This window comes from Hydractinia symbiolongicarpus, chromosome 6, assembly GCF_029227915.1.
Source record: "Hydractinia symbiolongicarpus strain clone_291-10 chromosome 6, HSymV2.1, whole genome shotgun sequence".
Taxonomy (NCBI): Eukaryota; Metazoa; Cnidaria; class Hydrozoa; order Anthoathecata; family Hydractiniidae; genus Hydractinia; species Hydractinia symbiolongicarpus.
Window position 1 is genome coordinate 16,684,251 of NC_079880.1, and position 72,089 is coordinate 16,756,339.

Genomic DNA, 72,089 nt, shown 5'->3' on the forward strand with positions numbered 1-72,089 from the left:
CAGGTTCGTGGAATGGAAAATAAAGTAGTATTGTAAATTTCTTAAGAAGATATCCTTGTGAAGAAGATTTAACTGTCTGTCGTCGTTGAAAAATTGCGTCCTTGTTGCTTCAACAAACTTGCAAACGGTTGCAAAAACTTTTCAAATTTCTTCTTATGTTAAGACGTCCGCCATCTTTAACGGTCAGCATGCGAAATCGTTGAGACCCAGCGTAAAATTATGTTCAGTCCCCTGGCTATTCAAAATGGCGTTCTCCGCAGACGAGTTGCACGAGTTGCAGAAAATTGGAAAAAGGAAAAGAACTTCAAGCCTTGGTTCCTTTACAACATCATGTGACGAACATGAAGAACTTGACCCAGGTGAACAAAGAGTTGAAGATGTCACCATCCAATTTTTTTACAAGCCAAGGACTATGACTCTACTCTGTGGAATACTAATTTTTATGTTGTATTTTGCATTTGCCAGGTAGGTACACTAGTTAGTTAGCTACCTACAATGTTCCTCAATTGCATGGACATGGTAAAAAATTTGGAACAAGTGCACTGAATTACTATAGCTAGCTACACCTCTTCACAGTTTAAGTTGTTCGCTCATTTTCTGTATTGAAATCAATTTAGAAAGTGTTGCGGAGGTTGCCAAGGCCGTCATCAAAAATATGTTGTGTTCGCCTCCTCCGACCGAATCACTTTTGGTAATAAAAACCCGAGTTGGTAAGTCAGGAAAAAATTTCGCGAGATATTTTTCAAAAAGAAAATTTTTTCACCAGAACTAATTTATGCAAAATTGACAAAAACTCGCGAAAATTAATTTCCGTAAAAATTACTTCCTGTAGGGCACTCCCGTGGCTACTGACAGTTTACAGGGCGGCAAAAAATGGTCTACAAACGATGTCGAGTGGCGCTATGTCTTCACAGCTGTTTCGGAGCGGACAAAAATGCTACGAAAAAATAATTCGATTTACCCTCTCAGTTAAAACAGGATATCTCAAAAACAAAATAAGATTTTTATATTGTGTAAAAAGAAAAATAATCTTAGATAAATTGTCCATATTATTAAAAGAAAATTTTTTTTGGACACCTGTCCGAAATTGGTAAATTTAGGCCAAAATGTCTAGCGTATGATCTCCGCCAACTCCGTGAATCCGGTAACTCCGTAAAACTGCTTTCGAAGCCTACAACAACTTACCACAGCTCTGTTTACCATTTTTAATGAATGAATTGGTTCAGGGGGTTTCATACTACCACTTAATCATTTTAGGGGTCTCGAAACTCGCGCATGACAAAAATTTTGCTGAAGTTCAGCCAGCTACACGTTTTTGTGATTTTCCAGTCAAGCGCGACAGTGGTCATTTTTGATACCTATTGTTATCTCAGGTAATTTATTATAATTATGGTCATGTTATATCTTTTCTGAAAGCCCATTGACTCGAGAATGTTTTCTAATGAATATTTAAATTTTTAAAATATTTCTGCTAAAATTATAAGCTTTTGTATTAGGCAGTTATTTATTTTAAGAAAAGCTCTTTTTTTCCAAAAATTTTTTTTCGAAACAAAGCAACCTTGATTGCCAAGAATTTAATGGATGATAGAAAGGAACCCTTAGACCGAAGTTGTGTTCGAAACGTTTCTATCTGCAATTTCTCTCGTCATTTTAGCTATTCTTGGTCTGCTAGTCATCGTAACAAACCTAAAATGCCATCAAATATAAAATCCAAAAAAAAATCAAAAATCAGAAAAACCTCGTCGCAAAAATAGATCCTGGGCTATCGAGGATATGGAGAATGCTCTTAAGGCGGTTAGGGAGGATGGCATGGCAGTGAGTTCTGCGTCCCGTTTGTTTTCTGTGCCTCGGCAGACTTTAAAAGATCGAATTTCGAAGAGGTTTGATTCCACTAAATGTGGACGGAAGACGCCGCTAAGTGAAGCAGAGGAAGAGACCCTGGTGGGGTATGTACAATATATGGCGTCTATTGCACAACCCCTAACAATACCAGCCATTAAAATGTTTGCGTGGGCCATTTCTAAACGAAGTGGTGAAGAAAGTGTTTTTAATAAGGAGACCGGACCTGGCCATAACTGGTGGTGGGCCTTTAGAAAGCGCCACGCACAAAGTATCACGCTACGGAAGCCAGACAATTTAGATAGGGGGAGGTCGAGGATGGCCAATGTCAACGTCATGAATGAACATTTTACGTCGCTAAAAAAGGTCTTAATGACCATAATATATTTGACAAACCCATGCATATTTTCAATGCGGATGAATCCGGAATAAACCTGGATATCAACGCTGGTAAAGTTGTGGTTGCTAAGTCGTCAAAGCAGGCGTACTCAGAGTCAAAGGGTTCACGCTCACACATCACCGCACACTGTTGTTGTTCTGCCGCCGGCCAAATTATACCTCCCATGTTAATTTTTGAGAAGTCATTTCCCTCTGGGGATTACTCGCGTCGGGGTCCTATTGGAGCGTTGTATGCAAAGTCACCCAATGGATACATATGGTGAACTGTTCCTGTCGTGGATAAAAAAGTTATTCATTCCATATACAGCACATCATAGACCAACATTATTAATTATTGATGGGCATATTTCTCATATAACAATCGATGTGATTGACATAGCGAGAGAGAACGATATCATTCTATACTGTCTGCCACCACATACCACCAACATTTTACAGCCCTTGGACGTTGGGATTTTCTGGCCCGTGAAACAATATTTTGCAAAACTGACAGGGAACATCAAGTTGGCAACCTTGGGAACTACAAGAGTGAGCCAAGTAAATAAAACAAACTTTACCGCTATCTTCCGTGAAGCATTCGAAAACGCAATGACCTTAGGAACCATAGGTAATTCCTTTCGGAAGTGTGGCATATATCCATACAATCCCGATGCGATCGACAAATCACGGTTGATGGGTTCGTCACAATTTATTAATGACATGTCAACACCATTACGTCAAGCACCTTCTACATCAAACTCTTCTGACCCCTCTATTGCTTCGGTTATTCAGACGACACCATCTGCGCTTACATCATCTGTGATTGCAGCACCAACCGCGTTCACGCCATCAACATTATTAATGACATGTCAACACCATTACGTCAAGCACCTTCTACATCAAACTCTTCTGACCCCTCTATTGCTTCGGTTATTCAGACGACACCATCTGCGCTTACATCATCTGTGATTGCAGCACCAACCGCGTTCACGCCATCTTCGATTACAACACCAGCAACCGCGTTGTCTACTACGCCATCTACAATGACTCCTACCACAGTCACGCCAGCTTTAGTAGCGATGGCCAGTGGGTCATCTGAAAATATGACGCCAACATTAAAAAACAAAGATATAATAACTAAGTTGATACCATCAAATTTGATTGATCTTTTTATTTTACCTGTCCATGACCCGAACAAAAAGCCGTCAAACCCTCGCATAGTTACAAAGTCTAGAGTTTTGACATCGGATGAACACCAGCAGATGCTTCTTGCTAAACGTAATGAAACAGAAAAAAAAGAGTTGGAGAAAAAAAGGAGACAAGAAGAGCGTGAGAAAAAGAAAGAAGAAGTTCGTTCAGCGAAAGAATTGAAGCAACGGAAAGGAAGCGCAACAAAAATCGCGTTACCAAAGAACACAAGAGAAACAACAAACAAAAGAAAACGACCCCCAAAGATTGACTACAGAAGGTTTGCAGAAGAAGAAACATCATCTAGTGAGGAGATTGAAGAAAGTCAAGACAGCTCAAGTGATGATAACACAAGTGACGAATCTGCCGATGACGTTTGCAAAATTTGCAATCGAATGAAACCACCGTATCACAAATCACGTAATATCCTGTGGATATTTTGTGAGATGTGTGATCGATGGTTTCACGTCGTTTGTGAAGGAGCGACACCAGAAGACATAAATCTGGAAAAATCTTTTGTAGTTCATGCCAATACCAATGATTCCGGCAGGAACTGTTTAAGTTTGACAAAATTTGTTAATTTTTTTTTTTGCTATTTGATCCTTCAACTCCGTGAAAGCTTATATATCTTCTGTGTTGTAAATGGGTCGATTCTAAATGTAAAAAATAGGTAATTTAGCAAGAAAAGGTCACTCTAGTGCCATTAGAGTCACCAGAAAGCAAGAAATCGTGTTTTTCAAATTTCACGGAGTTGAAGGAAGCATCACGGCTTTATCGGATGATAGTGCATTTCGGATCCGGCTTATTTGTCCACTAATAAATGTTTTTTTTTTCTTGTCATACCCCCCGAGCGGTCCCCGACAGATAGAGCTACGATAATAAAAGTTTGAAATAACCGATATGTTGACGATATGCATATAAGGAGGTTAAATGTGTTTTTTTCACGGAGTTGGCGGATTATACGCTAAAAATGACTTAAAAATTATCATTTAGATAAATGTCTTCCACAAAATCTCTGGAATAAAGTTAAGAAAACATGTTTTTTTTGGTCCACAGGTTAGGTTAAATATCTGGAATGGAAATTACTTAATTTTATTACTGTCCGAAATTGTCCATAGGGTTATATTTGGGCCAAATGTGAGAACTATGTGAAAAACAGCCTATGGAGCCTCAATGTATGCTTAAAGTTTGTTTATTAACTAAATAAAAAACATTACTTTGGATTCTAAGACCATTAAAGATGATGTAGATGAAATATTAGTCTGTCCGAAATTGTCCAAAGGGTTATTTTTGGGCCAAATGTGAGAAATATGTGAAAAACGGCCTATAGAGCCTGAATGTATGCTGAAAATTTGTTTATTAACTTAATAAAAAACATTACTTTGCATTCTGAGGCCATTAAATCTTTAATGGCCTCAGAATCCAAAGTAAGATGATGTAGATGAAATATTAAACTGTCCGAAATTGTCCAAAGGGTCGCTTTTGGTCCTAAGGTTTTTCTAAGGATATATTAAATAAAACGTCATTCAGAGTCGACGGTTTCAACATTTTAGTTGATCATATTAGAAGAAAATACCTCAAGTTGTGCATAAATATTTTATTTATTATATATATACACAGCAATCATTTTGTGTTTCTTTATAAATTGTATAAAATAGCACCCAATCTTGTGATAAAGCCAAGATTAGCTAACTAGGTAGCTAAAAACATCTTTGAATTCAACAATTTCATCTTGAGAAAGCCCACCAAAGTCTCAACTAAATATAAAAAAGAAGTATTAAGTTACTTAGCTACAAAATGCAAAACTGTAGGACCAAAAAATAGCTACTCTTTACAGAAAAATATAAAACGGGAGAAGCAAGATTAAAAAAGATAACAATTAGCCACGCTTAAAGTTTTACAAGCTGTAAAACAATTTCTTAAACTTAAGGGTTGCTCTAATAGCACAAAAATAATAATAAAATCCCTGCAAAATAAAGTAGTTTACTGTTTTGTTCCTTACCTCCTGCTCTGCCAAACTTTAGCTAGCTAAAAATTTGCAAAGACACCGTTGTCTCGCTTATTCAAACATTTTCGAAAAATTCCGGTTTCAAACCAGGATTCCCGGGTCGAGGAATCAAGTCCAAGATAAACACCACGCTGCCATAATTTTTTTGAGAAAAACCATACCTAACAAAACATTAAATGGCATCGTTATGACTCTCTTAGAAGTTTAGATACTTATTTAATTAGACAGAAAAGAGATCACACTAACCAAATTCCTGTGCACCACTTTGGGAACGTTTTCTTCTCTTTTTTAGCGCCTGAAGAAGACTTTAACTTAAAATTTAAGTAGTTTATAGTTTGTGAGACAAACGGTGCACGGTACTGGGGCGATGAAACCTTGTTTCCAGGCCCCCCATACCAACTGTCAAGTCCGTAGCTAGTAGCACGGCGTTGCCACGAGGTTGGAAAGATGGTATACTTTCGCCAAGAATAATGTTTTTTTTTTAATTTTGTGTGTTTTGTTCGACGAAATAAGGCAAAGGCATTAAGTGCAGCAAGGAAAGGGCACTGCAATGGCAGGCAAGGAAACAGGAAGAGGAATTAGCAAGGCAGGGGTAGGCAAGGAATAGGAGGCACAGGCAAGGGCATAGTGAGGCAGGCACCAGAAAAGGCATAGAAGGGTAGGCAGGCTCCAGGAAGGGTAGGCAACGGCACGTAAGTATTGGCAGGCAAAGAAAAGGCAGGGTAGGGGCAGGCACCCTAGTAGAAACTCTTCCTCCATACTACTCAAAGATTACGTGTATACTCAATATGTCTAAACTATGTATCATATTAGTCTAGGAGTAGAGAAAATATTGAGGTACAAATAGTTCAAGTCCAATACCTAAAAAAAGGCATTAAATTTGTTACAGTACTAATATAAAGTGAATCATCTTAGCAGAATTATGTGCCAATACAAGAATTTAAACAATTGGCCACAATGACAAGAAAATCATGTATATATTGATAAATTGGTGATTAAAAGGAACTTCGTTTAAAGGAATTTTACAATATTGATTTTTAATAACTCTTACAACATTAAAAATTCAAGGTACAGAAATTATTAGAGAAGCCAACGTGAAAACTCTCATTTTTTGAAAAACCTGAGAATAAAAGTCAATTTGGTTCCAATAACAACAACATTAAAAAGTGAAGATATAGAAAGTCCACGAGAAAGGCAAAAAAATTTAGTAAAAAATGCCTTTTTTGGTTTTTTGCGCCTACCAGGCTTATCAACACAAAACTTTTTACCATAAAGTGATAAATCTATTACAAAAACTGTGCCACACATTCATGAGGAGCGCTTTAGTACAAGTATGCAGTGTATTGTAAATCCTGTAAAGCACACACAGCATTAAGGTGTTTCAGGTATAATATATTTTTCAAAAAATAACTTTCCTGCAAAAATACAGTTTACACGTTGTGCCCATCATAGCATATTTTCTCAAAATGTTCCTGTCAAAACTTAAAAAATGAACTTAATCAAGGGTGAGCACTTGTACAGGTAAACAATGCCGTACATTCATTTAGGTTTAAACTCTTACAAAAAAAACTTTAGTGCAGTTTCAGTTAAATAGAAACACAGGAAGCAGTCTGGCGTTAAAACTAGGCTAAGCGCTTATAGTACAGGTATACTGTGTGGCACATCCGCAGGCCATTCCTTGAGACGAGTGCGATCGCACGCGCACTCGCCCGCACACTGGTAAGAAAATTTACGAGTGCTTTTTATTGCACTCGTAAATTTTTTATTTTTCTAAAATATAGAATGATGAAAAGGGCTATTAAACCTAAAGTAAAAATTCGTTTTTTTATGTATTTTTTTAGCATAAAAATAAACAACATAATATTTATCACGGGTTGTCAGTAACAGCGATGTACGGAACAATCTTTTCTAATGTTTATAAATTTTGTTATCTATTTATATCTCAGCAATCACAGTGTGCATGATAAAATGAATGGCAATAAAAAGGAGATAGTTGCATGTGTAGATAGATAGATAGATAATTAATTGTATTTTATATTTATTTTTGATATTCTCTGTGGCCACCTGTTGCTTGAAGGTAGCGAACATAAAAAAAGAAAATTATCGTCCATACTATATCTATTTATTTTAACACTTATCAATATTTTCAACAAGAATTAATAATTAAGTCCTGGGCACTAGGTTGTGAAATACTTGTCAATTAAACCTAAAAATGATACCTGCTATATTGCTCTCTTACCAGAAGCAAATCATTTCAATGTGCTCAATGTGATTGCAAAGATATAAATGGATTAGAATTACATTCAACACAAAAGAAAAATGATCTCCAGCATTGTGTTTCAGAGAGAGCTCGTAATATTAGCACTGGATAGCAATAGAAAGTTAAAGCAATTTCACTGTGTGAAAAAAATTAAATTATGTAGTTGAAGTAAGATAGAAGTAATGCATGCAGTTATATTAATGTATGCATTTTATCCGTTGCTACTATTTTTTCATTGAATGTATAAACTTTGAATTTCACAATAAATGACAGAAAATATAAAACTTATCACATAACCCGCACCACATTATAACCCACACCAACGGTGGAAGTCGTAAAAATCAACTTATAACCCGCGGGTTATATACCGGAAAGCACGGTACAAATATATCATATGACTTATATACCCTCTCGGTTAAAACAGGATATCTTGAGAACGAAATAAGATTTTTAAATTCTGCAAAACATATAATTCTGTGAATATTAATCCCAGATAAATTGTCCATTAGCAAAAATTTATGGTTGGACACCTATCTGAAATAAGGAAATATAGGCTAAAACTTAAAAATGTCCTAAGAATTAACAATTAGACGAATGTCTTCCACCATCCCTGGAATAAAGTGAAGAAAACACTTTATTTATGGTCTATACAGCTTATAGATAGATAGATGTGCATATTTTACATGGCTAGCCTCACAAATATCGAGGGATATACCCTGTCTATTATTTCCAGGAGGGGCCATGGCGTAGATGGAGAGTCCTAGAGTATTTAATGCTCATTTTGAGCTACGCAGACCCAATTAGAGCCCGCGCTCTACTAGACAACTCCCGGCAACATCCAACGGCCCACACAGTGTGCCATCTTCCCAATTTCCCTCACATGGCTTGGGTTAACCCGGGGCTATGGTAACATTCACTCGCCCATGTTGAATCGCCGTCAAGAGGAATCGAACCCCGGTCTCCCGCACAGAGTACGAGAGCTATAACCACTAATCTACGGCGCCACATATACAGTACTTAAAATAGTAATTAACTAGCTGAATACCCGTGGAAGAATCCACTGAATCTCTCATTAAACCGATGTAAGGGATACCAAACAAAACATACAACACAGTAATATGAATTTTTAAAAGTCACAATTTGTATTATTCTAGTTTATAACCACTGAAACAAAACGTCCAAAAAAATAAATATGTGCAGCAATAAAAAAATAATAATAAAAGAGAAAAAAGCCCTGGGATTAAAGTTGCTCACAATCTGCGTTATATTTGTACCCACTGAAACAGAACGCTTAAAAATATAAGCATGTCCGGCAACAAATAAAAATGCAAAAAGTTTAACAAAATCGAAGGTGGCTAACAAATCTGCTAAAAATATATACTTGCTTTGCCATACCCAAAATACACAAGGGAAAATGGTATACCAGACATTAGAAAAAATCGTTAAGTCACACAAATAAGGTTATAACAAAGTTTCCACAACGTACAGATTCTAATGCATCATACCAAATTAGCTATTTAGTCTATTGCATACAGCAACCTTCCCAATGCGCAAACGTGCAGTGCATGATAACAATGCAGTGTTTTCGAATTGAAGAATCGAATATTATTTTAAACGGTAACGTAACAGATGTAAACATTGATTTAACTTTGTTTACATTAAGGTTTATTATAACGACATCAACCACTTCGTAGCGTTAAAAACAGTAACAACGAAAAAATACTTTCTACAATTTATATAAACTCTTCTCTATTATATACACGCTGTGTTTTAAAAGAATCTATTTTTTTTTTCGTTTCAGCCTTCATGTTCTTAGCTTTCCCTGGTGTACTTGCCCATTGTTTTGGAGAGAAAAAGGTTCAGTCATACTAATTTTTATATTAAAAGAAAGAACCAAGCTTAGACATATTCTTAGGATATTCTGACCCATTGTTTAGAATATATTCTTACAAAAAATGTTAAATATGTTCAGGCTAAAGACAAAACATATTTAACTTCATATTTAAGGGAACGTTTAGCTGGAAGCGTGTAAACGGCGTAAAAACGTAGCTTTACATTTTAGATTCTTATAAAAATTGTGTCTAAAGAAAACGCATTTAAGCTGAAGACGCAACAAGGAACTAAAAATTTAAAGGAAAACTTGAGCTCTGAAAGTTAAAACGGTTAAAAAAAACGTTACACACCTAAACTTATCTCTTTACCAGATAAACTAAACAACACACCTGCCTTTCTTTGGCTTTCTCAGTTAGCTAGCATCTCTGGATAAAAGTCCAATCAGTTTTTTACTTCGATTATTAAACTCTGCTTCATCCCAAAGAAAACAAATTGAAAATGTATAGCTAGCTCCAATTGTCTGATACATTTCCAATCAGTTCTCTTTTTGACGTTTTATTATCGTACGTTTTTCTTCTTTATAACAAATATTTCTGGCAACAACGTAAACTTTTTTTATTCTCGCTCGACAACAACAGTCGCTCTACAACGACAACAGTTTTGTTCTTTACTTTTTAGATTCGAATTATCATTCGAATTCGATAGTTTTTTTTAAAAGAAAGCAACTTCGGTCACAGAACACAACAAGAAAACCGTCCAGTTTGATCACACATTCGTATTGTACACATACTTTATAGATAGATAGATAGATGTGCATATTTTACATGGCTAGCCTCACAAATATCGAGGGATATACCCTGTCTATTATTTCCAGGAGGGGCCATGGCGTAGATGGAGAGTCCTAGAGTATTTAATGCTCATTTTGAGCTACGCAGACCCAATTAGAGCCCGCGCTCTACTAGACAACTCCCGGCAACATCCAACGGCCCACACAGTGTGCCATCTTCCCAATTTCCCTCACATGGCTTGGGTTAACCCGGGGCTATGGTAACATTCACTCGCCCATGTTGAATCGCCGTCAAGAGGAATCGAACCCCGGTCTCCCGCACAGAGTACGAGAGCTATAACCACTAATCTACGGCGCCACAAAAAAAAAATACTTAAATATTGTATTGATTATGTTTATATATCTTGTATCTATGGCAAAGTTCTTGTTTATATAGACCTGTTGTATAATTTTTATTTTACTTAAAAATGGTGTATGACATTCGAAACGTCGTAAAATGTTGTTTTAATTTGTGCACGTACACATGGATGTCCAAGTTTTATCATAAAATATTGTCAATCGAATTTCTAATGTCTCATGTAAAAACAACAAGAACTGAAGCGGTTTAAACACCCACACGACACTATGATGATAAATAATTAAAATGTATTCATTCAAATTTACAATATACAATGATAAAATTTGGTATAAAATGATAAATTGAATCATATTAAAATTTGTGACTATTTTTTCGATAACTTAGATATGGCTGGAGAGCACACAACTCGAGTCAATTTCTAACATTATAATATTGTCAACATAATAAATCAACATAGTAAATCAAAACAATCATTTCAAGACAATGAACACCTCATTTGATGCGAGATATCTCGAAATTCGAATAGAATAAATATCTACTGGTTTCATTATTTTGGGTATAGTATATAAAGATGCATGATAATAAGAAAACAACAAAAAAAAAACGCTGCTATACTCAAAAAAACAATACATAAACAAAAACTTTTGGCCAATATAGCGCGCTATTTGTGGTGGCTTTGATTTTGATACTATTGTTGAAAAGTAAACTTTATATATTTGCAGAGTTGCTTCGACTGCTCCAATAACTTTATGATTCTATGACTCTCAAATTTACAAGACGTTCTCCTATCTATATATTAAAGATAAGATATTCTAGAATGTTCTAGTATATTCCAGATGTTCTATATTTAGCACATTGTTCATTATTCACTAGGTAAGTATATATTGTTCTCTATTTACTATTAGTAGTTTCTAGTATACAGTACAGTCCAGATGTAAGCGTACGCGTACGCTCAAGTTTCACACCTTTTTCTCGGAGGCGGTAGTTGTTTGTCTTTTGTTCTTATTAATTATCTTGCGAGTCTTGTAAGTCATTAACTTGCGCGTAATAAACAAAAGATTATTGAAGAAAAAATAACTTATTATAACTGCGCGTAACTATTGTTAAATAGTGTTAACATAACTATTCCCAATAGCATATTGCGTATGTTATCAACTCTATCAATGTGACACGAAGAGCCATTGTTTAAAAGTTTTATTAAACAAAAGTTTTGCGTGGAAACTAAATAAACTAGCGAGAAGGCATTGTTGGTTGCGCGGGTTAAATAAAACTTTTAAGCGATAGAAATTATTATATTTTAACAAAGATTGGAACTTTAATTTTGATAGAAAAGCTTTTTTGTATCGCATTTTAAAAGTTTAAAAACGAAAAACGGCAATTGAAATGTTTTTTTAGATCGCATTTTAAAAGTTTAAAAACGAAAAACGGCGATAGAAATGTTTTTTTTTTAGATCGCATTTTAAAAGTTTAAAAACGAAAAACGGCAATAGAAATGTTTTTTTAGATCGCATTTTAAAAGTTTAAAAACGAAAAACGGCGATAGAAATGTTTTTTTAGATCGCATTTTAAAAGTTTAAAAACGAAAAACGGCGATAGAAATGTTTTTTTAGATCGCATTTTGAAAGTTTAAAAACAAAAAACCGCTATAGAGAAGCTTTTTTAGATTGCATTTTAAAAGTTTAAAAACGAAAAACGGCGATAGGTTTTTTTAGATCGCATTTTGAAAGTTTAAAAACGAAAAACTGCTATAGAAAAGCTTTTTTAGATTGCATTTTGAAAGTTAATAACGAAAAACCGCTATAGAAAAGCTTTTTTAGATCGCATTTTAAAAGTTTAATAACGAAGAGCGGCGATAGAAATGATTTTTTAGAAAGTTAAAGAACGAAGAACGGCTTTTAAAAGTTTTGCATGTTAAAAAATATGTTTCGACGATAAAGAAATATTTCTAAAAGTTTTAAAAGTAGCATTAGTTTTTTTTAAAATATTTAGATCATTGGATTTGATGTTTTTTAAAAGAGCTTGTGTTTTTTAAATAAATCGAGATTAAAATCGCGTTACTATAATTAGTTTCGTTGTTAAAAAAAATAAAAATTCAATGGCCTTCGCGTTTAATTTATTCTCGCGCAGAGTATTGTTTTTAAACAATGTTTCTTGCTATGCTTTTGTTTTTAACACGAAGCAATTATTTTCGCGCAATTTGAAAGGAACTCGCTATCCTATTGTTTTTTTTAATGAAAGCAATTATTTTTGCAAGTTGAGCGTACGCGTACGCTTACATCTGGACTGTACTGTAGTTATCTTATTTCTGGAATATTCTCCAATGTCCCTTATATTTCTAGATAGTACACAAGGTTCTAGAATGTTCTTACGGCAAGAGTGCCTATTTTCAACACTCCTCCTCACTCGTAAGGTTCTTCAATCCGATCATCGTTCGCAACTTATCAAATTGTACTTGTCCGATTCCTTTCGTCATTATATCTGCGATCATATCTCCACTTTGACAGTACTTCAATTGGATTTCGTTTGATTTAACTTGCTCTCTTACGTAATGATATTTCATATCGATGTGTTTGGCTCGTCCGTGAAATTGAGGATTCTTTGTCATTGCGATGGCTGATTGATTATTTTCATTGATGATTGTTGCGTTTGGCTGCTTTTCTCCCATGTCTGCTAAAAGTCGTCGTAGCCAAATCGATTCTTGTGAGGCTTTTGATAATGCAATATATTCGGCTTCTGCAGTTGACAAAGCTAGACATGTTTGTTTCTTGCTGTTCCAGCTGATTGCTACTCCGCTCATCATGAATACGTATCCAGAAGTTGATTTACGATCATTCAAATCTCCAGCCCAATCTTCATTAGAAAATCCTTCTATTGTTGAATTCTTTTCGTACAAAAGACCATAATCAATTGTTCCATTAAGATACCTCATGATCCTGTTAACGGCAATCCAGTGTTGTTGTGACGGTTTTGATGAAAATCTGGCAACATTGCTCACATCATAAGCGATATCTGGTCGTGTTCTCGTAGAAAGGTAAAGTAACTGTCCAACTACTGATTGATACATCTCTGGATCAACGAGTTTATCTGTTTCATTTGATTTGATGAGTTTGCTTCCAATCTCTACAGGTGTTGCCACAGGTTTGGAATTCTCCATTGAAAACTTCTTGAGTAGATTTCTTGTGTAACTTGGTTGTCCAATCCAAATTCTTCCTGCACTAAAATATTCTATCTTGACTCCTAGAAAATGGTTCATCTTCCCCATGTCTCTGATGTCGAATCTATCTCCAATCATCTTGATAAATTCATCAATGCGTTTTTGATTGTTTCCGGCCAGTATGATATCATCAACATATACAGCGATTATGAATGTTTCTTCATCTGTTTCAAGCGTGTATATATAAGGATCGTTGTTTGATTGTTTGAAGCCCATACTCTTTAGATGTTTGTCAAGTGCTTTGTTCCAACATCTAGATGATTGCTTCAATCCATAGATACTTTTCTTGAGTTTACAAACCAAGTGTTCTTTTCCTAGAATTTCAAATCCCTCTGGTTGTTTCATATATATGGTTTCTTTAAGTTTACCGTTCAAAAATGCAGTTCCAACGTCGAGTTGATGTAGGTGAAGTTCTTTCTTGACTGCCAATCCAATCAACGTTCGTATTGATTCGAATCTCACAACCGGAGTTGTTTCGTCATAATCTTCTCCATATCTTTGATTGTATCCTTGTGCAACCAATCTTGCTTTGTATCGTTCTACATTCCCATCAGCGTCTTGTTTCTTTTTGTATACCCATTTGCTGCCAACAACTTTTCTGTTTGGAGGTAATTCAGTCAACTCCCGTACTTCGTTTTTGTGTAGAGAACCCAATTCGGCTTCCATTGCTTGCATCCACTTGTCTGCATCATGTCCTTTGATTGCTTTAGAAAATGTATTTGGATCTTCTTCTTGAGTGATGTATACCCATTCTCCGTAACGATCAGGAGGCCGTCGTTCTCTTACTTGTCGCTCTTGCTCCTCCTGTATTTGATTATCTGTGTTTTCTTCACGAGGTTGTAATTCGATCTCTACTTTTGGTTCGTCTATGTCACGGTCGTCTTTCAATTCACAACAGATTTCATTGAATGTCACATTTCGGCTGTAAAAGACTCTCTTCTTGTCGTTGTCATATAGACGATATCCCTTGATTCCATCACCGTATCCAAGAAATACACTCTTCTTGGTTTTTGAATCAAGTTTCTTTCTTTCATCTTTTGGTACGTGAGCATACGCATCACATCCGAAAATTCGTAGATTTTAGACATTTGGTTTCTTTTCAGTTAATACTTCAAAGGGTGTCTTCCCTTTGACTGCTGTCGTTGGACATCGGTTACGAAGGTACGTTGCTGTAGCCAAGGCTTCAGCCCAAATTCGTTTTGGTAACTTTGAATCTGCTAACATTGATCTTACAGATTCCACGAGTGTTCTGTTCATCCTCTCTGCAACTCCATTTTGTTGCGGTGTTTTCGGAATTGTCAACTCATGATGAACTCTTTGGATGTATATTCTCCACCATTGTCAGTTCTAAACGTTTTTATCTGAATTCCAGTCGATTTTTCCACAGTTGCTTTCTATTCTTTGAATTTCTCAAACACTTCACTTTTGTGTTTCATGACATATACCCATACGTATCTTGATTTATCGTCAATGAATGTAACAAAATATTCTGCACCACTAAGTGATTTTGTTTCTATCTTTCTACAAACGTCGCTATGGATTATACCAAGGAGATTTTTCGATCGATCTCCTCCTGTCTTCGGAAACGGTATTTTGCTTTGTTTCCCATCAATGCACGGTTCACAAAATGTCGGTTTCTTTGTTGCATCATAATCAAACCCTTCAACAAGTTTGTCCCTTGCCAATCGTTTAAGATTCTGCACACCGAGATGACCGTATCTTCTATGCCAAATTTCTTCCTTCGTTGTAGCGTTATTATCACATTTCATAACTGTGTGATTCTTCTTATTTCTCAATCCATTACAGTTGAGATGGTAAAGGTTGCCATGCTTTGTTGCTGTACCAATGATTCCGTGTTTGGCATCCACGATGTCACATTTGAAATCTTCAAACTGAAACTTCTTTCCATTTGTTGCTGCTTTTGATACACTAAGTAAATTGTACGAAAGTTGTGGTACAAATAAGACATCAGATAACTTGCATACAACGTTTCTGTTTTCTGAAATGTTTATTTCCAAGGTTACTGTTCCTTTTGCAATTGCTTGTACTGAATATCCATCACCGACAGTGATATCTTGTGGTATTTCAAGTGACGAAATTTCTTCGAACAATTCCTCTTCGTTACACATATGACATGTTGCGCCTGAATCAACTATCCAGTTACTTTTTCCATTGACTGCCAAAGTATTTTTAGCAACTAAACTGATGATTTCTTCGTCATCATCTTCTTCTTCTTCAGCCTTACACACATTTTGCGGCTTCATTTGATTTTTACTGTACGTCGAAGGAGTCTGTCTTTCGAACTTCTTCGTTAATTCTTTGCAATATCGTTTCACATGACCAATCTTTCCACAGTGATAACATCTGGGTCCCTTTCTTGGATTTCCATGATTCGATGTCATTGCTTTGACATTCGTTTCCAAAGTGTCCTTATCTTTCCGCTTGCTTTCCTCGTGTAACAATCGTTCCGTTTTGACTTCAAGCTTCGGTACTTCAGCACTAGCCTCCAGAGCTGTAACTAGCATATCATACGAGTCTGGTAAGCTTGCTAACAAATGAACAACTTTACTTTCATCATCCAACGAGTCTCCAATAATTGCAAGTTCATCGAAAATTTCTGTCAAAGCTTTAATGTGCTTTTGAACAGATTGCCCATCTTTCAACTTCAAGTCATACAAATTCCTGCGTAGTGTCAATTTATTACTCCATGTCTTCTTTTGGAACTGGTCTGCCAACTTCTTCCAAACCTCAGTAGGATCTTCTGGATCTGGTCCAAGCAGGTATAACAGCGTTGGTTCCACCAACAAAAAAATCGTTGCTAACGCACGATCTCTACGCAAATTAAATTTCGGAATTTCTCTCTCTTCAGTTGGAGCATTTTCTCTTCCATCAACAATTCCCCAAAGTCCATCTTTGATTAACGCCATTCTACACTGTACCTTCCAGGTAGCATAGTTTGTTCCATTCAATGGTTTTATCAATACTTTGGTGCTTTCCATCGCCATTTGTTCCGTATTCAACTAATCCGGATAATCCGTTTCGGGTTTCCACAATACGATTTTTCGTGCGAACTTTACACCAATCCAAACCAAAATCAAAACAAACTCGTCGGACACACAAGATGGCTTCTTCTTGAATATTATTTCTGTAAATATTCAATCTTCTTGGGCATAGACTGGGCCCATAACCTGTTGAAATGTAAACTTTATATATTTGCAGAGTTGCTTCGACTGCTCCAATAACTTTATGACTCTATGACTCTCAAATTTACAAGACGTTCTTCTATTTATATATTAAAGATAAGATATTCTAGAATGTTCTAGTATATTCCAGATGTTCTATATTTAGCACATTGTTCATTATTCACTAGGTAAGTATATATTGTTCTCTATTTACTATTAGTAGTTTCTAGTATAGTTATCTTATTTCTGGAATATTCTCCAATGTCCCTTATATTTCTAGATAGTACACAAGATTCTAGAATGTTCTTACGGCAAGAGTGCCTATTTTCAACAACTATTCGCACCCCTTTCAACTTTTCGTTACCACAGAACGCAGCCCATACCAAATCACACATTTCTACGAATGTGTGAAAAAATGATAGAAGAAACAAATAAGCTTTAATCTAACCTCGTGATGAGTAAACATTGTATAATAACTTTTTTCAGGATTACTTTGAAAAAGAGACAACTTTCTTCGCCTCGGTTTTCATTTTTCAGTTAATAAACTTTGTTTCCGTGAAACATGGCGCGCACATGGTAAACCGGGGGTAAAATTAAATTATTCTATCTTAAACACCCAGCGGGGCTTTTACAACAAAAAAACAAATAAAACCATTTGAAAATAAAATAAAAATTAGTTTTAATAAATAAGGAAAAAGAGTTTTATTTTTTATAAAAATAAGAAAAGAGAATTAAATATTTATATAGTAACTCCCTGATTTGCGTTTTCTTTAACTTGGTAAATTTTAGCGTAACGCCACGTCGTAAGAAAGTGACCTGTGATTTGTGTGACATGGCCTCACCGTGCGCACACACACACAAGGCGTATTAATATATAGATATATAAGCTTAATAGGGTCGTTTTCTTGTCATTATGAAATAAATTACGGTGACATTTAAGCTTTGTAGGGACGTTTCCTAATTGTTTTAAAAGAAAGCACAGCGACATTTACGAGTGACGAATTACGGCGAAATTTAACTTTTGAAGGTTCCTTTCTTGACATTTTAGAACAAAATGCGGCGTGTGTTGCATCGTGTTTTAAAAATTATAGAACCAAATACAACGATATGTAAGTTTCAAAGAGACGTGTTCTTTTTAATTTAGAACAAAATACTGCTACATTAAGTATCGTAACATCGTGTTTTCATAATTTTTTAACAGAATACCGCAATATTTAAGCTTTAAAGGAACGTGTTCTTGTTATTTCATAACGAAGTATGGTGACTTTTACGAAAAAATTATTTATGTTTAAGGTTTAATCAGTTTTACTTAGTTCAATTTCACAATTTGTTTCAATACGTATCATTTACACCTGTTTCACCTGTATCACAATTGATATTTTGACAATTGTATTAAATCAGTTCAGATCGTTTCCAAATAGTTTCATTTTTCTTACTCTGTTATAAAATATGACACATTTAATTTGTTTTATGATACAAATTTAAACGATAATCTAACGATTTCCATCAGATAAAAATCGTTTTAGTTGGTATCAAAAATGAAACCATCTTAACTGATTATAAAACAATCTTTTTATATTCTGAGGCCAGATAATGATGTAAAATTGTCCAAAAGCTGTTTCAGTGCAAATATAGCCAATCTATTCAAAACATCTTTCCGAACCATCTATTTCATGATTCTCAGCTTAAGTCAGTAAAGATATTGTTTTTATCCTGAAATCATTTAAGGTCTGATGACTGAATCAATGATCTGTCTAAAATTGATTAAAGGGGTTTCAAGTGCAATATTGAATCTGTCCAAAATTTTCCATATTCTCAATTTTAAAAACACAAGTCCTGTACCTGTCACTGCCTTAGATATTGGCTATTACTTGAAACTACCCCTGAAACTCTATGAAATCCTTATGAATCGGAAAATATAATAACTTCGTTAGGATTATTCTGAGGACTTGAAACTTACAAAAATTTTTAAGCTTTTGTTGACATCACAGAAAAAGTGCTAACATTAGCAAAAATTTATTGCTGCCATTTTGTTCCTGTCATGATGTACTATAAGTGGGACAAGTTTCATTCAATTTGGACAAGCCTGTCAAAAGTTATATTATAGTTATAATATAGTTATATTTATGATATAGTGAACACCTTGATATAACGAACCAAAGTGCATTCGATCCTTTAGTACAGTGCGCACGATTCGCGATGATGTCGCGATAGTAAATTTTTTATCATTGTGAAAGTCGAGATCCATTGTGGAGTCGATTTTCATGATGCATCGTGATTTTCGCGATCCACATTGCGACCGTCATGATACATCTTGAAACATTATAATAACACTTAATGTCATGAGAGAATAATGCCATTGAATAAAAATAATTATTTTTTGTTGTTTTTTTAAATCAAAAATAGTTTTGTCGTCGTAAGCTTCTTTCTTGTTTAGACGAATCCAACCTAACAAATTTTTATTATTTTTTCTTCGCAACTAAAAAATAAAAACTGCGTGCGTTATGCGAAAATACATAGAAAAAAATGGTTGTCGTAACACCCTCCTCCGTTGTTGTTTTTTAATTTTTTGTTGTTGTTGTTCCGACCATACATTCTCGATAAAATTATTTTTAATTGGCTGACTGTAAGCTACTATCGACTTCGCCCGTAGAACAACTAATTACGTTATGGTCGCCTTATTTCTAAAATCCAATTTCCAATAAAAATATATTACAAGACGCAAAAGAATTTTTAAATGTATAAAAAAAATACACAAGATAATACCCATCTATTGTTTAATATTTTTAATGTTATTCACAATCCATCGCAACAATCACGATTAATAGTGACGATCGCGATTGCATCGTTATTTTTTTATACATCGCGACTATCGCGGAGTTCTTTGGTAACATTTTTTCCATTGCGATGGTCACGATAGGATCGCGGATCGTTCGTGTCGCACATGATACGCGCTCACGATGTTAGGTGTCCTGTTTCCAGTACTGTATTTGGTAACCAGCAGGCACAAGTTTTGAGTTTGGATTTTAAAAGTCATGATCTATACAATTGGGTGCTTTGTTGAAAAGTGTGTATTTTTGTTTTTCTCCTGTTTGCTGGAATACCCACATCAACTTTATTTTTATTGTTCACGAACAGCATAAGTGTGTTTTATTTGCAAAGATATCCCATTTCGTTGACTACGCGAACTTGAGCACAAGTGAAATGAAAGTTGTCATGTGTTTTTATTTTTTTGTATTTCTTTTTGGAGGAACATGTGCTTCTATCAGACATTTTTAGTTTTTATTTGCTGTATTTTTTTTCGGGGTGGAAGCATTAATCTTTGAATGGTTTGGCGACTAACAGTTATACCCAAATTTTTTTTGACGTGCATAACGATAATAGAAAGCCCATTTGTGTACATAATAGAAAGCCCATTTGTGTACATAACACTGTCTCTGCAAAGTAAGTGAGCTTCAGTAGAACCTTGTTCTATAGAGTATTTGTCTTCAGATATTTCTTGTGCATGCTTGGCCTTCTTAGCTGTTTATTTTTATCTAAAAATAATAAGTAAATTCAATTTCAACTACATTAACAAACTTAGGAGTTTTAGAAAAGGGAGTAATAAAAAATATATATACTATGCAAGAAATCAGCTTCAACTGCGGAGCCGGTTGTGTTGTATATTCAATAGATATCACCGTTGTAATTTTTAAACATGCTATGGAAGTAGCTAGTTTTTAAAAAAAACTGTTCAATTTAATTTCAGTATATTGGATATTTTAAGGAAAGGAAATACAAATGTTTGATGAAATTAAATTTAATTGAAAATAACTCTGTTTTGCAAGTTTGGTTGAAACTATTAAAATACATAGTATATTTTACTTTTATTCAGGGTGACCACTCCTCCTTAAATTCCTTAAAAACCTAAAAAATCTCCTTAAAAGTACTTAAATATACTTAAAAAAAATTGAAATTTTAGCTATTCTCCTTGATTTCTCCTTATTTCTTAATTTTTCTGATTGTAACTTTTTTGGAAATGTGTTTATGGATTGTTCATCACCAGTGAAATAAGACATATTTCTCTGTTGCCTGAAATCCTATATTTTCTATCTTTCAGGGCATAATTTAATGCATATTTGTATAATATGTATAATTTTCTTATCATAGAACATAGTATGTAACCTTAAGGTAGAGAACTAAAATTGTTTTCTCCTTAATAATCCTTATTTTTTTATTTCTTTATTCTCGTTCGCAGCAAAATATCCTTAAAAAATGTCAACTCGTCTCCTTAATTCTCCTTAATACCCTTACTTTTGTTCTCATTTTATTAGTGGTCACCCTGTTATTTTTTTGTTTCTATAATTTCGTATTGAAATAATTATGCGCAATTACACCGGTACTTTTAAAGTTCATTTGAAGTTCGTTTCAAGTTTGTATAGCAATTTACTTTATTCAAAATTTGTATCATTTTGTATATATGAATTTGTATCATTTTGTCATATTTAAAAGTGCAAATATGGCGGGGGTTAAGTAGATGATGACGTAATTTTGGGAGGGGGGTCGACCAAATGATTACGGCTGATTACGTGGGCGAGGTGGAAGTAGAGATTAGGCAAAAAATTAATTACGTAATATGTGAACACTCCCTTACCACTACTAAAATTATGGATAGGAAAATAAAGATTTGTTATTAGTACCATGCAATTCCAACTGATGTTATACCAGCACTATTAGCATTGATTGAGCTTTGTCAAGCTGTTCCAATAAAAGGTGGAAGTGCTGGAAAAATGGTTTCACTTGTGAGCAACATATGCAAATGCCTTGAATGTAAAAACAACAATGAGGAAGAAAATTAAGTTGATGAAGATCTGCAGATAATTGAAGATTATTTATGAATTTTATGGAGAATGTCTTTTGGCTTAGATAAGCTAAGAATTTTGAGATGAAGATTTTTATACTTAGCATGGGGTGGAATAACTTTAAGGGATCGATAGTTTCAATTATTTATGCCAAACACTTCATTTAAGAATCCATAGCATTATGGCATACAGTTTGTGAATGTATATACCTGTGTTTTTATTAAGATGCGTACAACTATAGGTATTTTGTTATAAAGATATATATAAAACTATATAGTAAACACGTCTGTTATATATTCACATATTATGTCCTGTCTGTAAAGTACTGCCCTAATTTTATTTGTGTTTTGTGTTTGGAACGCAGGTTAAATTTAATGCTTTTAGCATTATGGTCTCTAAAAAACGATGTCACACACACACAGAGGCAAATTAATACATAGGTAATGTTGCACATGTTCTTTTTTAGAGATGCAGATCAAAACCAACATGACAATTTCTGGCATGGCTCACTTGCTGTTTTTGTGGTATTCATGTTGTTGAGTTTGTTAATATGCCCAAATGGTATGACAATTTTGTGTACCTTGCCTAACAAATATCATCTGAATCTTCACTATATAGTCTCTGTTTTTTGAGTATGCACATCTAACTGCACAGGCCTATTATGTTACAATAATATGCAGTAAGTTGCTAACAATGGCATAATATCTGTGCATTGTTAAGATGATCAAAATTGCAACAACATAAATAGGTTTAAGGATGCAGTATAACCCCTTTTGTCACTCAGTATATCTAATATATCTTCAAATCATGACAAAATTAATTTTTTAAAAATATTGTATTCTAAAAGATAAATAAATTCCATATATGATGATGTATTTCATTTAATATAAAGAATTTTCAAGAAGGGTAAAAAAAATCTAAACACAAAACAGGGGCAGATTTTCACCAGTAAAATTTTACTAAAAAATTAAGGTGTACCTCTGTGAGTGTTTGGTTAAAAAACATTGGTTGTGCAGAACCGCTTGAATGTAACTTTACATGTACGCAAGTTTTACGACCTCATGTAACAATCTCATGTCTACATAAAGTACCGTCACATATCTTTAGTTTACACACAAATTTAATTGCTTTCATTGTTATAGTCGTGTGCGAGTCAGAACAATAAGATTTGATGAATCCTTTTGTTGTCACATGTAACATGCATGTTATTGTTTAAAAGTGTTAAAGATCACAAAGGCTATTGAAATATATTATTTTAGAAAAATGAACAAACATAACAGGTTAAAAGCATTTCTATTGCGGTTTTTCGTTCTTAAACTTTTAAAATGCAATCTAACGAAGCTTTTCTATCGCCGTTTTTCGTTCCTAAACTTTTAAAATGCGATCTAAACAGCATTTCTATCGCCGTATTTCGTTCTTAAATTTTTAAAACACGATCTAAAAAAGCATTTCTATCGCCATTTTTTTATCTTATATTTTTAAGTAAAGTGAGTAAAAACAATAGATACTTAAATCTTTATTAAATTTTACTTAAATCTTTATTAACAATAGGTTAACAATAACAACAAAAGTTCTGACGCTACCGAAAGCTCATTCGAAGGTGATAACTATTATGTACATGTTAACTCTTAGTCGATTCTACGAGTGCTGTGATCTTTATTTTGTACAAACTAGTTGTTAGCCTGTGGAAACAATCCACGGGTGCGCCCTTCGTAGCTAAGCTACCATTTTGCGTGACAGACAGACGGACGGACAGACGTATACGGGCATTATAATATAGATATTGCACAGCAGCCATAACGTACCCGCCAAAGGCAATAAATAACAGATTGGTACCGGCTTCACCTTTTGCACCACTAAGTGGTGCAAAACGTGTATCTCTTTTAGCAAAATATTTTCTGGTGCAGTCAAAATGGTGCAAAATTCTAATTAACTGGCTAAACAATCCAGGACCAATGTTCAGGTAATTCATGACTTCAGATGAAGAAGATGACTGTTGTATATCTTCGTAAACATTTATAGTAAACTTTAAACCTAATTGGAACATTTTTGCTTTACAATTCTGTAAAATTTTGTATATTTTTATATCTAAATTTAAGGGTTAATATTTCCATATTTGAAATTTGTGGAATAGGTGGCTACTAGTAGCTAGCTAGGTTCTTTTTTATTTTGTAATTAAATATTTTTAACGTTTTTTGTGTCCCTAGCTAGCTACTTTTACAAATTTTCCTAAATTTTCTTTGTGAAAAAGTTATGTAATGTATCATTACCCTTCTGTCTTTCCGTAACAAATCAGTTCTCACGAAATGTGCAATATAATTTTCAAATACTCCTTTGTCGTCCCAGGCCTCTTAATTTTTTGCTGACGACCCCATAACTCTACATGTCGGTTCGCAATCAAATTTTGTGAGTAAATATATAGGGCCTATACAAGCTTACCCAGAAAATTTTATTGCAAACTAAGTTGCAAATCCCTAGTTATGGGGTTGTCAGCAGAAAATTAAGAGGCCTGGGACGAGCAAACTAGTGTCTTTTTGGCAAAAAAATTATGTTTCAATTCAACTTTATAATATCTATGCATTGATAAAGTTTAAATGCACATCCCTTAACAGGTCTAAAATTACTGATGACAAAAAATTCAAAAATTTCTATTACTTAGATATGTCATCATAATTTATGCAGCATAATTAAATCTGAAATTCTTTAAATGTAAATATCTTGAGAAGGAAAAGAGCTTTTTAAAAAATTTAAAATGACCTGTTAAGCAACTTTTTAAAGTCTATAATATAAGCCCAACATTTTTTTATACCTCCGGATCCCTTAATACAGCACTTAACCAACCCGTAAACTGTGCCATACATCCAGGTGAAGCGCTTTGGTACAGGTATACAGAATGTCAGAATTGATTGAGACGCACACAACATATATATCATGTTTCGGGTGTAATATATTTTTTTGAAATATAACTTTCTTGCAATGATAGCTAGTATAAAAACAGAGTTTATGAACTGTTGTTATCCTGTCGTAGCAAAAACAATCAGTCAGTATTATTTTATGTTACTTGTGACACCAAGCTAATCGCTAAGTACAGTTAAATCGTGTTTCACATTCGTATAGGCATAATACCCACTTCAAAAAAACTTTATGGCAGCCCCTGTTTAAAAAAAACACAGGAAATGGTCCATTGTTAACACTGGATGAGCGGTTAGTACAGATAAACCCTGTTGCACATCCGTGCAGACGTAATACACTTTTAAAAACAACTTTATCAGAGCTTCAATAAAAACACAGAAAACAGTCTGTTGTTAACATCAGGCTGAGTGCTAAGTAAAGTTAAACGGTGTTGCACAGACGTATAGAGGTAATTTCCTTTTCTCAAAAAACTTTATTGTTACCCTGTCCAGCTGAAATAATCACTCAGCAATTTTATTTTGTGGGGTAAGTTTTCTTGCCAGTAATAAAAGATTAGCTACCTAACTGCATTTAGCATAAAGAATTATTGATTAAAAATTTTTGTAGCCAAACTGCATTTTGCTACTTTCACTTTATTGCCAGAGGCAGCTAAAGAACTAGCTAGCTAGCCACAGCTCCAACATAAAAAAAAGTTGGCTAGGATAAAAACCTCTTTTACCAAACTAAAAAAAAACTTTAAAGTAATAGGTATAAGTAATGCTAGCTATTGCTCACTTCTCAGCAGGATGCTGCCTTAAAATCTACATTTGTAGCAAAAATCTCTAATTGGTTTGTTTAAAATTTATAAATGACTAGAAAACGTGACGATTTATTATCTCATCATGTGAAAATATACAGAAAATAAATATTCCTATAGATACAAAGTGTTTAAAAGAAAAAAAAGGTCAAAAGGAGACCTACAAACCTGACACCAGTACTTCAAAACCAAAATGGCCTTCATGATTTTTTTTTGGGGGTGGGGGGCTGCTGTGATTCCGAAATTAAGCTATGTGCAAGCAAAACCAATTCCTTGAAAATTGGGTTCTACAGGAATTTCTCAAAACAAAGCTACTCACAACCATTTTAAACTTAATACGGCTATTAATAAGAGATGAATAATGATGATCTTACATGATCAGCTCGAATTTTAGTAGACCAAGGAATAATGCTAATTGCAAGAATGTGTAGAACAGACACATAGTTGGTTAATCATATCCGTCCTGTTAACACAATGTGTTGAACTTAATTTAAAAATGGAAATGGAAAAAATAAATATTCATAATGTTGTATTTGGTATAGAGCAGTCAAGTTTAGCTTTAGATAAACCTATTTCATATTCCTGTACAACTTCTTTTTCTTGCATCAGCAGATTTTTATGACCATGTTTAATTTGATTTATAAGATTGGATTGTGTGTTTAAACTGACACCTTTTCTTGTTCATTTATTTAGTTCCCTTTTTGTAGCTAGTAACAGAGAAATATTATTTTTTGTTTTTAAACAAATATAGATAACCAATATATACAGTAATTCTATAAATAAAGAATTATCCTATATAAAGTTTTATAAATCAATACTGCAATTATAGGTCCCTTTGTGCGACCACATCCTGCTGTATGGCGATTGGTGCTTGGTAAGTAACTCGTGAAATAAAAGAATGCCTTTAAGAAGGGAAGATTAAAGCTCAATTATGTTATACTCTTTTTTTCTTTTTCTCAGTGTGAATTAGTTTGAATTTGCATACAGATAGAGGTGTACCTCAAGAACCCTCATTCAATCATTTATGGTGGCCATAAATTGTATTTAAGTAAATTTAAAAAGTTTAATACTTTTAGGAGCAAGTATTGTGTATACATTATGTTTGACATATGCACTGTTTCAAAGTTACAAGGACATCATTGCCATGCTTCACTATTTTGATCCTAGTTTAAAAGATGCCAAACCAGACACTGAGGTATTATTTTTAGGAGTCATAACTAGCATTATTAAATTTACTGCCGCTTCATAACACAATAGCTGCCTTCGAGTTTTGAGAATTGCTGAAGTAATTCCTTAAGTGTTAACAATCACAAGGGATTCACTTTGGCAAAGGAATTGCCAAAGCATCAACTTAATTGCCCACTGGATATTGTTACATAATTCAATAACATTTACTTTTGCTAAAGAAAAATAAATCTTTTGACGAGTATTCTATTTTCGACTGATTGTGTAGCGAATGTTGTGACAAAGGTATAACATAGTTCAGTCCATAGTTCAAAAAAAGCAGAGTGACTAGTGGCTAGTGATAAAATGCAACTTCAAAAAACACAAACAAGGGAATTTACTGTGTGTGTTGGCTATGCAATTTATCTGCCCAATGTTCAACGTGACTTAGATTTGTATATTTTTAGAATTTGGATAGTGCTGAGAAAAATGCCAAAACCTGTCGAAGTCCTTGCCAAGGCTTGTCAGTGCTTTTGCCAGTATCTTCGCATTTTTTTCTGGTGAAGTTTATTCTTAAAATTACAATACTGCTTTGATAATCATTTGCTGAGGCAAATATTTCTGAAATTCGAAAGCTGCAGTATTGGAAATATAATAGTTAATAAACGTATAAAATAACATTAATTTTCATGCAGGTGTATGCTGAGGACTGCTCATTTCAAGTTGTGTGGTCTCGCTTAGATATTTTTGTTGTAGCCCACTTTCTTGGATGGGCAGTGAAGGCTTTAATGTTAAGACATGCTGGACTGCTGTGGTTATTAAGCATCATGTGGGAATTTACAGAGGTACAATTTTTACAGTATTCAATTTAAATTTGTCTAAAATGTTTTGTTTTGTTTTTTAGCTGTTTGTTTTCATTAAAAGTTGAGCTGTTTATTACCTTGTGATAGTGTAAATTTTGAAAATATTTTACTTTAAAAGCTTGAATATTAGAATATATAATCAACTTGTTATTATCACTTTCCTGTGTAGAATTAATAATACTGATGTACTTGTGGCATATTTCGAAAGGGAACATTTACTACTACTTTCCTTCATGCAGATTGAATTACTCAAATGATATAGCCAGTTATATATACTGCATATTATTATCTGCAGTTTATATAACTGGTCATTTTATTTTTATAGTTTCTTTTTTCATAAATTTGGTTATTCGGGTATGTGTTGATATCATAGATATTTTTTAGTATGATAACTAATATAGTTTATATTATTTATTATATAATAGTAAAAATTATGTCTAAAAAGAAAGATAAGTGTGTATTTAACGAAAGTTGGCTTGCAGATGAGAGGTTTTCAGGATGGTTAGAGAAGGTTAACAGATGAAGAGCATATTGCAGTTACTGCTCGAAAGGTTTTGATATTTCAAATATGGGAGTTTGGCATTAGTCAGTCATACAGGAGGTAAAAAGCACTTCCAACAGCCACAAACTCTTTGCTGAAAACAAAAACTGTCCCAGTCGACAAGAAGAGATCTTTTATGAAAGATTGTAAACAGGTTTTAGTGACTTTGCTGAAAAAGTTGCAGGAAAGATGCCCGCTCAACTATTTAATTTGTTGTAATGCTTCATCAATTGTACCCTACCACATGGTTATATACCAACAAAAAGAGATGCATTACTTTGTTTGGACGCCTGGTTGACAAACTATAAGAAAGTAAGTGGCTGTTATCCAAAAAGTCCGACTTGGCAAAGAAGGGGTATGATACTTTAATTCAGTCAGCAAACCAGGAGTTGAAGGATAAGTTCTTAGCATTTAAATCAGAAAGAAGGATCGGCAGCTTTTTTGAAGAATTGATGCATGGAGTTCCAAAGTACAAATGTTGTTTCGAAGTTTTCAAGCTTATCTTTGTTTTGTCACATGGACAAGCATCTGTTGAGCAAGGTTTTTCTGTAAACAAGGGGCTGCTGACAGAAAACCTGGAAGAAGTCTCTCTCATTTCTCAAAGAGTTGTATATGATCATATCAATGACAGTGGAATACCAATCACAAAAATGCCATTACCAAACAAGTTGTTGAAAAGCTGCAAGCTGGCCCACAGTAGATATACTTCTGCTTTAGAGATCCAGAAGAAAAAAGTAAATAACAATGAAAAGGAAAGAAAGAGGAAGTTGAAAATGGAGGAGATTGCAGATGTGAAGGGAAAAAGCGTGCTGTAGAGTCTTGTATCAAAAGTCTAGAAACAGAGATAATGAGATAACTCTCCTAGCAAAGGCTAATTTGTTCAGGGTATCAGTTCGGACAAAGAAAGAAACACTATCCTCATTAGAAAACGCGTTATGAAATCTTGAAAAGGAATTATAAAGAACTATGATTATCTTGTTGTTTAGATTGTTTTTAAATTCGATTTGTAAAGGATGCAAAGGTTGGTACTGTGGGTTTAAAACTAAAGTTAGATTTGTGCGTTTCCAGAAAACGCTGTATCATTTGAAGGCTGTTTTCTTTTTTAACCTATAGATATACATGTACATTTGTGTTTTTGTAAATTTAAGGAAGATATTGATTTCTCAATATTGATCTATTCTAAAGTCTGAAGTTTAATATTGATTTATTTTATACTCCTGTAAAATAATTTTGCGCCTAATTACCTCGGCGCACTCAGATTGCCCTTCCATCAGTTTTGTTTTCCTCTTCATGTCTTTTTAGTGTGGTGTCGTAACTATCTATTGCAGCACATTCGCCTATTCTACTTTTTGAATATTTCATTTTTGTCTATAGATAATAATTTTTTTTATCATTTTAACGTTATTTATTATATACTTGTATGTACAGGAACCTTATTGATACCAGGATTGTTTTATGAATCCTGATTAGGACACCTGTAAATAAATAAATAATAAATAATAAAATGAAAAAACTCCTTAAAATCTCCTGCAAAACTCCTGGATTTTCATGTCTAAAATAGAGTGGTCACCCTGTACCAGCTTTTCTCAGAATTGAATCATTATTTTTTTTCTGATTTTATGCACAAAGATAGAGAACAATACCCTCGAATGTGACAAAGTTAGTTTTTAAAAAAAAAAAATTTTCGGCTTAGAAATACCTGATTTATGCGCAAAGTGAGCAAAAAGAATCTTAAAATATGTTTCATGGGCAAAATGGTTCAAATGTAGGGATTTTTGAACTTTTCTGAGTTCTGGATTGTTAGTTTTTTCTTGTGTTTTAAATCCAGGTAGGTCCATTGAAGTTTTGCTTGTTTATAACTGTTTAATACCATATGGGTTAATTTAATCAAGTAGTTGGTTATAATAATGACTAGATGTGTAAAAATAATGATGTAGTAATTAAATTATTAGCAGTAAAGTAGGAATACAAGGGGAAGTATAGTTGCTATATGTAGCAATATTCAACGACCCATATGTGCATTATAAATTTTCGTATATGTGATGTATATTCATTAATTACTAACTGATAGCTATTTTTAACTGGCTTATACTTTAAATCCGCAACGCTGATTGGCTAAAAAGCCTTGACTACAGGCTTTATACAGCACGATATAACTTTTAACCTCGTAGAACCTAAAATAGTAACTATAAATGGAAACAAATAACAGAATTGCTAAAACATAGCTACATATTATACAGACTCAAGAATCAAGTTACAGTAATCCAGTATCTCTGCCAGAAAAAGAAATTTGATAATTTTAAATCCACAAAACATTCAACAGCACAATGATCAACAAGCAAAGCGACATTGAGTTTGTGTGATAGAATCTTCTGAAGAGAAAGAATAAACTTTGGTTTAAAAAACATTTAAAAAAATCTGTATGTATCTTTATATTTAAATCAAACGTTTTTTTTTTTTATCAAAACCTAGTTTTTACACTCTTGTCACAAGTAAATCTTTAGAAAATAATCTTGGTTTCTACAAACTCAAACAAAATAGCGGTCAGTTAATAAATACAATGATAAACCATTTTATCTATCTCTTCCAAGAAATATTACCCTTGGTCAGCGTATTGGCCTTGCAAGCTTAGTCTACACTTTTGACCTTAGGTAATATTTCTCAGTGTAGACAGACAAAACGGTTTATATTGTATTAATACCATATACCATGATGTGTAAATGATCAATTGTTCTCTCTGACCATATAATATGTCCAAGGTATGTGTTGCAATATTTATTGAGTGTTGAGCTTCACTTTGTCAAAGTCAGTTTGTTGTGTTTTTGTGTACACTCGATTCTTTATTTATATTTTCATACATTTTGAACATTTTGGAAACCGCCTGCATTTTCTTTTTTCAACCGATCATAAATTCGATACGATAACGTATCGAATTTATGCAACAGATTTCATGAAATAAACATAACGGAAATGTTGTCACGAACCATAATAATTGAATACTTGACTTGATAAATTTAATATTTCATAAAAACGTTATAGCCATTTTGGGTTAAGAAAGGATTATTATCCCGTATATTGAATCAATAAGATGCAGATTTATTTCAATTAGTTCAGACCCATGGTCCGGGCTTTTGTCGAATCAGACCAGTACCATGGCTAGCTAAAAAGCTATATTGTTTAAGTCAGTCTGGTAAAGTTTTGAATATCTATAGCTATATTGTTTCATTTTATTTTTAGCTGCCTAGCTTTCTGATTCTTTAATGATTTCTGCTTAGCATCGCTAACTTGGCTGGTTGCTGATATAGTGTGAAATTGTCACAAGTGGCAACAACAACCAAAAGAGATGAAAGAAGTTAGCTACCTAGCTAGCTAACTTTAGTCAGTATATTTCATAGTGACATAGGGTCAACGTACATGTTGGCAACTTGCCTCAGAAAATATTTGCATTGTAATTTTTATAGCTCTAGCTAGTTAATGTCACGTAGGTTCTGCAGGAAGCTTTTTATGCTAATTTTATTCTATTAGGTTAGACACTTAAGTAAATCCCTCAACAGGGAAAACCAGTATAGGTAGAGGGTAACAGTTTAATTGGACAAAACTGTAGGTATCTAAGTTTGATTTTATATATGGACAACTGGAACGACCAAAATGGATAAGTTTACCTGTTAAAAGAAACTAAAGCATCTCTTGTCTGTTTAATAGCAACCGTGACGCTTCCTTACAAGATTTAAAACAAGAATTTGTTCACCCATGCTCTGGAATTGTTTGGTATGAACTGTAGATCATCACATATTTGAACTGTAAAGCCATATTTTTGAAACTATAATTTTTAAAATTTATAGACGAGTTTCAGCGTGACAAATGTATGTATCCCATACACACAGGCAATGTATGTCAACAATGATTGAAGAATTCAACTTAAAAAAAGCAACTTATGCTAAAATTATTAAAATTGGTTCGTAAAAACTGAAAATAATAGTTAAGAAATTTCAGTTTGTTTTCAACCTTATATTCCTTAAAATCTAAAAATAAAGATGAATAGCCAATTTTCCTTACCTTTATCACCTTCTTTTCATCCTGTCAGTATGTGCACGCATATATGAACCTTTGTAAACATTCATCTAGCACTCAAGGTGGCAGTAGCCTGAAAAAAATATTTTCACATAATTACTTATTAGTTTTCAGACTATTTATTCATTAAAAACTCAGTTTCAACAATTCATCTTTAAACTCCAATCTCGAAAAATAATTATTATGAAATTACACAGAAAAAAATATATAATTGTTAAGGAGAAACGTTCATAACAACAAAGATGGAGTATAACATAGAAATTTATAACAATATTTATAGCACGTAACTTCCGATAGCATTTAACGCCAGAACGAAACCAAGTTGTAGGAAATGCTGCTCTCAACAGCTTTTTATCAACCTTCACAAAAAATTTTAAGCATACAGCCATACAGGTTTTTATTATTGATAAAACTGATAAGCGCGATGGTTAAACCGTTTAAACGTTTCCTTTGATGTATTTTGACAGCCAATTTTATTTCACATTTGGAACTTGTGCAAGAAGACGAAACACCGAATCTTTTAGCCTGCAAAGGCTTTTCATTAAAGTTTAGTTAAATCTTTGTCGTCTTTTCACTAATTCTCGGATGGTTTTTATTTGGTTGAGAGTAAAATACCTACCAAGGTAGCTAGCAAGCGAGGTAGCTAGCATGCCACATAATTCTCGGATGGTTTGGTGATTCCATTGATTTTTACTCTGAGAATCTGTCTAGATAGCTAGCATTTTGAGTATATACATAAATATATTATAAACTTGGCATAGCAATTCAAAACTATGGATAAACAGCATGACAGCCTGTATTTTTATACAATATGTGGTTACGTTCTTTTGCGGAATGACAAAGATTGAGTATCCGGTGGTGAATACTAATATTATCAAAGTTTTAGCTCCAAGGAAGTGAAAGTATTATTTTTCCTAGATTACTTTTGAGACATTTTGGGGGACAATAATTCTGATATGCTATTAAAACTAAAATTTGTAATGAGTTGTGTCACTGTGGTGTATTATGCACTGCATTAACCCTGTTTCACCAAGTCAGGGATATGAAAATGTGTCATTTGGCCTACAAGCTCAATTGCTTTGATTTTTTTTACTATTTGATTACATCATTTAGCTTCCTTTAAAATGCCTAAATTCTGGAACAGAGGAAGTATAGCTAATACAAAGAAAATTTTATATCAATTCCAATACATTGGTCTAAAAGTATCTGATGACTTATAGTAAAGAATCCTTTTTGTTCTCAAGTTATTGCACTGTTTATAGATGCTTATTATTCATGACTATATGACCACTATGTTTTAACCTGTGGAATTTTTTTCTGTCTTTTATATATATGTTAACAGGTTGACTAACCAAAAGGGGGAAAATACAGTTATCCTGTACAGCTTCATGCATAATACTCACAATTGGTTTTCAAAACTAACAAATAAGGGTACAGATGGAACCTTGGCCAATGCCCGCGAAAATAAGGTTCCAAAATACAAGAATCGTGGTGTATGTGTGTGTTCTGAAGCAATAGACTTTAGCTGGAATGCCTGTAAAACACAGACCAGATTTGCTTGATAATTTTTTGACATATAACATTTTTTCATTGGCAATGTTTGGTAAGCAATCACTGCATGGATATATATCACAATGAGCATAACATAGATGCTTGAAAACTGTTAATTTGTATGAGCTTGTTTGAGCCTGTATATTTATCATATAATTAAATATAACTCATACATCATATATATAATTTAAGCATCATTATGTTATTCATGTATCATTTATGTCATCATGTATTATATATGTTATCATATAATCGCAAATATGAGTCGTTGAGCAACCATATGGGAGGGGCGTGGTTTGTATTCAAGTAAACGTACTTTAATCCCCAAACTATATAAGCTATATGAAAATTCTGTTCCAATTTTTAGATTGCTTTCTCACATCTTTTGGAAAATTTTAAAGAATGTTGGTGGGATTCGATTATACTTGATGTTGTTATATGCAATGGTTTGGGTATTCATTTCGGTTTGTACCTCTGTAAAAAATTGGAAATGAGGGAATATCGTTGGGAAAGTATAAAGTAGGTTGTTCTCTTTTTTCTTGACCTGTAAAAAAAAATGCAAGCTAAACAGAAGTAGAACCTACTAATGTTTATTAACGTCAATAAGAAAAATAAAAACTTTATAAACAAGGGATGTAATAATGATTGTTACCCGTCTGGATTTTGTAAGCAGGCAATACAAGTTTTCAGGTATTCTGATTGGCTAAATGCTCTTGACAACGGGGCTATATGGAGCAGTATTTCCCGTCGTCAAGAAAAATGGTAGCTTAAAATATAAACAAGCACAAGAAAACAAATTTGAAAAAGAACTGAAAATAATTTTATATCTAATTTCTACAATACATTAACTGATAAAACATTTTTTTACCCTGAGTGTTAATGAAAGTAGTAAATTGTATTATTACAGTATAAAAGCACTAAACAAAACTTTTCTTTTTTATTTAACTAAGACAGTTAACAAATAAAGTAATACCCGATTACCCCGTGCTTTACCTAAAATATTGCCCGTAGTCATTGCAGTGACCTCCCAAGCTCAGTGGGCACTTAGACCTCAGGCGATATTTTGCGGTACAGTCCGGGGGAATCGGTTATTATTGCATTAAGGTAGCAGTAGTGGAGTTATCAGGTATTGCTTAATTATCCTGCAACATTAAGAACTACCATAAGAGTTGTTTTATCCACAAATAATTTTCTGTTTTGTACACCACAAATGATTGATTAAGTTGATTGTCGGGTTTTAGAGATATTCAGGGAGCTTCCAAGAAAATTAGAAGAGCTGTGTTACAGTTTACGCCTGTGAGGTATGTAAGCAGTTCTTATTAAGTTTGTTGTTAATTCGTTAAGGTACGAAATTTTAATCAGTCCATCTTTGTACTCTCTGATTGACCAATTCAGTTGAGCAGGGATAAAACACAGATGAAACTTGATTAATTTTACATCTGCTAATATGTGCCATTTAGATAACTATTTCAGTGAATCATTAGTGCCAGTGTTTACAGGATCGGCATCTCAGCACTGTTGAGTCTATCTCCATCATAACTCTAAAATAACAAAAAGGGTAAAAGGTGCTTAGTCTGAATCTAAAAATGGATCTGTTCGAGCTTGTGATCAATTGCTTTCAATATTCCAGCTTTATCAAATCCCTTGATTATCAGCTGCTGGAAATTTCTCAAATTATTAATAATTCATTGAGCATGAACTAGTTTTACCACAATATGGTTTGTACACACATTATTTAAAAAAAAAACACCATTAAGCAAATTTTGGATTTTTAGGGCAATTAAAAAGTTCAGACATTAAAAAAATCGGACAATTATATCTCTGGACAAACATTCTGAAAATAAATCTGCACATGCGCAATATTTAATTTACCATACTACGTAATTTTCTCTTATTCGCCAGCATTTATCAGCCCATCAGATTTCGAAATACAATTGCAAGACAAGGTTTAGAATTTCATAATGAAAACAAAGTTAAGGAGAAAGAAAAGTTTAACTTTTTTTGTGCAATATTTAATATAAACATTGAATATCTTATTATTGAGTATAATTATCGAGTATAGTAAATAAAAAAAGTGCTGAAATATGCTGAAATGTGTAAAGTAACGAAATAAAAATAAATATCTTGTTATGTACAGTTTAATTTTTCGCGCTGGTGTGAACTGCATTCAAACGACAGTGACGAATGACTGTGAACATTCTTTAAAAAAAGCCTTTCAAATAAATAAATTAAGCATAAGATCCATACAAAATAGCTGAGTATGTAGATATGTATTATGTGAGAAATCTGTCAGGTCATTCCATATAGCATCATGATTTCTTATGTAAACTAAAGTAAAGTATAAACTGTTTAGCTGGACAGAAGTACGATGGTTCGACCCGAAATGCATAAAGATGAGATATACGTCACTATGTTTGCTATGTATCATCTGGCAGGTGTGTATTTTGTACAAGTTGCAAACGTGCCCATAAATCGCAATGTCTACCATATTTAATCTCTAAGACCGGTTTGTGATAATAACTGCAAAAAATTTTGCACTGCAACGTCACAGCAAGAAATGCTAGAAACACATCGTTTGTTAGAAGAATAGTAATGAGCTTGAAAAAAACGTAGTATAATGTTTTGCTAAATATTTTGTTTGATATCCAAGCCAATCTTTTTATGAAACTCTTCTGTTTATTTTAATCTTATACATATTTCAGTCTGAAAAATCGTCTTGTTTAGATTAGATTAACTTCATGCTAAATAGTGAGTTTCTATCTCCGGCCTCAAATAAGTGCCTTTTACAGTTTAGAAATTTAATGAGTTCCAGGGCGCTAATTAGAGTAAAGACAATTTGTTGTTTAGATTTCAGAGTTAAACACGTTCTTCTTGAAGCATGTGTTTGTTCTTCCCACTGGTCATTATCTCAATGTTGGACGTGTTGTTCTAATCAGTTTAGTTGTTATGCCTACCCTCAGGTAAGGTAACGAGCATTTCATCATTTCTAAAAAAAATCTATATTATAATAACCACGGTACTGTCAGCGCCCATTAATATTCATGTTCCAATTCGAATTTTCTAACCGGCAAGCGTTCTTATTTCTGCACTCTCCCAAGGGACTTTACTTCTGCCAAGTAATCAAAAACCTCATACTTTTCAAATGGCTAAGCCCATTTCGACGTTTAGTTTTGACTGAAAGCGTCAACGAGCAGAATACGCAATCACATAGATTGATTTTGCGCAGTTAATCAGTTTTATTTTTACGAATTTTTATAGTTTAGTTGTATCTTTTTCACTTTCTTTCATTTCTAAATTTTAAATATATTTATTTTGATGTTTTAGCTACATAGCCGTAGGGACTTTCATTTGATCATAACTATGCATACAAATTATTTCTGAGAATGTCCCCAGACAACACTGCAGGATTTTTTTTTCTTTTTGATTGTTTATTATCTCCCTTCAAGCGGAAGATTACTCTGAAAGTGCAGGACAATATTACAGATGATTTTTGAACAATTGCTGTTTTGTTTTAAATTTCGTTTGCTTGTCTATTCCCTCTGTTTCTCATTAAATTGTCTGTTACATTTTTTCCTCCAGCCTGAGGAGTTGCTAAGAAGTTGCTTAATTTTTGGGTCAAATAGACACTTCCCGAATAAAAACTTTAAGTAATCTTTTTCACATCGAAACGAGGCATCCCTTGGCTTAGAAAGTAAATAAAGAAGGCGAATTTAAGTGAGAGTGCATGTAAAACTGAATGTAACGAAGCTTATCCAGAAACTTCAAGACAAAGACCTGAAAGGGTAACTGTTGGTGGTTCAGGTATTTTTGCTCTGGATGTGGGAGTGCAACATACAATCAGTCCAAAAAGAAGTCATGGATTGGTTTTTTCGCATTTCCATCGGATGATTCCGTAGCACGTCAATGGGAAAGAGCTGTGTCAGACGAAAGGGAGTTGGTGATACATTTAAAATTACCAAAAAAACTGTGGTTTGCGAATTCCACTTCAAAATAACAGATATCAAAGTATCAGCTGGTGGAAAAGGTCGCAAATCTTTAGTAAAAGGTGCTATTACATTCATATTCAGAACCGTAGAAGAGCCAAAATCCAAACGTAAGCCACCACTTGAACGCTTATGTGTTAATAATATTAAATATGAGTGCGATGCAGTATATATGATCAACCTGAAGATGAGCTTTTATTATATGATCAACCTGCTGTACGGGAAGACATCAGAACAACAAGGTTACTATTTTTAAATGCACTTGTTGCGCCCCTTTTCCTCTTACCCAGAGTCTGTGCGTGAGAATGGTGCATTGAGTTTGTAACAAACTAAGGTTGTTTTTCGTGAAAGATACGGCACTTAGACCATTTACAAACGCTAAGTTAGAACGAGTTTTTAGCCGCATGAACAGAATCAAAATGGATTCGCGGAATAGATTAGCGCAGGAACGGCTCGAAAAACAACTGCGAGTTGGCGAGGAAAGTGTTAATATAACAACTTCAATCCAGATTGTTGTATTCAAATTTGGTATGCAGAAAAAGTTCCAAGATTAAATGGTGCAAAACGCCGTAAATATTCCTCTAAGAGAAGAAATATTACAGACGGAGCAAGCAATAACACAGTGATGGACATTGCTGCTGTCACTTTGTCGGAGCTGGAAAGTAAAAAAGATGATGATAGTGAACTTTTATAAAAAAAATTTTAAGTTGAAAGTTTTCTATAATAAAAAGGCAATTATTTGATTTGGTTCACTTTCCTCAAAATTTAGTTCCTCACAATTTATTGCTGCTTCTCTTATTATTATATTTTTCGTTGAAACATAGGAGCTGGGAAAGAAGTTATTCGTAACTCGTCCACCGTAGAAAAGTGAGCATACGCGATAAGAACTAAAAACAAATATAAAATGTCCAGACACCGTGATCGCTGAGCAATATGTGTGTGCTGATTGCAGGTACAGGAACTTTTTTCTATAAATCCATTGCTGGTAAGAAGAAAACTGGAAAATTAGCTATAAAATCATACAAATATGTCACACCATTACAGTGTTTAAATATGCTGGAAAGTTTCCCTCATCCTGCCACCATGGGACCGCACTCGGCAAACACTGAACTGGTACAAATATAACATGTGTAAAGCATTTCTGACATCATAATTAGAATCCTGAAAGAATAGCTATTCATGTTTATGACATGGCTCAAGAATGGATTTATTTTGTCACATGTTAGTTGGTTAATGGACATACCAAATTCAACAATCTCTCACCACATATCATGGATAAATTATTTGTATTTCACTTTGGGTTCCATGCCAATATAGCATTCTAAAGAACAAATTCTTGATACAATGCCAGAAAGTTTCAAGGCTACTTATCGTGATACAAGATGTATTTTGGATTGCATAGAATTTTTTGTCGAAGGCCTTCTTCTTTGATAAGTCAAAGCACTCATTGGTATTGCACCCCCTGGTGCAATAACATTCATAAGTCAACTTTATGATGGTTCGATTTCTGATAATGAAATAATTATGAGGTGTGGTATATTGAATCCTGCACTTTGGGGAAGTGATGACTCAGTAATGGCTGATAGAGGATTTACCTTAGAAGAACTTAGACGGTTGAATGTTAAATTGAACATTCCATTTTTGCTTGGTGGCAGAATCAACTTACGAAGGCTGAGGTAAAGGAAAGCCAATCTATTGCTTCGGTTCTTATACATGTTGAGCGTGCCATTAGACGTGTGAAACTAGTATAGAAAGTGTTGCGGAGAGGTTGCCAAGGCAAAGGCATTAAGCACGGCAAAGGCACGGCAAAGGCAGCCAAGGAAAGAGGAAGAGGAATCAGCAAGGCAGGGGTAGGCAAGGCATGGGAGGCACAGGCAAGGGCATAGTAGGCAGGCACCAGAAAAGGCATGGGAAGGGTAGGCAAAGGCATTAAGCACGGCAAGAAAAGGGCACGGCAATGCACAGCAAAGCAGGCAAGGAAACAGGAAGAGGAATCAGCAAGGCAGGGGTAGGCAAGGCATGGGACGCCAGGCAAGGCCATAGAAGGCAGGCAACAGAAAAGGCATAGGAAGGGTAGGCAATGGCAAGGGGACGGCAAGGCAGGGGCAGGCACGTTAATAGAAACTCTCTCCCCCTACAACTCAAAGATATACTCAATGTAAAGTATTACATTTATATAAGGTCAATATACAGTGAATCATCTTAGCAGAATTATGTGCCAATATAATACAACCTGGTTGTTGTAGGTGCAAGATAATTGTTTTTCATGCCCTGTCCAGGATTCGAACCTGGATCTCTCGTTTGCAAGAGTGTCATAGCCATTAGACCAACAGGGCATGAATATATTATGAAAAACTTTACATGTGTATCTTATATATGCTCACATAGCCTTTTTACTAACTAGGCAGGGGGACCTGGCGTTGATTATGTCTGGTTTAGTCACAAGTAACTATAACACCTGGCGCGATTTATACGTTTTGTAAACTGTGCCACACAAACATGTGGAGCGCTTTAGTACATGCAGTATATATATGATAAATTATGTGAAGCACACATAACAGTAAGATGTCTCAGGTGTAATATATTTTTTAAATAATAACTTTTTTGCAAAAATACAGTTTATATGTTGTGCCCATCTTAGCGAATTTTTTCAAAATGTTTCTGGCAAAACTTAAAAAGTGAATTTCAATCCAGGGTGAGTGCTTAGTACAGGTATGTTGCACATCCATATAGGTTTAATACCATTTCAAACAAAAGATTAGCTTAAACTTCTGTTAAATAGAAACACAGGTAACAGCTTGTTGTTAACACAGGGCTGAGAGACTTGTACAGGTATACTGTTTCGCACATACGTTTCGGCACAATACCCATTTCTAAAAAACTATCCTAACTTCAGTTCAAACAAACAGACAGTTAACAACCTGTTCTTATCCTACGCAGCTAAAACAATTTTATATACTTTGTGGAAAATTTTGTAACATTTAAAAATAAAAATACAGTTTAAATAGAAACAACCTGTTTTTACCTTCTCTAAGCAAAAAACCCCCGCAATATTTAATGGAAAAAGTTTCTGTTAAAGATTAAAAATTAAACACCGCACTATGATTGAGTGTATTATCTCACTCACTGTGTAGTATATGTAGAGCTATAGCTAGCTATAGCCAGAAAATCTATTTCTTTGTAGCTAGCTAGTTTTATACTAGCCATTATGATATTGTTTGATCTTTTTATGCTATTAGCCAGCTAGCTCTTCAATTCAAGTAGCTCTAGCTAGCTATTTAAGTTCTATTATTATTCCAGCTCAGTCAGTAGTTTTATGCTAGCTAGCCTTAGGTGTGAGTGAGAATAAGAAAGGGTTCATTACATACCCTTTCTTTCTTCGCTTTCTTAAACATAACAAGCCCTTCCGTCAGTTGCGATATGGCTTAGATTGAGTTTGAGGCGCTATGTGTCCGAGAAAATGTCATGTGATGTTAGTAAAAGTGATTTACGTATCACGTGGCTAAAAAGTGTAGGCAGATTTAACCTAAACTGGAAACGGCACCATTTACACTTGGTACCATATTTAAAAAACAACCAAAACTCCATCGCCGTGCTAAAAACATGTTGTCTCGCTCACTAGAAAAATGTACCTAAGAATGACCATATGAAATCGCTGGGAGACTGGGCCCCAAAACGACGGATTTTTGATATTTTTGATGTATAGGGGGACGGGGCGCGGAAATCGTATAGAAATCCTATATACTCTCCACCGTGCTTACTTTTTCTTTTATATTTGGCTTATTTAATGAGGAAATGGGCTCCGCTACGCTCCGCTAAAATTTAAAGTTTTTCTAAATGAAGTGCCATTAGCCTTACATGACTCAATCAACCAATTATGGACAGTATCGTGTTTATTGTGTAACTTCCTACCACCTCTTGTGCAAAAAAAAAATATAAAACATAATACATTAACAAATACTGCAGATGTATGTACTGCGACAATATTTATATATCCATTGAGTTATATGATCAACATCATTCAGCTACTGTTTTTGATTTTTTTTTTTTTTTTAATATCTGTGCCAACATGTGTTCCTTCTAAAAGTTGTTCAATTTCGATATGAGGTCCACAAAGTAGGATTCATCAAATTGTGTTCGCACAATGATAAGACCTTTGAATTGGAATACTACAAAGTCACAATATTGTAAGTGTGATAAGCCCATGGCAAGTTGAATCATCATTCATCGTTTTCCACGCTAGCATGGGTTGGACGGGGTATATTAATGACCCTCTTCCAATCTGATCTAGACTGTGTTAGATCGAAACTCAACTTCCTCTGTATCAAGTCTGTCCTTATAACCTCCTGCCAAGTCTTTCTCGGTCTGCCTCTGGGCTTTGCCTCAGGAACTATCAAGTCTCTACACTTTCTTACCCAATTAGCCTCCTCCATTCTCTCCAAGTGCCCCAGCCAATTCAATCTTCTTATCTGGATAACATCTTTAATTCTACGCCTGCTTCTTAGCTCATCTGAACTCTTTCTGTCTCTCAGACTGGCGTTACACATCCACCTAACCATTCTCATATCATTCCTTTCTAAACGGTCAAGATCTTCCTGCTTCACTGCCCATGTCTCACTACCGTACAACATAACACTTCTTACACAGGCCTCATACAACCTACCTTTTACCTCAATTGACAGGACTCTGCTAGTCAACAAAGGAAGTAACTCTCTGAACTTTTCCAAGCAGAACCTATCCTGCAAGTAACACTTCTTCCAACACCCCCTTCACTGCCCAACATATCACCAAGTAACAGAAGTTCTCAACTATCTCTAACGAGCCACTGTTGTACATCATTGAAGCTGGAAATATTTCATTCTCTATAATCTCACCTTTGCAACGCTCACATACAAACTGAATGTCAGCTCTTAACCTTCCACCAATACTACTGCACTTCTTATGTACCCAATGCTTGCAAATCTGACAAAAAATTGAGGTACTACCAACCCCTTTTCCTGCAAACTCCACAAGGCCACTTTTCAACTACAAGGTCACACTTGGCTGCAATGCTACTAATCATGACTTTAGACTTTGCTGTGTTCACCCTTAGCCCTTTCTCTTCTAGTCCTTTCTTCCACTTCTCACACTTTTCAACTAATTCTTCCATCGACTCTGCTATGAGAACCAAATCATCTGCATACAATAACTCCCATGTACAACCTGTTCTGAACTCCATCAACAGCGCTTTTAAGACTAGAACAAACAACAAAGGACTAAGTACAGAACCCTGATGTACACCAACATTTACACTAAATTCATCACTAAGTGAATCGTTAATCCTGACACGACTTCTAGCATTGCTGTACATAGACTGTACCATTGTAACTAGCCACTCATCCACACCTAATTTTCTCATAGCCCACCAAATAACTTTACGTGCCACTCTATCAAAAGCTTTCTCTAAATCTACAAAGGCAAAATAGAGATTCTTTCTCTTTCCTAAATACTTTCCCTGAAGCTGTCTGAGTAGAAATGTTGCATCTGTAGTGCCACGCCCTGGAACAAAACCAAATTGCATCTTATCTATATCAATCCTTTCTCTAAGTAACTTATCAATCACTCTTTCAATAACTTTCATTACTTGATCAACCAACTTCAAACCTCTATAGTGAATTTGTGTATAATATCCGAAGGGGTGATTTTTTTGCAGATTTAAAGTTCCATTTTCATCCTTCTGTACATAAAATTGTTTTATTCTCAAAAATATTCTTTGGTGTGTCATTGTCAGAGGCAATTAATTTCGATTAATCCAGGCTCGCTGCTGTAATCGTTATCACAAATAACACCATCTCCACTTGCAGCCAGAAAAGTGATGACTGAATGACAATGCCTGTTTCTGGCATAGATACATTTCTTTAAACAATCAAAATAATTATCCCTATCCAAAGGTTCATGTTTTATACCATGCTGTATAGCATCTTTGGTTGATTTTGAAGTAACCTTTTCTTTTTTTGATAATGCAGAGACCAATGTTTCAAAGTTTTTTTCCTGATTTTAATTTTGTGCGCTACACTTAAGTTATCTGTTCTCCCCGAGTTTGAACCAGTCCTGGCATTCACTTGGTGATACTGTTAACTTCTCATTTTTGATTGCTTTATCTTTTGTCAGTTCGATTGTTTTGAAAAATGAATCTTCGCTTTCCAAACCAGTATAATTGTAGATGTGAAATCAATTTCTTTGTATAGAAGATCTGTTGAATTCGCATTCATAGTGTACATGCTGGCTCTTCAGGAACAGTGGACAGTTGCTTGAGAGAATAATTAGCCAATTCAAATAAAAGAGCCATTACATGATTACAGTAGCCACTTGCCCCGGCTGGGCTAGAGCACTTTGCATCTTAAACTAAACTGGTTCTTCTAATTAAAGAAACATTGATATTCCGTGTCAGCTTTTTCATGCTGGCGCTGCATTTTGCTTTAACTATGAGTCCCTTCTTGTGTATACTCAATATTTATTTGAACATGCGCATTGACATTTTTTCACTACGGTCTGTTTACACGATGAATTATCGAGCGAAGTGAAATTTCACTTTTGTCTTTCAGGCAGAAGTAAAAATCAGGCCAAAGTGAAACTCACTTTGCCTTGTTCATGTAAACAGTAGCAGTGTTTTCATAGCGTGTAGAAGTATTGAATTTTGACTTTGGGCGAAGTGAAACCTTCATGTAAACGCTGCCTAAGTCATGACTATATAACTATTACCGTTTAAATGATGGAATTTCTTCAAATGATAATTTTGACTGTGTACTTAAATCCATAAAAGTAAACAAAGAACGCCAGGCTGAGCGCTCACTTTTCCAGACCTTTGTTGCGAAATTTCACCCCCAAAAGTGAAGCTCAAAGTAAATAGTTGATCACTTAGGGTTTAAGACTATGGCTTTTAGAAGAATCTTAAATTTCGACCACGTCACCTTGGAGGAAATGTGCTCTTTACTTATCTATTTTTATGCAAATAATTTTTATTTTATTTCTAATCACTTTTTAGGCAGTTTTACTTATATGTAACAGACACTAGATGTAAAAGAATTGGTACCCAATGTTGGATGTTTGTGTAAGCTGTTATCAAGTTTGTCCTGGATAGTGTGCCAAACCGAGATTTAAGAGCCAATTTCTGTAAGATGGAGCAAGTGCTGATAGTAATTTTTTTCCTTTTCTTTTGAGATATTTAATATCATCTGAGACAAAAAAATTTTAAGGTTCAAATTTTGATAATAACAATTTACGGCCAATTTAATATTATTCAAAATTAGGGGTCAGATGTAAATTGTTTCCTGCAATTTTTGTTAGCCTATAGGTGATAATATATGTCATACAAATTTCTTTTTAATTGTTGTTACTATGTGATCTGTATAATTGAATCTAAAGGAAAAGTTCATGTGGCCATTGTGGCGCCACAAGCAATATTTGAACATTTTTTTCTTTTTCCTGTTCTTTGGAGTGTATTGTACCTGGATTTATTTAGTTTTTCATTATTCCTAAGATAGTAGTACTTCATTTTTAGTTGTAAGGCTCTAATCTCACCAAAATTTTTTATTTATTTTGAGCATCCCATAGATTGCGGCGCCATTTTGGTCACGTAATTTTTTCCTTTAAATTCAATAGTACAGACCAAATACTTAAAGAAATTCAGCAATCTATAATAATAATAATAATAATAACTGATTTATTTCAAGCATATCCATAAATTACATGGTTCTTCATCTTGAAATACGTAAGTATATACATGCAATAGCGTAAAGTAAAAAATCCTTGAAATCTATGTGACTATCAAGGCACATAACCTATAGACAAACTGATATGTGGAAATATATTACAACTGGATATCATAGGCGTAGAACAACGCTGGGGACGATGTTCTAAAATGAACTCTCTGTGGAACAATTCGTTGCGTAAAAATACTAAATTTTTGCAGCTTTGGATGCGCTGAAAATTTAATGTGTGGGAATATTTCTTTTCAAGGGCGCGAGAAAATTAGATCCTTCAAAACTAAAAAAAAATGGATTAATGAGAGTTAAAATTTAGCATCTCTTTTTACAGAATTAAGAAAATAAAGATTGCTAATAATCACAATATTGTCACTGTTGGTCGACGTAAATCCAAGATTGACGAAGCTTTTGAGTGCCAATAATCCATGCAAATTTATACTTTTATAAAATTAAAACCTTTATTCTAAAAAGTTGGAAAAACCGTAGAGAGTGTGCGAAAATTTCACGATTAAGAGAATGTGCGTCGTAAAGTACCCTCTTCCAACCGGAAGATAATACACGGAACTCAGATAATAATAGACTTTTGTGTTAATGACTTTGGAGAAGACCCCATGAAATTTCGTTTCAAGAAACAGAAGACCAACGGACCGGCTTGTACGTAAATTACCGGCACTAGTTATGAAAATTGATTTTTTGAAGCCAAGGTATCTGCTGCAATGCATTTCGAAAACTGGCAAGAAATAATTAAAACAAAAACAAACAATCTACAGAGATGAATGTTTTTCAAACGAAAACAATTTTTTAACTTTATCAAGATTTTAAAACAGTTTCAAATTTTGACAGAGACAACAACGTCATGTGAGGTTTCACTTTTTTCTTTTATCACACATATTGAAAGATTACATCACTCCATTGGATGCGATCTAGAAAGAAAAAGAAAACATTGTCCTATATTGAAGTCTCTAAATACATTAAAATCCAGTGCCTTTGAGGGATGATATTTAAAGCTAAATTTCCAAACTAAAAAATATCTATCATTTTCCTGAACATAGACATAGCTGATACTTCTGTCACTATGTATTTTACCATAAACATGTATACAGTCATGTTGTCATTTATGTTGTTGCATGTGTACCAAGTAATATCAAATAATCGGTGCATAAAGTTTTATAAAATATTACAGATCTTTTTCGCCTGCTTGCCTTGATTCTAAGGATTTACTAATTATAAAGATTTTATAGAAATTTAAATAGTAGTTTTAAGTGGAAGCCAATTTTTCAGGATTTGGGAGGTATGCGACCTAAGAATTTGGCAGACAGTATTTAATAGATAAAAGCTGAGTGTGTATCATATTAATCACCTTTAGCCTAGGTTGCCTATACACGCAACTAGTTACATGAACACATATACACAGCATTAGAGCTGCAAGTAGCTAAATACAACTGTTTGGAAATCATGTAATTAATAATAATTGATCAGTAGTGATTTATATTTTATGTGATTATTATTTAGTAACCAAAGTAATTAGTTGATAAAGACTAATTACAAAATGTATAATACAGAGTAATTGAAGGGATATATAAGTATTTTTTGCTGCACATAGTCCAAGAGCTCGTGACTTAATCGTTCAACCCATAAGTTACGGAAGGTTTGACCTGATGTATCAAGAGTGAATAACCAGAAATGCAAAAAAATGTTTGTAAGGTGCATTGTGTTTGGGGCGTTTGTCTCCCCGGGTCTCTGGGATTGTCCCAAATTGAGCGTGTTTTCATCCCATTGGATACATGCATCAAATCATGGTAAAAATATTCTTATAAACTAAGTATTCAAAATTTATAAAAACTTCCCAAAATATAAGGGGCAGAATGTAGGTCAGATCCCCCTCAAAGAGGCCTAAAAAGGCCCACAAAGTACCCCATAAGGTCCAAAATGTAACATTGTGCAATGATGCTATGGGGAAGTTTTAAAATGTAAGAACTTATCAAAATTTCCAGTCTTAAAGCATGGTCAGACCTTCCCAACAAGTTTTACACTCTAAATCCCATAGAAACTGTGTAAATGTTACCTCACCAGGTATAAGGCACAAAAACTACCCAAGATAAATTATCAAAATTCAGATTTCAAATACAAAATAACATACTAAAATACTTGGGTCAAAGTGTAGGTAAGACCCCCTACAAAGAATTCAAAAAGGCCTTAAAAATACCTCATAAAGTACATTCACCAAAACTTGTAGGTAAGTTCTACTTGTATAAAAGGACTTGAACGAAGAAGAACTTACCACATATTGTGGTACTAAGTCTTAGTTAGACCCCCACAAAAATGAGAAAATATTCTCAATCATGCACACTTTATGAAAAAAAATTCCAAGTTTATTAGGAGAAGATGCTACAGAACAGGTTAAGTGTTTTTATTCAGCATATTTTATACAAAACATGTTTTGAATTTTAATAGCTTATAACTAGATATTGTGATTTAGTAGAATAGCATGTGAGAAAGTGAAAGAAGAGAGATAATTTGAAGAGATAGTTTAAACAGAAATGTGGCATATTATAAAAAAAAAAATGGAAAAAAATAAAGCTTATATGGAAATTAATTTACAGCAACCTTGTAAACAGATTAATGGTAATGATTTATATAACCTCTTTTTTTTTGACTACACATTTTATTTATAAGAACACTCTACTTGAAGAACCCTTTAAATGCTCCCAACTTTTTGAAGTTTAATTGAAGTCCAATAGATAAACAGTTGAAACAGTCTTATTTCAAAATTCTTGAAGAATGTTTTTTTTTTTTTTGGTTCTTTGAAAAAGATGATAATATAATAAGATATGATAAGATGTAAATAATGAATTTTTTTTTGGTAAACACACAATAGCTATTACCAGGCTTTACTTCATGAAATTGGCAAAGAAAAGGGTTACGATTTAGAATCAACAACACAAAAGTTTGAGGATAAACTGTTAAATTTTAGTAAAAAAAATCAAAATAGCAAAAGCCTTGAAAGAAAAGAAAAATATTATTTTCAGTGCTTCAATTGGTATTGAAGAAGTAGTAAAGAAATAGCAATCCCCCAAAAAAAGCGCTGACACTAAACTTAAGTCATTAGCTTTTGAATTACGGGAGGCTGTTTTTAATGCTGAAAAAAGACAATTACCAGCACATTTATTAGTACAGGACATTAAAAAAAGTAGAGATTGATGTTCCAGAAGTCTATTAAAAATTTCTATCCTATGTTATTGGAGGACCAGATATTCAACGATCAAATTCACCTTCAATATTACGAAGAATTAAGTCTATCAGCCAAGATAGTGTCTTCGCTGTTACTTTTTGACGGCGAAAACCTACAAACATCTTACACTAGGCGTTGCTATGAAAAGTATTTCAGGAAGTAGAAAAATAATTGAAATATTAAATCGTCTAGGGCATTGTGCGAGGTATCATACAATCGAAGAGCTGGAGACCAAACTCACGTTTGAATAAACAAAGATGAAAATACTATGCCTTGTCGAATGAAAGACGATCCTAAATTGGTACTGGTGTAGCATTTGACAACTTCAACAGGTTTGTGGAACATTGAGTGGAAAAAGCACATTGCATGATACTATAGGAATTCCTTATCAAATACAAAGAAAACATAATGCCTTCCATCAAGAAAAAGAGAAGAAGAACTTTTGAAGTTGTTGATTTAGAAATTGAGCCTTACAGGAAGAAACCAAAGATAAACAAAGCTACATTTCTAGTAAGAAACAATGAAAGAAGATCGTGTAACTCGTACAAACAATCTTGGTTTAAAGATGTTCTTTGGATGGTTTATCTACTTGTAAATGACACTAACAACATACTAATGTGGGTTGGTTGGAATGCTTCATTACATATTTGCAATGATGAAAATGTTCAAAAGATTTGGTATATTCGTCAACTTAAACAATCTCCCACATCAAATTCAGTGGTTCTTGAAACAACGAAGAAAGCGCAACGCGTAGCTGCAGAAGCAAATAAAGACAGCATTGCTGAAACTTACGAATCAATCTTCCAATGGCAAAAGATTCAGGTGGAAGAATCACTCAGATTCTATAATGTGTTCATTGCCATTGGAGCTTTTCGTATTGAAATAGCATTTTTTCATGTAATTATAAAATTTATAAAAGAATCTACATATCTTAACGTAGAGCAACATTTTGGCTAAAGGTCTCGAACTGGGAAGAATTCCAAGAGATGTAAACGCCTTCATCAACTACTCAGTGTAGCCTTAAAGATACTACATTTCAAGTCGTAATGGCACGGCTGTCAAATATTGAAGAGGTTACCAGTAATATTCAATTAGAATTGAATGTTATGTAGCAAAATAAATTAAATAGTCAATATACACCTTCAACAGAGTTTGATACTGTCTTAAAGGGTACGAACAATACCTTGAAAAGACCAAGAAAGGTGCTTATGGAAAAACAGCACAATACTGGATCATTTATATCAACACGTTTCATCATTATTACGTGTTTAATAGAAGCATTCGAGTCGGTAATTTTGGACTATATACGCATTGTTTATCTAAAATTGGAGATATTTTCTTTGTTTTTAACCATCGAAATTACGCATGATGGCTCGTAAGGTATCACAATAACTTACTGAGAGTAAAAGAAACACATCCAACTGTCTACGAAGAGTTCAGGAAAGTTGGTTTTCCTTGCAGAAAAAAAATGAAGCGATTTGAAGGAAGCATCAAGAGACAAAAATTAAAAACATTTGCAACAGAAGCTGGGATCATTCATAAGATTTGAGGACTAAATCAAAAGGTAGCTAGTCGCAGTTAGTATGGCACGAGACATTTTTGGTTTCTTCTCTATCTTACAAAAGAAAGTTCATATGGCTAAGTTTTTAAGGTTTCCTCTTACTCCAGTATCATGACCATGACCATGCTTTAAGACCGGAAATTTTGGTAATTTCTTACATTTTTAGACTTTCCCATAGCATCATAGCACAATCTTAAAATTTGGACCAGGAACTTTGCCCCTTATAATTTGGTAAGTTTTTCTAAATTTCGAATACTTAGCTCATAAGAATATTTTTAGCAAGATTTGATGCATGTACCCGATGGGGTGAGAACATGCCCAATTTGAGATAATTCAAGAGGCCTAGGGAGACAAACGCCCAAAGACAAAACACACAAAGCAAATTGAACTTATTGCACTTGAACAAACTTTGTAGCTGCTAGAGTGCTTGATTCATTTCCAAGAGGTTGTGGGTGCAATCCTACTTAACGGTTGTTGCCTATTAAACAGAAATTTAGAAGGTTTCTGTAGCTCAAATGTAGACTTTAATACTTTAGAACTGCTTTTGTTGTCCATCCTCAAAAAAATTGATAGGGTGTTTCCATCGAAATTTGGAAGGCTAACCACGTAAAATATAAATTACTTCTTTTTGTTGTCAAGTCAACGGTTTCTCATTTCGGAAATAATTAAGGCAAGTTCAAAAATGACTAGATGCCCAAATTTTGCCCTCGTAAATATATGTGGCATTTTCGGCGAGTTTACAAACTCGTAACAATTAAATCACAAATATCTGGTGTTAGAGTCATTTGGGCACCAAATGTAGGGTTGGTCAGTAGATCGACGAGCCAAAACTAAAAAACTAATTTTTAAATAAGCACGACTTATTTGGAAAGCGAAATGCATTGATAGCCATTTGATAGCAAAAGTGGAAATTTTTTTAATTACTGTAACAGGTTACTCACTCAATAAGTCAAAAATTGTAAAAAAAAGGGTCGGTCGGCTGACCCTACCACCAGGTATTTGTGGTGTTCGCCCTACTAGCTAGCTACGGGTTTTCCTGTAGCTGGCTATCAGTTAGGTAATAATATAGCTAATCCATGTTTATTCCAGAAAAAAATTTGAAACTAAATATTGGATCGTGCAGCTTACAAAACATAGCTAGCTACCTTGTGTGTTAAACCTCACCTTGTTTTGATCTTCACATAATCTGGAGAAAAGCATACCACAGATAATACCAGGTAAAATTGATACTTAAAAACTATCAAATAAAACACTACTTGACGCATTATAATTGTTCAAATTACCTAATCTTCCTTCAGAAAAAGGTACAGGAGCTTTTCAATCCAACTCAAATGAATAAATAAATAATTTAAAAGCTAAAAACAGTTTTAATTACTAATATTTTCTATTAAGATACAATTAAAATATTAAGATAAAATTGCAAAGTAATTGAGAAATTATTTGTACCATAATTATTTAAAATACAAAGACATGAGGCATATTTTAGGTCTGTAAAGTACACGTGTCTAAATTCCTGTCTACGTGTTTAAGTTATAGTCTGGAAAAAAGACGAAAGGGGGGGATACGAACTGTACATATTGGCTTTTTTACTAGATTAGCCTCTTGGTCCAAACTTATTTGTTCTTCTAGACAAAAAATTACCCTACCTTTTGTGCAAAAATATAAGTCATATTTCCTTACGCTGATTTTATATAATTTTTTCTATCAAGATTTGAGATTCTTAATAATTCTGTTGGTGTACTTTGCGTAGCAAAAGTGATCCACAAATTTTCATTTGATACCCAATTTTTATTTTTATTAAATTGGCCATAACTCTGCTATTATTAAGTTTAACCTTAAAATGTTTTTTGGCTTGGGTGGTATTACCACTTATCTCAAAATAAAATTTAAAAAGAATGTACTATCAGAAGATGCCCTAAGTGGGGCATCACTATTACAGAAATTGGCTTATTATTTTTGAAGGTTTTTGTTATTACTGCAGACACCTCACATTTCTTCGTTTACTCGATATTTAGGATGATAATTTCATTGCTTTATTTTTTTAATTACTTTCTTTCACTTGGTTTTAGTTGTATCACCTTCTTCGAAGCTATTTTATCTGTGCGCCATGCCAAGGAATTGTTTTCCATGACCGAATTTACAAAAGTGGCTATCTGGATTGTCTTTCAAATGTTCCTGTGTTTTTTATTGATTTATTATCTTGTTATATGGCGTGAAAAGGTTAGTCCACCTGGTTGAAATTGTATCAGATTTCTATTTTCATAAAAAAGTATAGCCACTAAATTCCAGTCCTTTCATTTGTTAAAATATCTTTAGCGCCTACGATTTTGCAAATTATTATTACTTGTATAAAAAGAAATTTAATTTAGCAGAATATACTTTTATTTCGTTCGGTATTTTTTTTTTTTTTTGCTATTAAAATGTGAAAATATGATGATGGAAAAGTTTTCACTGCCGCTTCCATCTTCTGGATTTCCCATCAGGGCATTTTGTTTTTAGAAGTCAGCTAAAAAGGACTATCCTGTGGAATTAAAAAAACAATCGACGAATACTTACAATCTTCGTTTTAAAGAAGACACGATGAGTCAAGATTATGATGGAGATGCAGAAGAGAATTTTGAGAAGCTGAGAAAAAGAAAACCGCTCCACAGAGCAGCCAAAGCAAAACGCTAAAATCATCAAACTTTTGTATGCCGTTGGGTAAGTTTAAATAATTTTGCTTTGTGATTGTCGTAAACACGAACTGGAATATCGTTGTCATCGACTATTATTATTATTATTATTATTATTATTATTATTATTATTATTATTATTATTATTAACAAATATTTTTACAGGATAATCCGTCAGTTAAAAACAAATATGTTAATACTGTCTCAAGGGAGTCCTGCATAATAAAATCTAAAAAATATATGTTAAAGTTACTTACCAATATATTCACAATATAGTTAAAACAAAATATACTATTTCTTAAAAAAAAAGTAACGAAAGTAGCTCATAGTGTGAAAAGAGAAAACGGTTAAAGATGAACACTACCGTAAAAGGTAAAGGAAAGGGGGCCGGAAAAAGAGAATGGCAAAAAGACTACATGTCCGGCTAAGAGAAAATGTAAGAAAAAAAATCGAACCACTGCTAAAGCAAGTACTTCTTAAGCCTACCTTTAAACGTATACAAACTATCATTATTTGTAGCAAAATTAATTTTATATGCATGTTTAAGAAATAAATATCCATGTCTCAAAATTAGTTTAATAAGCATTTTTAAGAAATGCATATGTATATATACCTTATGGGACAAAATTTTTGTGGGATAAAATTTTCGGCACCTCAAGAAATTTTCGTCACTTTTGTCCGACGAAAACTTTTGTCCATTTTGGATTTTTTTATGTCTTATTAAAACTTCAATCAGCTAATATACAGGTGAAGGCAAATACCACAAACGTTGTATATCCTTAGCAAACCTATATTCTTCAAATAAGCATCAAAGGTATTTTGTGTAATTTCGTAAAATATATAAGATCAGTTTTGTTTTTTTATGCTACGGTTTCTTCATTTTCTGATGATTTGGTTAATGAATACGATACGATATAAGTTTTTTCCCTTGGTTTATAATACTGATGCCGTCTCGTATATGATTGGCGGCTTTTTTCTTTTATCCTGTAGTTTGACCACTTCGCTGTCATCACATTCTTTGTCTTCTGAATATACTTTTTGTTATTAGTAATCATATGAATATAATGATGTAACGAAGTTCTTCATTTTTTGATGTGTAATGAAACGTGTACCTTTAAACGTTAACATTAGAGGAATTTATAAACCCCCTGCTGAAATTGGAGATGGCCGATATTTTGTACTTTGGACTGATCCTTCGATTTTTCAGATCCTGTTGTTATGGTTTTTTAAATCGCGATTTTTTAAGCGATAGTTAATCAAAGTTTATTCATTCATACATAGCCAAAAAGCATTTTTAACCACCTATCAAATAGTATAAAAAAAATTGAAACTTTTTAACTCGTGAAAAGTACAGAGACATTTTTGAAACATACCCTGCCTTCAAAGTGACTTTATTTACAAAACTACTTCGTTTCCAAATCTCATTCGATGTTCTATAGGATAATGATAGATGTATGTAAAAACGATTTTTCAATTACTTTCCACAATGTCCCAGTTTTTGATTTATTTTACTTTTTCTTTAAGATGTATTATCTAGAAAATCGTTTATTTTTTGAAAACAAAAAAAAATTGTTTTTAGATAAACACGTTGGCTACAGCACAGCAGCACTCTCCCTTGTAGATCTTCTGTAGTTTTGTAAAAGATATTTGAAATGTAATAAATGGTATACGAAAAAAAACACTACGAAAAAGTGTTTTAAAGATTTTTTAAAATATCACACCTTTCAAGCATACTCATAATGATGGTGATACTTTTCACACTTCCGACGCGATGAATATTCAGAATCCCTTGTCCCTTTAAATTTTATTATTCGCAAAGACGTGACTGAGAATACCATAGAAATAGAACTTTCTAAGTCATTTAACATTTTTCTGTGACTTGTGTTGTTGTTTTTTTCAGATGTAAGATCTTTTCGGAAAGGAAATATAATTTATTTTTAAAAGTTATACTCAAGAGGATGATAAGTGTAAAACATTCACTCTTAACTCTTCAATATTCCCCTTCGAAAAATAAATAAATAGTTTCACCATTGGGAACATCGTCGTTTTTTTAGTATAAATGGCTAATAATAAAAAAATCGATTTTTTGATACAATAAAGGTATACTGTCACCTTAACCATAATCTTATTAACCACAAGTAATACTTGTCTTTGTTTCACTCTGTTTTTACTGTGCTGTAGAATTGGTTTTTAATGAACAGTTTTCGGAAGTGTCTAATCTTGTGTAGCAAGCATGAATGATGACTTCATTTGTGAATTCGAATGAATGAAGTTTTTCTTTTTTGTAGATTGATAGCATTGAATTTGAACGAGTTCCAACATTTTGGTCGACGTCAGGAAGAGCTTATATACATGATGTGACTGACACACGTATAACTTTTAAAAAATAAAATTTAATTTCTTAAACATTTCATCTTCGTTTTTATTCCTATTTTATTCACTGATTTCATCACAAAATACGCAATTACAGAAAGATAGTTGTGATATTTCATACCAGCAGGGGACAATTTTAATATTGTAACTTTTATATAATCGTATATGTTGTTTTTAACGAACGTTTCTCATAAACTTTTTTGGAAGCATTTCTTAACCCTATTTTTTAACACAACTTACCTTTTATTTATTATGGCTTTATGTTTTAATATATGGATGTATATTTTCACAAAAATAACAAAAGTGTATTTTCTGTCATCCAACCAAATGTCTTTTTGTATTGACCGCCCCTTTCATATGAAGTAACAAGAGGATCGGTGAAAGAATAATAGCTTGAAAAATCTTTACGCAAAAAATTTAAACGGGCAGTTAATTTTGTTAAAAAAAAATTAAAAAAGCAGCGAAATTAAGAAAAAACGCTAGTTGTTTTTTTAGCTATAGTGTGTCAGTGGTGACGCATGCAATTGCAAATTCTAACTAAAATTTGATGTGTATTGAGATAAGAATTGTAATGTTAATAGAAAAGAGATTTTGTTTTTTTTGACTTCTTGACCTGTCAGGGTTTTTTTCTTATGAAAATTTCATAAATATTCAGGAAATTTTATTAGGACTTTCTGGACAGTCCTGCTTACCGAATAAAGTGTGGAGCACTTTGAACCGCAGTTACGTTTTGTGATTTTGAAGTATCTCATACTCGTATGATGTACATAATAACATATAACTTTTTGACCGCATCAAGAAGTACTGGTTTTATTGTAACTTCTTTACCACATGACAAGTTATTGTGGGATATTAAACACCTCTGTAACTGCTAAATTGCGCGACTCACTTTATGTATTGAGGAAAGTCATCATATTTTTCTTTTGCAAAATTTACAAAATTTTATTCTTGCGAAATAATTGGACTACCTTACTTCACGAAAATTAGAAAATTTTATCTCGAAAATTATAATTCGATTAGTGTGTATTTCAAACCCGTCCCCAGGGCTTGCCTTTGGTAGGCCAAATTCGGCCCAAGGACTTTTTAGGTGAACGTTTTGATGTAAATGCAGAGCCTCGGTCATTTGAAAGATATTCACGTCCTCTTCTACACTTCTACATCTTTCTTAACAGCAGCAATTAAAAGAAGTCATCTATTTTCATATTTTGTTCTTACCAAGAACAACCATTCTGTGCAGAGTACGTATATTGCAAAGCTTACAAATGCGATTATATCCACATTTACTCATACATTTCATACATTAGCATGAATCAGACGTTAAATCGTCAACTAACAGAATCTAAATTGACTTAAAATGATACTAGAAACAAGAATGTTCCAGTGGTTCTGTTTAACCGTGAAGGAAAGAAAAACCCCAAGGATTAACCCTATTCGGTCCGGGGTTTTTCGAACATACTATGACCAGGGGGGAGGGGAATTTTTGCATTCTGTTTAAAGTTTCTGAAAGCTAAATAAAAGTTATTTAACACATTTCCCGGTTTTTACGTGGCTCGCATAAAAAAATTGCCCGAAAATCCGGGTTTTTCCGATTTTCAGGTAAAATCCGACAAAATCGGGAAATCGGATTAATCACGTGTCCAAATTATGCAAAATGATTCTTCTTAATAAAACAAAGTTGTGCTGCAAGTTTCAAGTTCTAAGGATAATCCTAACAGGAGTTATTAAATTTTACCCATTATAAGGATTTCATTGAGATTTTTAGGGGTAGTTTCGAGTAATGGCCAATATCAACGCCTCTGAAAGGTATGGGACCTGAAAATTTTGCATGCAGCTGTCTAATAGATAAATATTAAAACTCAATAAGTTTCATAGCCATATAGCATAGCAATAAGGAGTTATTTAAAAAAAAACGCCATGCCCCCCCCCTTCGGACCGAATAGGGTTAACGGTTGAGAGTTATTATGTTCCACATATAGAAACAGTTTTGACAAGAGCTTTCCCTGACTACAAAATCTCTAAATGTTCCTTTACTAGATTCAGTTAATGTGTTTGCTAACTTGTGCTTAAGATCTCACAACAGATAAGAAGCAGATGAAATCACAATAGATGAAATGCTTTTTATGGCTGTATTTTAAAATATAATTACTTTGGTATTCGTTTAGTTGTGAAAAATAAAAATGTTGATAAAAGTGTTGCGAAAACCCATCGTATGCCTTCATCGTTTTATTCAAGATTACCTATACCACACATGTGGCATTTCAGCTAAGGGGTTTTGCTTTTTGTTACGCGCGTTCGTAACCAATAGGCGGAATATTCCGAGCGGAATGATTTTGAGCATTTTTGATTGATTGGCGGAATCTTCCGCCCTTAAAAAGTAAAGTTGGTTTCAATTTTTGAATGGCGGAAATTTCCGCCAGCCAATCAGAAGACTCATACTTCCGAACTAGAGGCATTAACACAAGTCAAAGTTGATTCAAATCTTATTTAGATTGAGATGGAATATTTGTTTGCTAGCTTCTTTTTATATTTTTCTACCTTATATAACAAACTTATGTAACAAGATTCACACTTCTGAAAGTATTCGATTTTTTCTTCGTATCTGTTTGTAAAACGCTTCATCCTCAGCATTCCGAAATTTATATCCTAAAAATTTCCAGTTGAAAATATCGAGTTCCAATAACTCCTGCATATTGTTTTTATGTCTTGTAATTACGTCATCGACTATTTTCGGTAACGGTAAATTATACCGACGTATAGTTTGTGTACATTCTAATAAACATTTTCGAAATCGGTTGGATACGTTGTGTTTGAAACCTGTTTCCTTTTTGTATAATTGTACGGTAACAAAGAATTTTGTTGTTTTGCTTCGCTCTGAAGTAAACGAGAAATGGATTCTTCCTATATTTTCGGCATTGTATGAATTTCTTGATAAAAATTTTTGAAAAAAGGACAATGTTTTTAAGCGTTCAGTGATGTGTTTTAAATGGTTGTCACTGTCGATATGGAATGCTGATTGAAACGAATGACAGGAAAAGTCATTTAAAATAAATACTTCCGTTTCTTCGATATCATTACGATCAATAGAGATAACGTTGCATAAATGCGATCTTACAAAGTCCGAACATTTCATAGCATTTGCTTCTTCTATACTTTCCCAAGTATAAAACTCGTTTTCAAGTTTTAACACGTCTGTAGTTTCCGAACATAATAATTTCAACAGTTTGGATAGTTCGTTTTTATTCCGCACGTACAATCTGGTATTATAACACAATCTTTCTTCGATCAATTCTCCGTTTCTTCGCACGTAAAGTTTTTTTTCAAACCCGTTCGAGTAAGGGGTATGTTGTCTTGATTTTACTAACCTAACTACCCCATCAGCAGCCTCTGGTTTTCCAACCTTCCATCGACGCTCTTTCTTCATTTTCTTAACACTTGGTGTTGCTGTTAACCTTTTGTGTTTGTATGCAAGCATGTGTGACTTTTGTTGGTTGATGATCTTCTTTGGTTTTTATTACGAGAGCTCAACTTTCCACTTTTGTAATACAATAACCTACTTTTTTATAGATACACTTTATAGATAAATATTCTTCTTCAAGTTTTTTAATCAAGTTTTTCAGTAACTAATTATTCCAGCATCTATTTACCATGCGTTTGCAACATTTCTAACTTCTTTTAATTTCTTCTTCTTCTAAGCTTTCAATAAGAAATGTACCTGCTACTAGCCGATCCAACTTTAATACAATAATCTAACAGTTACACGCAACTTTTTATAACTGTCTAGTTCTGACATCATCAACAGCAATGACACCAGTATGTCCAACCTTTTCTTTGCTGTCTCCGACGTAGAGACTCTTGCACTTGGTTGACAGTTTCATTGCTTTGAAGAAAGGGAGGGTGATGTTAATTAAAATCATTAGCAATGTTAATGTTTATTTACTAAACCAATTTATCTTCAGCAACTTTGTTCGTATGTCGTAAGAACGAATGTATTAGTTTTATATGACATTATATGAACGCGTACTTTGGAAACTTAAGGACGAAAAGCAAAACAAATCGTAATTGAAAAATGTCTGGCTCGTAAATTTGCAAATTTAATGTTACAGCTACGAGTTCAGAATAGTTTTTTAAATTGCAGTCTATAAAAAATTATCAACAATACTTGAACGATACATGCTCTTTCTTTCGCATTAAACCCTTAATCATCTATTTTCTGGTTAAGGTTATAGCAGATCAAATGTAATTTTCAAAATACTTATCCGAGTCAGAAACTACAGGACGTGACGATGTTTAGTGGTCAAATTGTGGCTTGACTATTGTTTTTTTTATAAATCAGTGCTTTATTACACTCAAGAAAAATGTTGCTTTAAGATGTCTTACGTATAAGAAACTCTATTAACAACTAGTTACATTTTCTTCGCAAAAAAGAGCAAAAAATTTAACTGTTTTACTTCTTTCTTGTGGTTTTGCGCTTAAGGAACATCCTAAGTTGTCAGTAGCCCTTTTTGAGTTGTCCGAACTACTTCCTTATTTACTAAGTGTTTTATCTCTATAATAATAGCCGTCGTCTGTCTGTTCGTGCGTCAAAAGCGACTTGTGTTAACCACGCACGAAATACAAAATACGCAGGGACGAGAAACCCGTCGGGCCCCCACCGGCGCAGGGACAATTGCCGCTAAAATAAAGGTCCATTGAGGAGCGGAGTTTTATATAAATGACCAATCAGAAACTAAAGCTCTTTATATTTCTTAGCAACGATTTTTACGTTATCGGTCTGAAATTTGGTAAGCAGATTGAACCAACTCATTGCTAGAGAAAGAAAAGTTTCTTAACTGTTTGCTTTAATTTTTCTTTCTTGATACTTCTATTTGTATTCTAACAAGATTGCAGTTTCTTTTACTTTCGGGTATTTTTTTTATTTGTTTACTGGTTTATTCACCTATACTTTATAGTTATATAGCTAGCTACTAGCTAAGCTACCTATTCAGTCACCTAAAGATTTGTATTAGTTTTATTTGCCTCTTACTGTCACGTTCTCTAGCCATATATTAATCTTAAACAAAACCAATTTTAAGATTCTGGCTACCAACATAGATGTTAGCTAACATTTCTGATTTTTGTGTTAACTTTGCCAATCTGATTTTTACTTGGTTGTGAACTGGGGTTAGCTACCTTTAGTTAAAATGTAAAAGTATTCAAATACAGTTGGCTGCAACAGAATTTTTAAGTAATCTTTTTCATACTACATGCAATTAAGTAGTTAGCTACCACTTTACTGTAATATAAAATTTAGCAAAAGTCAAAAGTTTATTAATGAGACACAGAGTACCTGTGCTATGTGCCTATCCCATGTTGTTAAACGACGGTCTGTTTCCTGTGTTTTTATTTAAACTAAAGTATTTTGGAAAAGGCTATTAAGCTTGTAGGCATGTGCGACACATTTTACCTGTACTAAGTGCTAAGCTCAGTGTTAACAATGGACTGTTTTTTTGGAAAAGCTGTTACGCCTAGAGCATGTGCGATGTGGTTTACCTGTACTAAGGGGTCAGCCCACTGTGACAATTACTTTTTAAACTTTCTCGGGAATCACGTCTGTACGGGTGTGCAACACTGTTTACCTGGACTAACCGCTCGACCCCGTGTTGGTAATGGACTGTTTCTTGTGTTTTTATTTAAACAGAGTCTGCGAGAAAGTTTTTTCAAAAGGGTATTGTCTCTACACGCCCTTCAACTCTGTTTAACTGTACTAAAGGCTTAGTCCGATGTCACGATTAATTTTTTAACGTTTACTGAAACTTATTCCGCAAAATAAAATAATATTGACTAATTATTTTTGCTATGACGGAGTAACAACGGTTTGTAAACTCTGTTTTTATTTCAGCTTTTGTTGTGGGAAAGTTACTTTTTGAAAAATATGTGACAGTTGCCACACTATAATGGTGTATGCGCTTTACTTGATTTACGGCATACTGCATACCTGTAATAAAGCACCCACCTGACCGTGTGGCACAGTTTACGACTCTTATTAAGCACTCCTCAGGGCGTTCAACGCATGGTCACACCTTGACTTGTGGCTTACCCCGGCGTTTCGACGCCGGGTTTCCCGGCTAGTCTATATTATAATGCCCGTATACGTCTGTCCATCCGTCCGTCTGTCTGTCACGCAAAATGGTAGCTTATGTTGTGTTTGAGGTTATCGAGACGTGAAGTTCAGTTGAAAATATATAGAGTAGCATTCGCACGTGTTTTTACTGCTTCTAAATACAACAATGGCGACGAGTACCTTTTTACCAGATATTCCTAAATTAATGAAATGCACAGTGTTGGTATACGTTGGAAGAAATATGTTAGTAGATTTAATAACTTTATAACGGCAATGAACATCGAAGACCAAACAAGAAAGAGAGCTTTGTTATTACATTACGGAGGATTTGAATTACAAATGAATGAACGAATGTTTTGAAGTTTGGAATTTTCAAAAAACAATACAGAATGATGGCGAAACTTTTCAATCTTATTATGTACGACTTAAAACTATTGCTTCATGTTGTAATTTCGACAGTATCAACCAACAGATCAAAACACAGCTAATTTTAGGAACAACGTCAAACAAGCTTAGAAAATACTGTTTCAGTAATAAAGAAGCATCTCTACAGGACATTCTTACACGAGGTAAATTATACGAAGACGTGGAGCATCAATCTCAAGAAATTGAAGCTAGAGCATTAAACCATATAGGTGACGCTTCACAAGCAGAGGAAGTTCAAGTGTTACATAAACAAATTGCTGATCTACAAATGCAAATCCACAAAAAAGAAACACCAAGTAAGTCATGTTGTAACTGCGGAAATGCTTGGCCCCATGCAAAACAGTGCCCTGTTAAAAATCAAGTATGTCGATCTTGTGGAAAATTGAATCACTTCGCACGTGTATGTCGCTCATCTCATAAACATAATATGAACCCACCACCTTCTCGTTACCCCGTTCGTTCCGTTCAACCAGGCACTGAACAGTCGGTCGACCCTCCGACAGAAAATTGCTTCTCCGTTAATCGTGTCAACGCGCTTCATCCTAAGGACAAACTCGGGACATTTAAAACCAGCATTAAGGTCTCCGGACATTTTATTCCAGTTCTAATAGACACAGGTTGTAGTACAAACATATTGAATATAGAAACGTTTCAACGTTTACAAAGAACGAAACAACATAAACTAAGAAAATCGCAAGTGTGTTTAGTACCTTACGGATCATCAACAGAAACCTCACAGCTGAAAGTATTGGGCGTGGTTCAGTGTCTCGCTGGGTCAAAACGGAAACTCACTCTTGATGAGTTTTTTGTTCTTAACACAAAATCTCGCAATTGAATTAGGACTATTGAGCACAACGTTTCAAGAAATAAACAACATAACGCCTACACCCACGCTGCATAGTGACGTCAAAGCTAACTCTTCTGATCGTACAACTCACATTCCGGAGCGTCTCCATTCTCTTCTCACAGCTAATAAAGCAGTTTTTAACGGGACAGGAAAGCTCAAAGATCAGCCAGTAAAATTACACATCGATGAAAGCGTTAAACCTGTCGCTCAAAAACCACGACGTATCCCTTTTCACCTCCGTCAAAAAGTTGACAAAGAACTAAACAAACTCAGAAAAGCCGATATAATCGAGGACGTCACTGACCAGCCGACACCCTTGGTTTCACCGATCGTTTTTGTACCAAAAAAAAATAATCCAGACGAAATTCGTATGTGTATAGACATGCGGCAAGCAAACAAAGCCATAAAGCGCACACGTCATCCTGCGCCATCTATAGACGATCTGATTCACGACCTAAACGGCGCGAAATACTTTTGTAAACTCGACATGACCAGTGCCTTCTTGCAGCTCGAGTTAGAGCCTGGTTCAAGGTCAATAACAACATTTTTGACACACCAGGGTTTGCATCGATACAAGCGGCTTAACTTTGGTACCTCATCGGCCTCTGAAGAGCTACAAATAAAACTAGAGATTATTTTGAGAGACATCCCAGGCTGCAAGAATATAGCTGACGACATCATCCTCTTTGCCCAAAGTCTAAAAGAACTGTACACAATCTTGGAAAAAGTCTTACAACGTCTCCGGTCATATGAACTAACATTGAATCTTGAAAAGTTCGATAAATTCTCAGTAGAATTTTTTGGCTTCATCTTTTCAGCCGCAGGAATAAGCCCAAGCCCAGAGAAAGTCAGAGCGATACAGCTGTTAGCACCACCGACCAATCCAACCGAAATGCGATCTTTCCTAGAAATGACGAACTTCTTAGGTAGATTTATACCCCATTACGCTGACATAGCTACACCGCTGCGAAATCTCACCAAACAAGATACAACATGGTCCTGGGGACCAGTCGAGCACTCTGTGTTTAATCAACTGAAACAATCGCTGTCATCAAACACTGTTATGAGCTATTTCTCGCCACGGAAGTCCACCACGATGGTAACTGATGCTGGTCCACATGGCATCAGTGCTATACTACTGCAACACACACCACAAACGGAAGACTATTGCGTTATAGCATACTCGACCCGAGCATTATCAGATACAGAATCTCGTTATAGCCAATTAGAAAAGGAATGTTTAGCAATTGTCCACGGATGTGAAAAATTCACCTTATATATACTTGGCTCAGACTTTGAAATTCTTACAGACCACATACCATTGGTATCATTACTCAGTAACCCGAAGTCAACTTTACCTTTACGTATAGAGCGATGGTGTTTACGCCTACAAGGGTTTAGCTTCAATATTCGTCACATCAATGGTTCTTTCAACCCGGCAGACTATTGTTCCCGACACATCGTTCCCGACAGTAATACAAACTCTACCAGAATCATCGAAGAAATAGCCATTACCCTAGACGAGATAAAAGTGCACACGAAAAATGACCCGACCCTGCAATGTCTGAAAGAACTTATTCGCTCTACTAAATGGTATTCAATAGACACAATATCCACAAAATATCCCAACTGTAACGTTAAAGAGCTTCACCTTTATAACATAATACGCAACGAGTTGACTTGCAACAACGACGAATTCTTGATACTTAGAGGAAATCGAATTGTAGCACCGACCAGTTTACGCCACAGAATGCTTAAACTAGCTCATGAAACACACCTTGGAATGACAAAAACGAAATCCCCACTGCGGACAAAATTTATTTTCCGGATATTAACCAACAAGTCGAAACACGTTGCAAGAACTGTTCACTGTGTATCGCAAATTCAAGAATGAACCCACCGCCACCACGGAAACCATCTCCCCTACCACAATCACCGTGGCACACATTGAACATAGACATTCTAGGACCGTTACTAAATCGCTCGCACTTACTGGTAGTAATAGACCAACGTACACGCTTTCCAGAAGTAGAAATCGTGGGTTCAACAGCTGCTTTACCGACTTTGGGAGCTCTCGGTAAAATTTTTGCAACGCATGGACTCCCTCATAAAATCATTTCTGATAACGGCAGTCCATTTCACAGCAACGAATTTAAACGCTACATGCATGCTAAAGGAATAGATCATCACAGAATCACACCGCTACATCCGAAAGCAAATTCAACTGCCGAAAATTTTATGCGCAACCTTAACAAAACCCTACGGATCGCTACAATAAAAGGGAAATCTTGGAAAATCGCACTGTATAATTTCTTGTGAAATTATCGCATATCGACACATCCAGCAACCGGAGTCAGTCCAGCTGAAGCGCTATTTCAACGACAAGTTAAAGGAAAATTACCCAGTCTTAACAACCAACCAAACAAGGATGCCATCAAGGAGGCACCACACCGAGATGCACAACAAAAACTTAAAATGAAAAAGTATGTCGACGCCCGACTTCATGCTCGCCAACCAGCTATAGACAAAGGCGACTACGTGCTGGTAAAACAACCGAAAAGCAACAAGCTTTCAATTCCTTTTGATCCAAAACCATACTATGTCACGCTAGTTCAAGGTACAACATTGACGGCAAGCCGACCGGGACACACTATCACACGCAACGTTCAACACTTTAAGTTCTTATCCAAGCTTAAACCAACCGACTTTGATCAAGAGGGGGAGGAAGAGGACGATATTGATACTCCAGAAGAATACGAAACTACCACCAGACCTACGGAGTTATATGTACGAAAATATCCTCAAAGAATTAGAAGAAGACCAGACTATTTTCATGAAAATGTACCTACCTGAACAACAGTAACGGATTTATCGTAAATCTATAAAAAAGAGACAATCGGGAAACTTCTTATGTTTAGTAAAGTGAAAATGGACACAATGAACTAAAGAGGGGGAAGTGTTGTGTTTGAGGTTATCGAGACGTGAAGTTCAGTTGAAAATATATAGAGTAGCATGCGCACGTGTTTTTACTGCTTCTAAATACAACAGCTCAGCTGCGACGGGCGAACCCGTGGATTTTTCCACGGGCTAACGACTAGTGTATATAAGTTTTCTTTACATTTTCTTGAAAATGCGCAGTGATTTGTACACAGAACGATTTTATAAAAGCAAAACAAAACAAAAACAGTCTAAAACTTTTTTTATTTCTTTACCTACTTTCCTATGTTGTAAAATGTTTGGAAATTTCTTTTCTACAAGGATGTTACTCTACTGAAATTTAGCTTTCCTTTTTCATCGCTCTAATCTCGCGATAAAATTAAATCACTCTGAGAAGACGAAGAAGTGATCGAATCTTCATCCATCGTGTGACGTCACAAATTAACAAAAATATGTACGAACCAAGTTCGCTTTTGTTTGAAAATGGCGGCGACTATTAATGTAATTAATACGCTGTTAAAAGAAAAGTATCCAGAGCAAAAAAATTTTCGCATACTATCGCAGCTGTATGATTTACCAAACATGTCTGAAAATTTTAATAGAAAGGACAAAATGCTATCGAAAGTTAAAGCTCGTGCAGTATATAAAGATCGTCGTAAAATTCTATGTTATGCGCCATCTTTGTTGTTTTTAACCTTTTTCTTTAAAGATTACTTCATTTCCGTCCGCATAATATTACAAGGGCGTAACACTGGAACTATAACCGGCAGAATTAATTAATTATTCACGGCGTTTTACTTTAACCCTATTCGGTCCGGGGGGCGGATTCCGCCCCCCCCCCCCTGACGGTTTTTTTTTAATAGCTCCTGATTGCTTTCTTATATGGCTATGATACTTACTGAGTTTCAACATTTATCTATTAAACACCTGCATGCTAAATTTTTAGGTCCCATACCTTTCAGAGGCTTTGATATTGGCCATTACTCGAAACTACCCCTAAAATCTCTACGAAATCCTTAGAATGGGGATAATATAATAACTCCTGTTAGGATTATCCTTAGAACTTGAAACTTGCAACACAACTTTGTTTCATCAAGAAGAATCATTTTGAATAATTTTGACACGGGACTAATCCGATTTCCCGATTTTGTCGGATTATACCCAAAAATCGGAAAAAATGGATTTTTGGGCAATTTTTGGCAATTTTTTATCCGATCCATGTAAAAACCGGAAGATATGTTAAAAAAAAATTATTTAGCTTTCAGAAACTTCAAACAGAATGTAAAAATTCGCTCTAGAACAAAAGTAATTATATTTTAAGCAGATAGTGGCATTTTTAACAATTTTCAAGCTTCTGATGACGTCACAGAAAATGTGCTGACGCAAGCAAAAATTTATTGCCGCCATTTTGTTCCTTTTATGACGTACTATAAATGTGCCAAGTTTGATTCAATTTGAACAATCCTATAAAAAGTTATTGAGGGGGGGCGGAATCCGCCCCCCCGGTCATAGTATGTTCGAAAAACCCCGGACCGAATAGGGTTAAAGAGGAATTGTTATAACGGAATATTTTTGGTGAAAGATTCTAGCTATAAAATCGTGATAAGAGTGCCTATTATAATAAAAAAAAATATGGATTATAGTCTGAAATAACTCTTTTTTTCGAATTTTCATAGGGATACTGCCATCTTAACAGTCATTTAAAATTGCGTGGTGCTAAATTACTGCATTATAATAACTCACTTTGACACTTGACATTAACTACGTAGTTTGTAATTAACCTTAAGGTTTTTTGTGCCTGATTTACAAACCTCGTTCCCAGGGCTGGTTTTCCCTTTTTCAGGACGACTAACGTTTCTATTAAAAAGTGACAAAAAGCTCCGAAAACTAGCTTGTTTTTTCTGGAACTAATAAATACTGGCATTTTCAACAATTTAAATCGTGAGAATAAAATTATAAACACATGCCGTGCGATTAAACTGACGGAAGGAAAGAAAACAGTTTAGAAAATATTATTTATGCGTAAGCTATTTATCGTGTAGCTACTTATAATTATAACTCAGTAATAAAATGTAAAAAGAAAAAAACGCCAGGCGACTAATCTGGTTTGGTTTGTTGTGCAACGTGCAAATGCTAAATTCTACATCCCTAATACTTCTCTAATAAAGTATCAACCTCGCTAGAGTGCTTTTTCAATGAAAAGAAGATAAGCACTAAAAAGCTGGAAAGGTTATGCACAAATAGGTGTTCTTTTGTACTAAACGACTGATTTTTTACACTGTAAAAGCTTGCTCAAAGTATTTTCGGTGCATGATTTCGCTACTGACTCCCTCCTCCCCCATATCCATACTCATCTCGATTTTTCTAACTTTCATTAGTCATACGATATAAATGTCCTAAAACCGATCATAAAAGAAAACTGCATAAATCGGCAGTACTTTGTAAGTTTTGTCATACGCACACACGACGCGCAGCTGATACATTCTGTCCCTTCGACTTGCGTATATAAATGATGGATGGCCTTTAATCAAGTTTTAATGAAATTTCCCCTAGTTAAGGAAATATTTAAGAAAATTACAGCTCATTAAGCAGTTTTTCTATAAATCTACTTGAATTGCATAAAGATAGGGAAAAGGAAGAAGTAATTATTAAATTGAAGGAAATTTCAAATTAGTTTAGAAATGTGAATTACCTAATGTTTTCAAGGTGTGAAAAGACACAGTCTATGAGAAAGGTGATTTGCGGTCATGGGGATATCCTTTTTACCTCGCTTTCAGTCATTTACATCGTTTGCACCAATGTCGTTTCCTAGTAACATGTTTTATATAACCAAAGTCACCAAAAGTAGCTTCATTACAAAATGAGCCGTTTTAAGACAAAACGCATCAGCTTCTTTATTACAAAACGAGGCGGCAATAATTTATTACCAAACGCGTCAGTTTTAAGGTGGTTCCCCTAGAAAAAAATTTCTAAATTTCAAGAATTGTCATTTAGCTGTTTTCTGACAGCAAATTCATCTTAGAATACCGTGGCAAGTAGGGCTTATGACAAATTTAGGTTTTTATTGCGCATTCTGCCACTTTTTCCAACCAACCGCAAATATAAGTGCATAGCAACGCCCATAGCAACCATTTTCGCATTTTTAGACAGCTTTCTTGCCCCTCCGTCGATGTTTAATTCCTTGCAATAGCTAGATGATACTTTAGGGCCTCCTAAGACAATATATGACAGTGCTGAATATTAATGGTGTTCCACAAGCATTCAGAAAGCTGTCTTAACGACGCACCCTCCGAAGTGAACTCGTCAGGGTTTATTTGTAAGGTCTTAGGTATTTGGTACTTTTCAGGTCGAAATAGTGCTGGCGTACACCTTTTGTCGACGTCGTCCAAAGGGAAATTCCCAATAATGTTAGTAATCAACACAAAATAATATGAAATAATATTAAATGCCAATAACTAACACATAATAATATAAAATGTAAAATACATGACGTCATCTACCAAATCATAAACATATATAATATTAAATGATAGATACAATAAATACTAACACAAAATAATATAAACGAAATCGAAGTCATGCGCAATAGCGTATACTCATATTATACAGAATATGAGTGAAAATTATCATGACCGTGCTAGAAATTTTGCTGATTGAAAAAAAATCTCTTATAATAATACGCTAAGTGTGTCTGTCTGTCACTTTTGCAAAGTGGATAAAATTTCTTTGATAAAGTCTATAAAACATCGCCTATAAATTTGTTCTTTAAATTAGCAAACTTTGACGTTAAAGCAATATTGACGTCAAAGGAAAGTATATTAAGATTAGTGAAGCCATTGCATTGCACTTTTAAATTTAAGGCTTAATAACTTGGAAACGGGTGGAAATAACTGACATCTCCTGCGTGGGTAACTAGGGACCACCTAGGACCAATTTGGGTAAGTTTCCCAAACCTGGGTCCCCAAATCCGTTTCGGAATGGGTGGGTTGATGACGTCATCAAAAAACCTTTAAACCCTAATATCTCTGCAACCGTTTGTCAAAAGTACATAATCCTATACATTTTCTTGATCAGCGTTTCAAGATCTATACGATGAAGGCAACAGGCATACACATTTCTGAAAAAAAAAGTTTTGTGTTCTGACATGTCTCTGCTGACGTCATCAAAATTTAAATGACGGTTATTTTTCTCTGTTATCCTGCCTAAGTGGATTTTTCCACGGGCCTTATCGACTAGTCTCTTATAATAATACGCTAAGTGTGTCTGTCTGTCACTTTTGCAAACACGATATTTTTTACCACCCGAATGCGCGAGTTTTTCGAGTTTTTTTGTTTTGTTTACATTTGTCTCGCAACCGTTAGAAACCACGTGATAGAAAATAAGCAGTATGATTCGTTCAAATACGTACTTTCGAACGGGACGGCATTCGAATAAAAAGTTCCGTTAGCGTAAAAACAAACAAACATAAAAATTTCTCGACAAAGTTCTCGACACAAAAGGCGAACTGAAGAAGCGGTTAAAAAATGTCTTATTTTCGACGATCCCTTAGTCACAAAAAAGTGCAGATATTAAAAGCAAGAAAAGTAAAAGTGGAGAAGTAGAAGTACAAAAGTAAAGTTAGAAGCCACGAGAAGTTACTTCGAAAGTGAAGAGTGCAGCTAGAAGTAGTAAAGAAAAGTTAGAAGTAGAAAATAAAAGCTTGGGTTTAAAGTCGATTTGGATTCACATATAGTAAGAAGTTTGATATTTTTAGACGTTATGTTTTTATGTCGCTAGAGTTACGCGTCAGGCAGACTCGCATTTGCCAGGAAAAAGTCACTTAAAAGCTTCAAATTCTTTAAGTTTTATGTTTTACCGCGTTTTTTATAAAAAAGCTAGCATTTACTGTTTTTTGCATAATTAATGTATCCCCCGGTGCGTAACTAATGTATTTGTCCTAAAATTCAAAATGCTGCATAAAGCTGTTAGCTGGCTACCAAACAAATGTGCCAGCGAAATAGAAAGTTTTGGTTTGTTGAACTAACTGCAAATGTCATAATTTTTACATTGCTATTGTTTTCCTTTATATATGTTTTACTAAGCATAAACAGCTAGCTATAGACTTAGCTAAGTCTCCCCAGCTTAAGTATATTTAACTGGGTGTCTTAGGTACTGTTTTGTTAGCTGGCTAGCTAATGTTAGCTTCAAGGCTCCATCCCATAGCTAGCTTTAATCTATAAGTTTTGTCGTTATTCCTCTTTTTTTAGGTATTTATAGCTACCTTAGTACTCAAACTTCTCTTCTTTTTTGAACACGAATTATGATGTAACAACAAGCTATAGCTACAAAATCTTTCTTTTACTTTTAGGATACTGTGACACATTTTTATGCCCATAGAGAATAATTTTTTCACATTTCCTGTAAACTTTACAAGGGGACCACAATATGACAAGTGGAACAAATTTTATAGAATTTAAAGTGTGTGTATTAAGTTATTTTTTATTGTTTTGTTTCCTCATCCTGTTAAACTTTTGTCAGCCTACATGTAAAATGCCAGGTTTTTTTACAAGGGTTTTTGACATTTGATTGGAATATTATATATACGTGGGTTTATGACTTTGGGTTAAAAACATTTTTGAGAGGATGGTATGGTTGTCAGTTTATATTGTTCGTGTTGCAAAATGCTGTTTTTTTGAAATTTTGTGTAAACTTTTGTGGAAATAGACCACATGCAATATATATACTGAAAGAACAAATCTTTGTAGAATCAGACTTCACTGTAAGCTGTTGTAAAGCTGATGTCTTTATCGGTAAAAATAACAGCCATATTTTACTAATTAAGAAAAAATAAAACGAGTTTGAAAGTTAAAAAGTATTTATTTGTTAAGCTTTTCGTACACTAAGTACATCTTCAGACTATATAAACAACTTTGTCTTTATATTTCGTATTATAAATTATTGTTTGGGAGAACTAACTGTATGTGATGTAATTTTTGCTGGAAGAAAATTCCATGGTTTCACGTTTTTGTTTTTCTTGAGAATTTTACAAAATTTTAGGGATAAATGTTTGCTGATAATAAAAAATTATATACTTAATGTTCTGACTGAAACTGTTTTTGTTTTTTATATTTTGTAATCTAAACGCGAGGACTGTATGCACTGAAATCACTGATTTTTTTAAATTTTGATGTGTTTCATAACCTTTTTGTAGAAGATTAATGGGTAATGGCAATATACGACATGCTGAATGAACTTATTTTTGTTGATTTAGATGTGTTTCTCAAAAACTGATCTGTTTTACATTTTGTGTAAACTTTTGTTTACGAACCATATACAATGTTTCCAAAATAATGATCTTTGTTGATTCAAGTTTATTCTTTGCTCATTGATTTTTTGACATTTAGGTTTAAAATTGTTGGTAAAGGGCAGTACGGAACTAAAAAGGAA

General features: G+C 34.1%; 1 protein-coding gene and 1 long non-coding RNA gene across 7 annotated transcripts; one reads left to right on the plus strand and one right to left on the minus strand.

The window, feature by feature from the left end:
- Positions 1 to 207: 207 nt before the first annotated feature.
- LOC130647210 (phosphatidylserine synthase-like) lies at positions 208 to 55,418 on the plus strand. Of its 5 annotated transcripts, none has more exons than XM_057452984.1 (14): positions 209 to 465; positions 22,355 to 22,449; positions 26,427 to 26,471; positions 26,674 to 26,792; positions 27,229 to 27,321; positions 27,457 to 27,606; positions 34,155 to 34,306; positions 35,029 to 35,088; positions 36,141 to 36,222; positions 36,635 to 36,747; positions 44,795 to 44,860; positions 52,378 to 52,528; positions 52,808 to 53,008; positions 55,269 to 55,418. In XM_057452984.1, exons 1-13 carry the CDS (start codon positions 245 to 247, stop codon positions 52,979 to 52,981), a joined length of 1,521 nt encoding a protein of 506 aa, XP_057308967.1. In that variant the 5' UTR covers positions 209 to 244; the 3' UTR covers positions 52,982 to 53,008; positions 55,269 to 55,418. The 5 variants fall into 5 exon arrangements, 4 of the variants coding, with proteins under 4 accessions (XP_057308970.1, XP_057308967.1, XP_057308969.1 ...); XM_057452986.1 differs by lacking the exon at positions 55,269 to 55,418 and adding an exon at positions 54,560 to 55,215; XM_057452987.1 differs by lacking the exon at positions 44,795 to 44,860 and having other exon boundaries at positions 208 to 465.
- Positions 19,760 to 32,350, minus strand: LOC130647211 (uncharacterized). 2 transcript variants are annotated; one of them, XR_008982818.1, is made up of 2 exons: positions 32,222 to 32,350; positions 19,760 to 20,583 (listed from the first exon to the last, which is right to left on the minus strand). It is a non-coding gene; the product is annotated as an uncharacterized LOC130647211 (long non-coding RNA). The 2 variants fall into 2 exon arrangements; XR_008982819.1 differs by lacking the exon at positions 19,760 to 20,583 and adding an exon at positions 31,829 to 31,985 and having other exon boundaries at positions 32,222 to 32,342.
- Positions 55,419 to 72,089: the final 16,671 nt, after the last annotated feature.

What these genes read in the sequence shown, in the direction of transcription:
- LOC130647210 (XM_057452984.1), top strand. Translation starts at nt 245, where the DNA reads ATGGCGTTCTCCGCAGACGAGTTGCACGAGTTGCAGAAAATTGGAAAA. An exon ending in TATCGTTGGGAAAGTATAAA is followed by an intron (nt 34,307 to 35,028) that starts GTAGGTTGTTCT and finishes GTCGGGTTTTAG; the next exon opens with AGATATTCAGGGAGCTTCCA. An exon ending in TGCTATGTATCATCTGGCAG is followed by an intron (nt 36,223 to 36,634) that starts GTGTGTATTTTG and finishes TTTGTTGTTTAG; the next exon opens with ATTTCAGAGTTAAACACGTT.